Source organism: Miscanthus floridulus, chromosome 7 (genome assembly GCF_019320115.1).
Source record: "Miscanthus floridulus cultivar M001 chromosome 7, ASM1932011v1, whole genome shotgun sequence".
NCBI lineage: Eukaryota > Viridiplantae > Streptophyta > Magnoliopsida > Poales > Poaceae > Miscanthus > Miscanthus floridulus.
Genome location: NC_089586.1, coordinates 72,429,874 through 72,501,962, shown reverse-complemented (window position 1 = coordinate 72,501,962; position 72,089 = coordinate 72,429,874). Strand labels below are relative to the sequence as shown.

At 45.2% G+C, this 72,089-nt stretch overlaps 3 protein-coding genes across 3 annotated transcripts; 2 read left to right on the top strand and 1 right to left on the bottom strand.

Moving 5' to 3' along the window:
- Positions 1-19,959: 19,959 nt before the first annotated feature.
- LOC136467081 (mitochondrial fission protein ELM1-like) lies at positions 19,960-32,037 on the top strand. Its single transcript, XM_066465629.1, has 10 exons — positions 19,960-20,294; positions 20,513-20,745; positions 27,265-27,361; positions 27,484-27,633; positions 27,715-27,841; positions 30,131-30,243; positions 30,313-30,376; positions 30,464-30,557; positions 30,650-30,758; positions 31,626-32,037. Exons 1-10 carry the CDS (start codon positions 20,100-20,102, stop codon positions 31,725-31,727), a joined length of 1,284 nt encoding a protein of 427 aa, XP_066321726.1. The 5' UTR covers positions 19,960-20,099; the 3' UTR covers positions 31,728-32,037.
- Positions 32,038-35,250: 3,213 nt separating this feature from the next.
- Positions 35,251-37,518, bottom strand: LOC136463424 (probable F-box protein At2g36090). The gene is made up of 2 exons (XM_066462427.1): positions 36,444-37,518; positions 35,251-35,557 (listed from the first exon to the last, which is right to left on the bottom strand). Exons 1-2 carry the CDS (start codon positions 37,385-37,387, stop codon positions 35,482-35,484), a joined length of 1,020 nt encoding a protein of 339 aa, XP_066318524.1. The 5' UTR covers positions 37,388-37,518; the 3' UTR covers positions 35,251-35,481.
- A 10,997-nt stretch (positions 37,519-48,515) lies between these two features.
- LOC136463422 (uncharacterized) lies at positions 48,516-50,326 on the top strand. Its single transcript, XM_066462426.1, has 3 exons — positions 48,516-48,711; positions 49,315-49,487; positions 49,879-50,326. Exons 2-3 carry the CDS (start codon positions 49,335-49,337, stop codon positions 50,044-50,046), a joined length of 321 nt encoding a protein of 106 aa, XP_066318523.1. The 5' UTR covers positions 48,516-48,711; positions 49,315-49,334; the 3' UTR covers positions 50,047-50,326.
- The last annotated feature ends 21,763 nt before the right edge of the window (positions 50,327-72,089 follow it).

The following is a 72,089-nucleotide window of genomic DNA, read 5'->3' as shown; positions in this document are numbered from 1 at the left end:
CAATGACCCAAATAGAGTTATAACCCTTGGTTGTGCGGGATAAACCCACAATGAAATCCATAGAAATATCTTCCCACTTCCAAACAGGAATGGGCAAGGGCTATAAATATCCTAGGGTACACAGATGATTGGCCTTAACTCTACCACACATGTCACATTCGGTGACATACCGGGTGATGTCCTACTTCATGTTGGACCACCAGTACAAGTGATGCAGATTGTGATACATCTTGTTACTGCTAGGATGAATAGATAGTTTTGAATGGTGAGCTTCATTCAAATTTTTTTCTTTTTAGCTCTTCATTAGATGGAACCACCAGTCTATCCTTGTATCTCATGACCCCTTGCTCATCAATGCTAAAGTGAGGGCCACGACCTTCGGCCATCAATTTTTTGATGTGAGGAATCTCTTCGGGGTCTTCCTTCTGTTCCCGAATAATTTGCTCCAGCAATTATGAGGTCAATGCAATATGAGCTAGCACCTCTATGTGGTTGAGAGACAAAGGTATTTCCTCAACCTGATGTGACTTACGGCTCAAGGCATCTGCTACAACATTGGCCTTTCCTAGGTGATAATGGACTTCCAAATTATAATCCATTATCAACTCTAACCATCTCCTTTGTCTCATGTTCAGCTCAGACTAAGTAAAAATATATTTGAGGCTCTTGTGATCAGTGAAAATATGTACTTTGTTACCCAACAGATAGTGCCTCCAAATCTTTAGAGCGTGGACCACAGCGGCTAGCTCTAAGTCATGAGTGGGGTAATTCACCTTGTGCTTCTTTAGTTGGCGCGAAGCATAAGCTATCACACGCCCATCTTGCATAAGCACACATTCCAACCCCGTCTTTGAGGCATCATAGTATACATCAAAGGGCCTATCAATATCTGGTTGAGCTAACACAGGAGTAGTGGCCAGAAAAGTCTTTAGAGATTGCAAAGCTTCTTCACAAGCTGGACCCCAATCAAACTTAGCTTCTTTCTAGAGCAGCTTGGTCATGGGCTGGGCTATCTTGGAGAAATCAGGAATGAAATGCCGATAGTATCCAGCTAGACCAAGGAACTGACGAATCTGGTGCACAGACTTGGGAGACTTCCAATCTAATACATCTTGCACCTTGCTGGGATCTACAAAAATGCCTTCAGGTGTCAACACATGCCCCAAAAACTACACTCGGTCTAACCAAAACTCACACTTGCTGAGTTTAGCATACAGCTTATGCTCCCTTAGTTGAGTTAGTACTATCTGGAGATGTCGGGCATGCTCTTCATCATTCTTGGAATAGATTAGGATGTTATCAATGAAAACCACCACAAACTTATTTAGCTCTGGCATAAAAACTGAATTCATCAGGTATATGAAGAAGGTAGGAGTGTTTGTGAGACCAAAAAACATCACTAGGTATTCATACAACCCGTACCTAGTAGAGAAAGCGGTCTTTGGTATATTATGTGGCCTAATCTTGATCTGGTGATAGTCTGATCGGAGATCAATCTTTGAGAACACCTTAGCACCAGCTAATTGGTCAAACAAGGTATCTATGCGGGGCAAGGGATACTTGTTCTTAACTATTACCGCATTAAGAGGGCGGTAATCCACACACATTCGCAAGGTACCATCCTTCTTCTTCACAAAAATGGCTGGGCAACCCCATGGTGAAGAACTCGGACAGATGAAACCTTTGTCCATCAACTCTTCCAGTTGCTTCTTCATTTCTGCTAGTTCCCTTGGAGCCATGAGGTACGGGCGTCTAGAGATAGGAGTAGTACTGGGCTCTAGCTCAATGGAGAATTCTACCTCATGGTCCGATGGCAACCTAGGAAGATCTTCAGGGAAAACATCCGGGAACTCACATACTATCGGAATGGAGGTAAGATCAGGAGCAGCTTCAGCATGGGTAGCAATAGGTAAGATTGGTTCTGAGGGTATAATAAGAGACATCCTATCCTCAGAAGAAGGAAGCCGTAACTCCACACTTCTCCTCTGCATATCCAATACTACCCCATACACCCGCAACCAGTTCATTCCAAGAATAGCATCAATGCCTTGCCCAGGCATGACCATGAACTATAGGCGGTAAGTGTGGGTGGCTAATACCAAACTTACTATATCCATGTGGGTATTGATGAACAATTGTGAACCCACAGTATGGATCTTATAGGCATACGGTATAGCCATAAGTGTTAAGTTGTGTCGCTCTACAAACCCCATGCTCATAAAGGAATGTGATGCACCAGAATCGAACAACACCAAAGCTGGATGGGAGTCGATGGTAAACATACCAGCCATCATCGGCTCCTACTGCAACACCTACGCAGCATCTGTGAAGTGCACCTGGCCAGATCTGCTGGGCACTTTCTTCTTGATGATGGTCCTCTTGATAAGCCTGGAGTTTGCTGACGGTTGAGTGAGCTAAACTGGCTGATGTTGGGGACACTCCCTGGCATAGTGGCAATCTTTGCCACACTTGAAATAAGCACCTGGCTTGTTCCCAAACCCCTAACAAGGTGGGACCTGCTATCCCTAAGACTACTAAGGCTGCACCTGCTGCGGAGGTGCACGGTACTGTGTAGAGGAAGCTTGCGAAGTCTGCTAGGGTTGCCAAAACGAAGGCCCACCGGATGGTTGATAGGGCCCCCGTCGGATAACATGTACCTTCTGTGTGTGAGGGTGGCTGGAGGATCCAGCTACCACCCGCTTCCTCTTCCAATTAGCCTGAGACCCCGCTGAAAACCCTCAATAGCAATGGCAGCGTTCATCAGAGCCCCAAAGGCCTGATAGTTTGTCGTATAGAGTTTTCCCTGAAGGAGGGGAGCTAGACCATGAAAGAAGCATTCCCTCTTTCTGTCATCAGTATCCACCTGACTGCCAACATACTGAGCCAAGTGATTAAACTTGTTCACATATTTCATCACTATCCTGTTCCCCTGGTGTAGTTCTAGGAACTCAGTCACCTTCTGGTTGATGATGCCAGCAGGGATAAAGAACTCTCGAAACGCTGTGGAGAACTCCTGCCAGGTTGCCGGATGATCTGGCTGCTCCATGGCCTAGAAGGTGTCCCACCAAGCACCAGTGGACCCCAAAAGCTGCTGCGCTGCAAAGTGCACCTTCTGCTCGTTGGCCACTCCGAGGAGCCAAAACTTCTGTTCCATAGTATGAAGCCAGTGCTCTGCCTCCAGAGGCTCATCAGATAGGGTGAATGTGGGTGGGTGAGTCTTGAGGAAGTCTTGGTAAGAGGACAATCCCTTAGGATGATGGGCACCACCCCCGTTCCCACCGTGACCCCCATGGGCTCCGTGAGCGAGGCCCGCGATAGCCTGTGCCATAATGTCCATGGCACAAGTTGTTTCCTGGTGAACAGCAGCAGACTCCTGGCAAGCAGCCAACTGCTCTGCCATTTTCTCTGCGGGAGTCATTGGTGGAGGCAGTGGGTGGCGGTGGGAAAGGATGAGGAGCCAGAGGTGGAACCTCCTGACCTCCCCTGTTGCCACGCTCAATGGCCCGGCCACTGTCACCCTGGCCCTCGTGAGCCACCCCAGAACTGGTGCTCCTGCGTCCAGACCTTAGATTCATCTATAAGAGAGACGAACCATCCATTAGAACACCTTCTCGGATCAGAAGCAAGGAATTAGGGGGAATGACAGCACATTTATTAAGGCATTTCGTTAGTTAGTCCTATCAATTTACTAATTCAATTATACGTGAAGGGGGATTTTAGTCGAAGTAAGATGCTATTATCATGATGCATGCTTCGACCTATACGTTCACTCAAGCCAGAATATAGCGTCATTCGTAAAATTTTCGGCACATCACACACTCACTTTTCGCGATACTATGCGATTTCTTACGCAACGTAAGTCAGCGTACCTACAGAAAATTTATTAGATAAAACCAGTGCCGCTATCCTAGATAGACCATATTGTTAGAGCTTATACTTATTTACCTAATATAATCGCATCCTACTTTTTGAAAAAGGGTGGTGAACTCGTAACCATTATTGGCTCTGGTACCAACTATGGCAGAACTGCCTGAAATAGTATACTTACGGAGGCGCTCGTCTTCCATCAGACACTAAGCACCTCGAAAGTAGGCAACAGTGAGCGGTGTCCGTCAGGCACACCCCGAGGGAGAACCCAAAAGATCCACACTTTCCCAAGGATCCAATAATGAGAAAGAGTTACAATACCAGTCCATTTCATACATCCTAGTTTCTTAAAAAGTACATTATTACAATACCAAATACTAGAGTGCAGAATAATAAACAGCAGAATTCTAAAAATAACAATTAGCGATAAGGGTGAGGATTCCATCTGAGCCCACTAGAAGGATCCTCCACATAGAGTTACTCTTCAAGCATCACCTGCAATAGGGGTAAATAAACCCTAAGTACGCAATGTACTCGCAAGACTTATTCGACTATTGGGAATAATTTCCCGACTCCAAGGAATATGATAGGCTTTATGGTTTGCTGGTTTTCTTTAGCAGAAAGCGATGCTAATAGTGAGTCCTTATTTATGTCTTATTATAAGCCATTTTAAATTATTATCTAGCCAGTCTGTATAAGCACCTGTTCTACTTTCAAGCAAGAGTTGAGCAATCAGTTCCATGTCTTCTCCTTTCAACTTTCGGTTCTTACTATGATGCTAGAGTTAAGACAAGTCGTACTGACTCGGTGGCGATTCACGAACCAATGTACCCAGCTGGGTGCCTCGAAACACACGCCCCACTTGTACCCCAGACACAAGCAGGACTAACCCATCACTCTCCTGTCCCGGGTGTCCAGGTCTTTGTCCAAACTTAGACTCCAAGCCCCCACACCTGAGTCCCAGACTCCATGTGGTGCAAGGACCTCCACCATCCCCGCCTCCAATTAGTCGGCCCGGAAAGAGCCAGATCCGTGACAAGAGAGCAACAAGTCTTCCCTGCGCCCATACCCAAGTATGCGCTCGGGACAATATATCTGTAACTTGCCTAGCGTCCATTGCAACGACCAGTCCTTAATCGACATGGATAGGGAAAAAGTGTAACCCAGTCATGCCCCATTGGCCGCAGCACACAACCCCTTACACCCACTAGTACCCAAACCATATCCCTGCCCGGTCACCATTTTCCTTTCCACCATTTTATCATGAGTGATCATATTTTATCCCCTATTTGCGAGTAACGGCAGGTTACTCACGCTATCGATCTCCTGAGCATAGCAGCTACTCGACCTATACTAGTGGGACTCATGGGTAGATATATTTATGTAGGTAGTTTCCATAAAATGCCTGTAACTTAAATGCACATCACATATATATATATATATATTTAGTGATTATAAAAATATGGATTATGCTCCGGGGCTTGCCTTGGCAGGCGTCGGGTCACCAGGGTCAGCACCAATAGGCTCTTGGGCTTCCTCCTGTATGAGGATCTCCTCCTCATACTCCTCGATCACCCCATCGTACTCTGGCTCGCTGACGGGCATGAAGTCTACCAGTTCATGATCTATATGAAATGATGATGCAATGTTTAATAATACTGCAATAGAAATTCTTAAAATAAAAGTACATCAATTAAACTATGAAGTGAGGTCAACTCACTAAAGGCTAAGCCACATACTGTCACCACTAACAAGTATGAAACACGACATTCGTTCTTATAGCAACTACAGGTATTCTTACTCCTAATGCTAATTTACGCAATATACGATAAATCAAAGGTAATAACTACTCTATCTAACAACTCATTCTAAGGCTACAAAATTTATAGCAAGTGCATAATGGCCTAGGGAAACTGCTGTAAAATTTTTGTGTCGATAGCTATCACCAATTTTCCACAAATATTCCTACAAATATGAATCTACATAATACCCAGCTTTCTAATTAGAATTTACAAGCCTATCACCATAACAGCTAACTGTGAACTAACTACACCAACAGATAGATGGTGTTTTTGTGAACCTAAGAAAATTAGTCTTGCTATTTTTGGACAACTACGCAATTTACTACGATTTATCGAAGTTCAATTCATAACTAAAATAAATAAACATTTCTAATTTACTGGAATTCAAGGAAACCGAATCCTCCCCTAGGCCCAACTCGCGCTGGCTCAGCCCGCGACGACGCGACGCGCGCGCCAGAGCAGCGTGGCCCACGCGCGCGCGGCCCAGCCGGCCAACGGCCCACGACGAGGGAAGACCCGCACGCGATGGCAAATATGCACGTGCACCCCCGAAGTACTATGCAATCACAGCGAGCTCTAGGACACTATTCCACCAGTCTAAGGTTTTAGAGCTACACCCTCCCCTTTCTCCTTCTTTACCACGGCGAAGTCCCCTGGCACCCATGCGCACACTGGTGCGATGGCGCGGGCACCGAGCGGTCACGCCGGCGTCACCCGAGCCTCTACTACCTAACTAAGGGGCCGATGATTACCTTGGAGATAAAGCGCAGCGACTGGAGGCTTCACGGCGAACAGGGACTCCATGTTGAGCCCCCTCCCCGGTGGTGGTCCCTTCCCTTTGCATTGATGGTATGGCCGGAGATGGCCCGAACCAAGCTGGCCACGTGCGCACCGACGCCGTAGCGGCGCACGACGATGACACGACTACATCGGGGAAGGTTGGACTGCTGCAACACCATGACCGAGAAGCGTAGGAAGCTTAGGAGGGTAAGGCGGGGCTGGTGGTGCACTAAATTGCCACGAGGTGCCTTGGTTGCGAGGATAGCCGATGGCGTAGGCCATCCCGGTCTTATGGACCCAAAGGCATGGTGTTACAAAATTGAAGCCTAGGACGGAGCTACAGGCAACGATGTGGGGTCGGTAGGACAGCAGGCTACCTAGCAGAGTCGAGGACAAAGCCAATTGCAACAGGGCACTGCTACCATGGTGAATTTGAAAGAGCCAACCCGGCGGCCATGGAGACAGTGGAGGCAGGGGAGGTCTAGGCATGGCTTGGCTTGGTCCGGCTATGGACATCAACGCAACAGACAAACACGTGCCATGATGGGGGACAGTGGGATGTGTCCTAGGCGACTGACCGCACAGTCGTAGCAGCAAGCCGATGAGGCATGGCACGGCGATGTAGCAGGCAGCACCAGACAAGAATGACACAGTGCGAGTGATGCGAAGGTGATGGGGGAGCAGGCTGTCATCCATCACATGAGTAGCCAAGGCGAGTCAACGAAGCAGCGCCGTGCGTGGCCGCTGGCGGCGTGTAGCGCGGGACTAGACACGCCTTTGGCCAAAGTAGGCAGAGCAGGGCATGGCACGGTGAACACGGTCAGTGCCCCAAACGTAGCGCGTCAGCCGACGAAGTGACCCGCATGCCAGCGAGGGCAGCAGGCAGCCTATGCAGCAGCAGCCAGGGACTACGCGTTCATGGATGGTAGCAAGGGCACAACCGATGCTCCGGCGCGCTGGATGAGCCAGCAGCGGCGGTAGGCCGGGTAGTGGTGGTGGTTGCGGCCAGCGTTATGGCAGGCGACCTTGGCACGTAGTACAAAGCCATGCGCGTGCACAGGCGTGGCTGTAGGCATAGCTGGCATGGCAGCGAGACATGGCCGGCGCGGTAGTGCACTGGCAAGCCAGCAGCGGCGCCAGGCCAAGTGGTGACCGCGCCCAGAGCTAAGTCGTGTCGTGCACGCTTTTTAAAGCAGCTAGAAAACTGGTACACAATGTTCCAAACACCAAACTAACTGCTCGATGCATAAGGGGGTACATTGGGCTATCGGTCAGAGTCAAGATATTGCACCACTCCCTAAGCCGATCGCTCTATAAATATTGCCAAAAGTGGCTTCGTCGACCTTCTTTCAAACCTACGTGGAACGACGTCGGTTCGAACGATTTTGCGTTGAAACCCAAATCCGACCTACGGGATGTACTAGCGAGCTATCCTTGTCCTCGACCACACCTGTTTCATCGCCATACGCAAAACGCTCTATACATTTTTGTTCGACAAAACTCAATCAAGTGACATGACGCGTAACATTGTTTCATGTTTCGCATAAATGTTTCAAGTGTCTAACATTGATTTATAATTCATGTTGTACACATATGCACATAATTATGATGCACATGCATTGTTTAGCAAGAATAGTACAACGTCACACCGCGGGAGTTACACACTAGATGCTCTAATTCATTGCACATGCATTTAGGATCTAGTGGAGTGCTAACACCCTTGAAAATATTTGTGAAAATATGCTAACACATGTGCACAAGGTGATACACTTGGTGGTTGGCACATTTGAGCAAGGGTGAAGGAGATAGAGATGATAGAAGGTTAGTCTCGCTATTTTACAACTGACCAGACGCTGGTCTCAGGGGGACCGGCGCGTCCAGTCAGGCATGGTAGTGATATCCTAGCGTCGGTCATGTGACCGGACGCTAGAAGGCTACGTCCGATCAGAGCTGACATAGCTGCATAGAAGTTAGGATAACTGACCAGACATTGGCTATGTCCGGTCAAGTACGACCGGACGTGTCCGGTCGAAGAAATGCGTCTCTGGGAGCTTACTGGAAACGACCGAACGCTGTGGTCCAGCGTCCGGTCACTTTCTAACGGACGCGTTCGGTCAAGTCTTGACCGTTGAGATCCGTTGGCTCCTGTTGAACGCTAAATGACACGTGGCCGCCATCGGGCGATTGGACGCTGAGCCCTGTGTTTGGTCAGTAGGACCGGAGCGTGCAGTCACCCCAATCAGTGCCCAGTGAAGGAGTACAATGGCTCTATTTCATGGGGGCTTCTATTTAAGCCCCATGGCCGGCTCAAGCTCACCCTCTTGCACATTTTCATTGACATAGCAACCTTGTGAGCTTAGCCAAAACACTCCCACTCATCTCCATCATTGATCCATCATCTTTATGAGATTGGGAGAGAATCCAAGTGCATTGCTTGGGTGATTGTATCTAGAGGCACTTGGTATTCGTGTTGCGCTGTGGATTTCGCTTGTTACTCTTGGTGGTTGCCACCACCTAGATGGCTTGGTGCAGCGGTGGAGGATCGGCATGAGTTGGTGATTGTTCGTGGCCATCTCCGGTGATTGTGAGGGGAGTTATACCTTCCCTAGCGGAGTGCCGAAAGGTAACTCTAGTAAATTGCTTGTGTCATTGAGTTACCTCACTTGTGGGTAGGTTCTTGTGGTGTTCAATCGTGTGGACGAGGTTCATGAAACACCTCTTAGCCACCAAACCACCAAGTGTTGGTCGACACAACGGGGACTAACGTGTTGGCAAGCACGTGAACCTCGAGAGAAAATCGGTTGTCTCTTGTCATTTGTATTCTCCTAGTGATTGGCATAATCTTCATCTTGTGATTGGTTCATTCCTCTACACGGCGGTATAATCATCCTACTCACTCACTCATATTCTTGCAAACAAGTTGTAGCAAGCTCTTTAGTGTAATTAGAATTGAGAGCTTGTTTTGTTATTTTAAGTTCATCTAGTGGAGCTCTTTAGTGCAGCAAGATTAAGAGCTCTTAGTGAATAGTAACATTGCAAGTTGTGTGCCTAGTAATCATTGCTACTAGAATTATTGGATAGGTGGCTTGCAACCCTTGTAGAGCTAGAGCAAGTTTGCATTTCGCCATTTGTCATACTAATCAATTTGCTCTAGTTGATTTGTAGAATTTAAATAGGCTATTCACCCCTCCCCCTCTAGCCATATTAGGACCTTTCAAGTGGTATCAAAGCCATGGTCACCGTTTGATTGAAGGCTTAACAACCTCGGTGTCAAATTATGGCTCAAGTTGTGTTCAACCATGTGGGGGACAAACCACCATTCTTTGATGGCACATGCTATGATTATTGGAAGAGAAAGATGAGGATGTATCTTGGTTCAATCAATGATCAAGTATGGGAAGTGACCGAGAATGATTATGCTATCATCGATCCTGATGATCCCACCAACCAAGATAAGATCAACAAGCAATGCAATACAATGGCTCTCAACACAATATACAATGCCATTGATTCCAAAGTGTTTGAGCAAATCAAGGATTGTGAAAGAGCAAATGAGGTGTGGAAAAGATTGGAAGAAACATATGAGGGCACACCAGTGGTAAAGAGTGCCAAGTTATACATCCTCAAGGACAAGTTGACAAGTTTCAAGATAAAGGATAATGAGAGCATTCCGGAGATGTTCCATCGATTGCAAGTCATTGTCAACGACTTGAAGGCATTGGGAGAGAAGATCAAGGATGATGATGTCTCTCATCGATTCTTGATGTGCTTACCTCCAAGATTTGAGATGTTGAGATTGCTCATCATAAGAGGAGGATTGAAGGACATTACCCCCAACCAAGTACTAGGTGATGTCATGACACAAGAGACATACCATGTGGAAAGGGAGGGGGATGACAAGGAGGACAAGAAGGAAGAAGAGGACAAGAAGAAGAAGAGTGTAGCCTTTAAGGCTAGCTCATCATCATCCAAGAACAAGGGCAAGTCCAAGAAAGAATCAAGTGATGATGATGATCTTAGTGACATTGATGATGAAGCCATGGCTCTATTTGTGCGCAAGATGGGCAAATTCATGAAGAAGAAGGGCTATGGTGCAAGAAAGAGAAGAGATCACACCAAGAGCAAAGAGAGTGTGAGAAGATGCTACAATTGCAAGAGCCCTAATCATGTTGTAGCAAATTGTCCCTACAATAGTGATAATGATGAAGATGAGAAGAAGAAGCACAAGAAAGATAAAAATAAAAAGAAGGAGAAGAGAATGACCTTCCAAAAGAAGAAGAAGGGTGGAGGCTATGTAGTCACTTGGGATAGTGATGGCTCATCGGATAGTGATGATGGCAAGAAATCTATCAAGAAAGCACTAGCAAGCATCGCCATCAACAATAAGCCTTCCATCTTCGACACTCCATCGATATATCTCATGGCAAAGCCTACCAAGGTAAAATATGATGAGAGTGATGATGATGAATGTGAAAGTGACTCTTGTAGGAATGATAATGATGATGATGATGAGGATGAGGAGTACACCAAGGAGGAGCTCTTGGACATGTGTGAGCAAGTGCACGCTTGCAATGAGATGAAGAGAAAGGAGTGCAAAGAATTGCACAAGAAAGTAAAAATTCTTGAGCAATCCTTTGATGAGCTAAATGCTACTCATGAGAGGCAAATGGAAGCCCATGAGAAATTTGGCAAAGCTCACTCTAAGCTTGAAAAGGCTTACTCCTCTCTCATTGAGCAAGTCAAAGTGGAGGAAGCCAAGAAGGAGCAAGTGATCATATCATGTGATGTGGGACTAACATGTGATCTTATTGATGAATCTATTTTTGTTGCTCCCACTAACACTTCTTGTAGCACTACCACTTCTACTTCACCTTTGAGAGATGGTCTCACTTGTGAAACCTCACTAATGTAGAAAATAAGACCCTCAAGAAGGAGGTGAATGAGTTCACTCGTGCCTTAGGCAATGCCTATGGTGGAGAAGCCCGCTTGCTAAAGTGCTTGGGTAGCCAAAGGTTTTCTCTCAACAAAAAGGGATTAGGCTATACCCCCAAGAAAGGCAAGGTGGCCTTTGTCACTCCCAAAGCTAGCTTTGTGAAGGGCAATAGTCAGTTTTGCAATAGATGCAAGCAAGTTGGGCACATAGAGCAAAATTGCAAGACTAACAAGAACAAGCTACCTAATGTATCCTCAATCAAATTTGATTCTTGTTATATGCTTTATAAGGGGGCCAATGGTGCGAATGCTAAGTTCATTGGTACACCAATTGTGGGCCCAAAGAAGAAGGTCATTTGGGTACCAAAGACCATGGTAACTAACCTACAAGGACCCAAGCAAGTTTGGGTACCTAAAAAGAATTGATCTTCTTTTGTAGGTAAATTATAAAGCCAGAGGAAGGCATTGGGTGCTTGATAGTGGGTGCACACAACACATGACCAGTGATCTAAGAATGTTCAATTCAATCAATGAAAACAAGAGCAATGGGCTTGATAGTATCACATTTGGTGACAATGGAAAAGGCAAGGTCAAAAGGCTTGGTAAGATTACAATATCCAATGACTTGAGCATTTCCAATGTGCTACTAGTAGAGAGCTTGGACTTCAACCTTTTGTCGGTAGCTCAATTATGTGATCTTGGTTTCAAGTGCATATTTGGTGTGGATGATGTAGAGATCATAAGTGTAGATGGCTCTAACTTGATATTCAAAGGATTTAGATATGAGAATCTATACTTGGTTGATTTCAATGCTAGAGAAGCTCAATTGTCAACATGTTTGATCACTAAATCTAGCATGGGTTGGTTATGGCATAGAAGGCTTGGTCATGTTGGAATAAAATAATTAAACAAGTTAATCAAGCATGACTTAGTTAGAGGCTTAAAAGATGTCATTTTTGAGAAAGACAAGCTATGTAGTGCATGTCAAGCCGGAAAGCAAGTTGGTAACACACATCCTAAGAAGAGTATGATGAGCACATCTAAGGCATTTGAGTTGATGCACATGGACTTGTTTGGACCAACCACATACACTAGCATTGGTGGAAATAAATATGGATTTGTGATTGTGGATGATTTCACTAGATATACATGGGTCTTCTTTCTTGTTGACAAGAGTGATGTGTTTGCAACATTAAAATCTTTTGTCAAGGGTATTCACAATAAGTTTGAAACAACAATCAAGAAAGTTATAAGTGACAATGGAAGTGAATTCAAGAACACTAGAATTGATAAGTTGTGTGATGAATTTGAAATTATACATCAATTTTTGGCCAAGTATACTCCTCAATCAAATGAGTTAGTTGAAAGAAAGAATATAACCTTAATTGATATGGCAAGATCAATGTTGAGTGAGTACAATGTGAGTCATTCATTTTGGGCCAAAGCAATCAACACGGCTTGCTACTATAGCAACCGACTCTATTGTCACCCCAAGATGGAGAAGACACCTTATGAGCTATTGAATGGAAGAAAACCAAACATAACATACTTTCGAGTATTTGGTTGTAAATGCTATATATTGAAGAAAGGCACTAGATTGAGCAAGTTTGAAAAGAAATGTGATGAAGGTTTCTTGCTTGGTTACTCCACTACTAGCAAGGCTTATAGAGTTTGAAATTTGGCTAGTGGTACTCTTGAGGAGGTTCATGATGTGGAGTTTGATGAAACAAATGGTTCCCAAGAGGAAGATGAGAATCTAGATGATGTGAAAGGCACTCAATTGGTCAATGCAATGAGAAACATGGACATTGGTGAGTTAAGGCCTAGAGTGGTGATTGATGTTGAAGATGACAAAAATCAAGTGCTCTCTAACTCAAATGTGCAAGCTAGTGGTTCTCATGATCAAATCCGAGCAAGCACTAGTGATGGCAATGTGCAAGATCAACAAGTGGCTAGTTCATCATCTCTACTAAGTGATCAATCAAATGCTAGCAATCAAGTGCAAATGCTTCAACCAACCAATGTTGCAAGAGATCATCCATTGGACACTATCATTGGTGATATTTGAAGAGGTGTGCAAACAAGATCAAGATTGACTTCATTTTATGAGCATTTCTCATTTGTATCATCCATTAAACCTAAGAAGATAGATGAAGCTTTGAGCGATGTTGATTGGGTCAATGCTATGCATGAAGAGCTAAACAACTTCATAAGAAACCAAGTATGCGATTTAGTTGAGAGGCCTAAGAATCATAATGTGATTGGAACCAGGTGGGTCTTTTGGAACAAGCAAGATCAAGATGGGATAGTAATAAGAAACAAAGCAAGATTAGTGGCTCAAGGTTACACTCAAGTTGAAGGTCTTGACTTTGGAGAAACATATGCCCTGGTTGCAAGATTGGAAGCAATTAGGATTTTGTTAGCCTATGCTTGTGCCCATAACATCAAGTTGTATCAAATGGATATGAAGAGTGCATTTCTCAATGGGTACATCAATGAGCTTGTGTATGTTGAGCAACCTCTCGGTTTTGAAGATGAAAAGAAACACAACCATGTTTACAAGTTGAGAAAGGCTTTGTATGGATTAAAACAAGCACCTAGAGCATGGTATGAGAGATTGAGGGATTTTCTACTCTCTAAGGGATTCAAGATGGGAAAAGTTGACACCACTCTCTTCACCAAGAAGCTTGGAAATGACTTGTTTGTAATGCAAATCTATGTTGATGATATCATATTTGGGTCAATAAATCAAGATTTTTGTGAGGAGTTTGGCAAGATGATGGCAAGTGAGTTTGAGATGTCTATGATTGAAGAGCTTAGTTACTTCCTTGGTCTTCAAATCAAGCAAATGAAGAATGGCACATTTGTGAGTCAAGGCAAGTATATCAAGGACATGCTTAAGAAGTTTGGAATGAGTGATGCTAAAGCTATTAGTACACCAATGGGGACAAGTGGAAGCTTGGATAGTGATGCTAGTGGCAATATGGTGGATCAAAAGATGTATCGGTCTATGATTGGAAGCCTACTCTATGTGACCGCATCAAGACCGGATGTGATGTTTAGTGTATGCATGTGTGCTAGATTTCAAGCCTCACCAAGAGAGCCATTTAAAAGCAACAAAGAGAGTATTAAGGTACTTAAAGCATACAAAAAATGTTGGATTGTGGTATCCCAAAGGAGCAAGATTTGAGTTGATTGGATATTCGGACTCCGATTATGCGGGATGCAAAGTTGAGAGAAAGAGCACATTAGGCACATGTTAACTATTGGGAAGATCACTTGTGTCTTGGTCATCAAAGAAGTAAAATAGTGTAGCACTTTCAATCGCCGAAGCGGAGTACATTTCGGCCGGTAGTTGTTGTGCTCAATTACTTTGGATGAAGGCTACTTTGAGTGATTTTGGAATTAGGATCAAGCAAGTGCCATTGCTATGTGACAATGAGAGCGCCGTCAAACTTACCAACAACCCAGTTCAACACTCAAGAACAAAGCATATAGATGTCCGTCATCACTTCATAAGAGATCATCAACAAAAAGGGGACATTTGCATAGAGAGTGTGGGCACCAAAGATCAACTTGCCGACATATTCACCAAGCCACTTGATGAAAAGAGGTTTAGCAAGCTAAGGAATGAATTGAACATACTTGACTTCTCCAATATGTGTTGATGCACCCTCAAATTTATATGACATGCCTCTCCTTCGAGCCATCCAAGGTAAAAGTTGATTGGCATGGCATACATCCTTGCTAAGGACATGATCAGTGCATCTAGACATATTTCACATTTGAATAGGCTCATTCATGAAAAATCAAATGAATTTGATGCTTGTGTGGTACCACTATTGTTTGTATGTTTGAAATGATCTAGTGGTAGCATATGACATGTTTATGGGCTTGTCAACCTAGTGTTTGATCTACAAAATGAGCTATAAGTGTTTAACTCAACATGGTACAAGATAACCCTTATTTAGAGGTGTGAAGAAGCCCTTCCTTGGATCAAACCGAGTTAAATTCTTTTGCAAGTAATCTAGATTGAACCAAATTGGGAAAATGATCCTCATTTCACATGGTTTCACTCCAACCTATCTATAATTTGAGCTCATCTTTTGTGCTAATTGTTGACATTGATAATCCTAACCAATCTATACTTTAAGCCTTTGTGGTTATTGATGACAAAGGAGGAGAAATAGTGTACAAAGATAGACAACAAAGGAACAAAGGGGAGAGATAAGATATGACAAAGGAAGGAGATCAATTAATTTTGAGCATACAAATAGGGGGAGCAAGCTCATGAACTTGTATGGTGCATTACATATATTTGCTTGCATGGTACAAGTTCTTAATTGCAATATCCATATTTGTGTGGTGTATGCTAGTTGTAGATTTGAATGATAAAATGAAAATCTAGCATGCATAGGTCATCTAATGATTTCATTCCCATGTATTTACAAGTGGTAGCTAGCTATCAAGTGGTATCTAGCTAAAGTAACTAGACTTATGTTCATCATATGGAAATTAGACCCTTACTTGTAATATTGATCTCATGGGGTACTCTAGTTTTTATGTATGTCTAGTTACTAATGGTGCTAAGGATGGTATAATGGTGTACTCCAATTGGTATCACGCTTCAAAGGTCCATCTCTTATACCTTAGCATCATTTGGTAGAATTTGTCTTCTATGTTTTCTATCTAAGCATATGTGCAAAGCTACAATCCAAACTCTTAGCACATATGTAGGGGGAGCAATTGCTACCATATGGATAGTGTCAGTGCGGGACCCACGGGATACCCCGCAAGGAAGGGAGAAGATCCAGTCCAACTAGGATTCTTCCCCTATAATCTTAGTAGAAGTATTATTCTGTAATCCTACTAGGAACTCTCATTGTAAACCGACTAGGATTCTAACCTTCTAACTATATAAAGGAGGGCAGGGTTCCTAGGACGGGAGAGATTTTTGGACAACATAACACTTTACAATCAATCCAACGCAAAGGCTAACGCCAACTGGACGTAGGACTATTACTCGATCAAAGATCGAGGGTCCGAACCAAGATAAATCGATTGTCTCTTGCGTTTACCATCGAATTCCGCATACGCTAAAGCCCGAACATACTGCCTCGAGTATCCCCGTGGTAGGCTATCGGTGGTGAAACATCGATAGATAGATAGCACTATTCCAAGTGATGAAGCAATGACGAAGATCATGACAATGGTGATGGCATGGTTATGATCAAAGGCTTGAACTTGGAAAAGAAGAAAGAGAAAAACAAAAGGCTCAAGGCAAAGGTATAAAATGTAGGAGCCATTTTGTTTTAGTGATAAAGACACTTAGTGAATGTGATCACATTTAGGATAGATAGTCATACTATTAAGAGGAGTGAAACTCGTATCGAAATGCGGTTATCAAAGTGCCACTAGATGCTCTAATTCATTGCACATGCATTTAGGATCTAGTGGAGTGCTAACACCCTTAAAAATATTTGTAAAAATATGCTAACACATGTACACAAGGTGATACACTTGGTGGTTGGCACATTTGAGCAAGGGTGAAGGAGATAGAGATGATAGAAGGTCAGTCTCGCTTTTTTACAACTGACTGGACGCTGGTCTTAGGGGGACCAGCACGTTCGGTTAGGTGTGGTAGTGATATCCTGGCATCGGTCATGCGACCGGACGCTGGGCCTCTGACTGACCAGATGCTGGAAGGCTGCGTCCGGTCAGAGTTGATGTAGCTGCACAGAAGTCAGGGTAACTGACCGGACACTGGCTGTGTCCGGTCAAGTACGACGGGACGTGTCCGGTCGAAGAAATGCGTCTCTAGCAGCTTACTAGAAACGACCAGACGTTGTGGTCCAGCGTCCGATCACTTTCTAACTGACGCGTCCGGTCAAGTCTTGACCGTTGAGATCCGTTGGCTCCTGTTGAACGCTGAATGACACATGGCCGCCATCGGGCGATCGGACGCTGAGCCCTGCGTTCGGTCAGTAGGACCAGAGCGTCCGGTCACCCCGATCAGTGCCCAGTGAAGGGGTACAACGGCTCTATTTTATGGGGGCTTCTATTTAAGTCCTATGGCCGGCTCAAGCTCACCCTCTTGCACATTTTTATTGACATAGCAACTTTGTGAGCTTAGCCAAAACACTTCCACTCATCTCCATCATTGATCCATCATCTTTGTGAGATTGGGAGAGAATCCAAGTGCATTGCTTGAGTGATTGCATCTAGAGGTACTTGGTATTCGTGTTGCGCTGCGGATTTCGCTTGTTACTCTTGGTGGTTGCCACCACCTAGACGGCTTGGTGCAGCGGTGGAGGATCGGCACGAGTTGGTGATTGTTTGTGGCCATCTCCGGTGATTGTGAGGAGAGTTGTACCTTCCCCGACGGAGTGCCGAAAGGTAACTCTAGTAAATTTCTCGTGTCATTGAGTTACCTCACTTGTGGGTAGATTCTTACGGTGTCCAATCATGTGGACGAGGTTCGTGAAACACCTCTTAGCCGCCAAACCACCAAGTGTTGGTCGACACAACGGGGACTAGCGTGTTGGCAAGCACGTGAACCTCGGGAGAAAATCGGTTGTCTCTTGTCATTTGTATTCTCCCGGTGATTGGCGTAATCTTCATCTTGTGATTGGTTCATTCCTCTACACGGCGGTATAATCATTCTACTCACTCGCTCATATTCTTACAAACTAGTTGTAGCAAGCTCTTTAGTGTAATTAGAATTGAGAGCTTGCTTTGTTATTTTAAGTTCATCTAGTAGAGCTCTTTAGTGTAGCAAGATTGAGAGCTCTTAGTAAGCAGTAACATTGCAAGTTGTGTGCCTAGTAATCATTGCTAATAGAATTGTTGGATAGGTGGCTTGCAACCCTTGTAGAGCTAGAGCAAGTTTGTATTTCACCATTTGTCATACTAATCAATTTGCTCTAGTTGATTTGTAGAATTTAAATAGGCTATTCACCCCCCTCTAGCCATATTAGGACCTTTCAACCTTGTACTTCTCTATGTTGTCCACACTCTTGTTATAGTACAAGCGTCTATAGCATTCTTTTTTCTCCTTAATAGCCTTTTAAATTTCCTCGTTCCACTACCAAGTATCTTTAGCCTCGCCTCCACTTCCTTTGGTTACTCCACACACCTCTGAGGCCACCTTCTGAATGTTGGTTGCCATCTTCTCCCACTTGTTGTTTATGTCATCTTCTTCCTTTCAAGAGCCTTCTTTGATAACCATTTCACTGAATACATCTGACGTCTTCTCTTTCAGTTTCTACCACTTTGTTCTTTCTTGTTTATCCCTACGGGCACGTACCTGAAAACAAAAGTCTATCACAAAAAGCTTATGTTGAGAAACAACACACTCTCCTGGTATCACCTTGCAACCCAAGCATACTCGTTTGTCCTTTCTTCTTGCGAGGACAAAGTCAATCTGGCTAGAGTGTTGTCCGCTACTAAAGGTCACTAGATGAGATTCTCTCTTTCTAAAGAAAGTGTTGGCTATCATTAGGTTAAAAGCTACCGCGAAGTCCAGAACTTCCTCTCCCTCCTTATTCCTACTACCATACCCAAAATTTACATAAACTGTCTCGAAACCTGCGCTTGTAGTACCTATATGCTCATTAAGATCTCTTATAAAAAGCTTCTCACCACTAGGTACAGCTCTAATCAGTTCATCTAAGTCTTCCCAGAACTGTCTCTTAGCACTCTCATCCAGGCCTATTTGGGACATACGCACTAATTACGTTCAAGACCATATCACCAACGACAAGCTTGACTAAGATAATCCTATATTCTTGTCTTCTCACTCCCATCACACCATTCTTGAGGCTCTTATTAATCAAAACTCCTACTTCATTTCTATTCGTGACTGTCCTTATGTACCAAAGCTTAAAACATGTATTGTCCACCTCCTTCGTCTTCTGACCGTTCCATTTAGTCTCTTAAACACATAATATATTTACATGCCTCCTAGTCATGGTATCAACTAATTCTCTTAACTTACCTGTAAGCGACCCTACATTCCAACTATCTAAATGGATTCTAGTTGGTTCGACTAGCTTCCTTACCCGTTGACTCAGATGTGAAGACCCTTGCTTATTTTTCAGTACATCCAGGCGCCGATGTAGCACGCCACTAAGGAAGCGATGATCCGATCCTTGCTCACTTGACATCATGCCCAGATCGTGACACGGCGCGTCACCAAGAGGGTGCCGATCTGGCCCTTATCCATTTAACACCATACCCGAGTTCCGATATGATGAGTCGCTAAGAGGGTTACGCCCCAACGGTTTTTTTTCGGGTTTCATCTCTATTAGAATGGCTAGATTTAACGTTGGCTCGCCACGCTTATCATAACCCTCATTCTTTATCAGGACTTGGGATCTGCCATGTTGAGACAACATAGGCGAAGTTATTTTCTATATTTATAATTTTTTAAAAATTTGACTTGTTAAGAAATGAGATTACATTAACTTTGGGACGGAGGAGTATTCGTTCAAACAAACTCTGCTTGATGGAAGTTTCGCATCTCTGATACATCGTGTGTATTCGCTTGGTCTGTGCCACTGTGTGTGTTACCCTTTGACACGAGGGTCTGAATTCTTGGAAGACAAGCGAAACCTCCAACTCCCGCATCGCATCGAACCCTCCGGCCTCCAAGCGAATTCCTCCTCTCCTCTCCTCTCCTTCCGGCGCGAATTCAACCGCCCGCAAAACCCTGGGCCGATGCGGCCGATCCGGCTACCCGAGCCGCCGGGCGTCGACGGCATGGAGACGCCCGATATCTTCTCTGGCAGCGGCACTGGCGGCGCCACCGTCGTTCGCCGCGCCGTCCTCATCGGCAACGGCTCCCCCGGCGCAGAGAACCAGTGTCTCGGCCTCGCCAGCGCCCTCGGCCTTGCCGACAACCTCACCCTCTACGTCAGTTCCCTCTCCTTTACTTCCACCACCCCGCCCCCCACCCGCGCCCCCCCGTAGTACCTACCATTCCCGTTTTACGCATTTCTGTTCTGTTCTGTTGCTGCAACGGGATGACACGAATGGAAACTCCGTTTCGATTGCTAGTGTAGTTGCGCCCGACCGTCGCAAAATTTAATGATTTTCTGGGTTAATTTTGCTTTTGGGGGCTTGGCTTGCAGCGTGTCACGAGGCCGAGAGGAGGGATCAATGAGTGGCTGCACTTTCTCCCCATTTCCATGCACAAGTTTATAGACCAAGTGCTCAGGCAGTTCTTCCGCAACACGAGGTTCGCGATAGTGATTCAGGGGAGGAAGCCGTACCGTGTCCTGAATGGCGGATCGGTTGGGTTGTCTGCAGTTCTGGAAGCAGACGTCAAGAAGATTGTTACTGTGGCTCGTGATACATATGAGAAGTAAGTCCCTACTACTGCTGTAGCATTTCTCAGTTGCTTCCTTCTATAAACTTATGCACCAGTCTACCGACTTTTAAGTTTTGACCATTACTCATGCTAAGGGGCACCGAAAGAATTGACTAGTTCATGAATTTTGCTCATTGGCCAATCAGAAATGTCAACCTTATTTATTGCACTATGCTGGCCCGTTTTGGTGTATCATTTTGTTTGCCGTCTTAGGAGCTGCTCACATATTGTGATCATTGGACCTTGACATTTATGCAACGCACACACCTTTTGTGAATACATGATTGTGTTCAGTATGTTTAAAGGAGGAAACATTGGAACATGGCATATGAGGCACAGTTGTTTGCGATATACATAATTGAGTTCAAAAGCCAATTACTTTATGAGCATCTTGAAACTGCACATAATAAATATTATGAAACGAGTCACCTGACAATAACATACGAGAGACTGTTTTCTTTCTATTTTTTCAAACAAGAAGTTGAACCCAGTAAACAATTACATCCAAAGGAATGTTCTAGTGGGGGCTTAAGCTAGAGCTGCTCCTTCTATCACATTGGACTCTACTAGTAAGAGATGGGCCTTCTTGTATGATCTCTGCATCACCGGGAATGCAGGAAAAGCTTCTTCTCACCCAGAGTTCCTATCAGCTTAAGCCTGTTAGTTACTTCCTTTAGTTGTCCAGGTTGTCCCACTGTTTTTTGTTGGATGTTGGTCCCTTTATGCCCTGCACAGGTAAGCAACCAGCTTACCAGCACACTCACTCACTATGTCTAGAGGTAGAAGAAGGGGTTGAGCTTAAGAGCACACACAGCACTCGCACCAGCTCTGAACCAGAGCTCTGAAGACTGAATGTGGCAACTGAACTGATCTGTTGTATTGCCTTGGCATAGTATATATACAGGTGTTAGTACCTCTATCAGATACATAGTTGTTGGTGAGTACACCAACTACCTACTCCTAAGGTACAAAGTTTAGCTCAACCATCTCTACGCTACATGGCTGAAGTAAGCCACTACTACCATGGCCTATTGACTTACTGCTACAGCAGCAGGGAGTGGACAACCGAGCTGACCAGCTCCAACTCCTAATCTGCAGCCAAGGGAGAAGTGGGGAGCAGCAGATTATGTCTTACAATTCTTCCCCTAATCCTGCTGCTAACCCGATGCCTTGACCTCATCCATGCCAATCATCTTCCTCAGCTCCATGAACCGCAGGTGCTTGAGTGACTTGGTGAGGATGTCAGCGAGTTGTCTGCCAGTCTCGACGAACTCGATGATGACCTGCCCTCCATCGACGCAGTCCCGGAGGAAGTGGAACTTGATGTCGATGTGCTTGCTCCGGTCGTGGAGGACAAGGTTCTTGGCGAGGGCGATGGCGGGCTGATTGTCCACCATCAGAGCTGGCGGGTGAGCTTCCTTGCCGGTCAGCTCGCCAAGCAGCCGGCGCAGCCAGACAGCTTGGCACACCGCCGTGGCCTCTGCGACATACTCCGCCTCTCATGTCGACAGCGCCACGATCTTTTGCTTCAGCAACTGCCAAGCAATGGGGGCCACTCCAAGGAAGGCGAGCACGCCAGAGGTGCTCCGTTGCCCATCGATGTCGCCCGCCATGTCTGCATCGCTGAAGACAGTGAGCTCAGGCTCACCTTCCTCTGTTTTGGGGGGTGCCTCACTGAAGAGCGTGAGGCGCAGCCCACCCTATCCGCCATGCTTGGGGAAAACGATCGCTTGATCGAGCGTCCCCTTGACGTAGCGCAGCACCCTCTTCACCGCCGTCCAATGATCCTCCCGCGGGTCCTGCATGAACCGGCTGACGTACCTGGCCGCGAACGCGGTGTCTGGCCGAGTATGCGTGAGGTAGCGCAGCCCACCGACGATGCTCCGGTAGCGTGCCACGTCCACCTTCGCCGCCGTGCTATGCTTGGACAGCTTCAACCGCTCTTCCATTGGAGTCGCGCACGGCTTGCACTCCGCCATGCCACCGCGCTCCAGTAGTTTCTCCGCGTAGGCGCGTTGGCCCAAGGAGATGCTCTGTTTCCCCCGCCTTACCTCGATGTCGAGGTAGTAGGAGAGCGCGCCGAGATTGCTCATCTGGAAACGAGTCGTCATCTCGCGCTTGAAGCCGTCGATGTCCTCTGCTCGCGCTCTGGTGACGATCAAATTGTCCACGTACACGCCGACGACGAGCTCCTCCTTCCCCCGTCGCCGCATGTAGAGCGCGTGCTCTGTGGTGCAGCGGGTGAACCCAAGCTCGCCCAAGGTGGTGTCGAGCTTGGCATTCCACGCCCGCGGGGCCTGCCGGAGCCCATAGAGCGTCTTGCGCAGCCTGAGCACCTTGTGCTCTGCTCCCTTGACGGCGAAGCCCGGAGCTTACTTGACAAAGACCGTCTCCGCGAGCTCGCCGTTGAGGAACGCTGACTTGACGTCGAGGTGGTGGACGCGCCAATCCTTTGCCGCTGCCTTGGCCAGCAGCAGGCGGACGGACTCCATGCGCGCCACCGGAGCAATGACCTCCTCGAAGTCGATGCCCTCGGGCTGGACGAAGCCGCGGGCGATGAGCCGTGCCTTGTACTTGACAATGGCGCCGCGCTCGTCCCGCTTCACCTTGTAGACCCATTTGAGCCCAATCGGCCGGCAGCCAGCCGGCGGATCAGCCAGCTCCCATGTCCCATTGTCCTCGATCGCCTTCATCTCCTCCAGCATCGCCCGCCGCCAATTGGCGTCGCGCTCAGCCACCGAGAACGTGGGTGGCTCCTCCGCGCTGACGAGAAGCAGCTCTGGATCGTCGAGGATGCGAGTGGCCAACCCAGGTGCTCCCCCGTCGCCGCCGATGTTGTCCACTCGGCGGAAACGCACCTCCTCGCCCTCGTGGAAAGCGTCCACGTACTCGTCGATGTCGGTGGGCGGGGAAGTGAACTCGAGCGGAGGTGTCCCGTATCCTGCCGAAGCAGGGGACTGAGGTGGAGGCGAGTGCGCTGCTGCCGGTGGAGATTGTTCGCCGCGCTCATCATGGCCGGACTTGGCGGCTCCTCGGCAGCCTCAGCTGCCGGACCTGGCCCGTCCGCAGCCTGCTCTCCAACGCCAGCATCTCCTCCTCCTTGGATCACCAGGTGTTCGACGGCAAACGTGCCACTGACGCCACCGGCTTCCCCCATGCACGAATCCTCCCAATCCTAGGCCGTCATCTTGTTGAACACCACATCCCTGTAGATCACGACCTTGCCTCCCTTGGGATCGTAGAGCCGATAGGCCTTGCTGCCTTCCTCCTAGCCTAGGAGCACCATGGGTGTACTCCTGTCCTCCAGCTTGCCGAGGTGAGGCTTGGTGTTCTTCACATGGCCGACGTAGCCGAATGTTCTGAGGAACGAAACGTTCGGCTTGCGCTTGTGCCTTGCCTCGAATGGCGTCTTGCCCTTCAAGGCCTTGGTAGGCGCGCGATTGAGGATGAACACCTCCGTGGTCACCGCCTCGCCTCAGAACTCCGCCGGCATCTTTTTGGCCTTTATCATCGACCTCGCCATGCCGACCACCGTCTAGTTCCGCCGCTCCACCACGCCATTCTATGCGGCGTGTACGGCGTGATGTGGTGGCGCACAACCCCTTGATCCGCGCAGTACGCGGCGAACTCCATCGAGGTGAACTCGCCACCGCGATCCATCCTCAGCACGCGCAGCTTCTTCCCGCTCTCGGTCTCTGCACGCAACTTGAACCTCTTGATCGCCTCCGCCGCCTCGCCCTTGCTCGTCAGGAGCTGCAGCCACATGTAGCGGCTGCAATCATCCACGAGCAGGATGAAGTACTTGCGGCCGCCGTGCGTTGCCGGCGTGATTGGCCCGCAGAGGTCACCATGGACCAGCTCGAGGGCCTCTGCTGCGCGATACTTCGTCGTCTTCGGGAACGGCAACCTCATCTGTTTCCCGGCCAGGCAGCTGTCACATAGCTCGCCTGCGTGCTCGATGTGAGGCAGCCTCAGGACCATCTTCTTCAGCTTGCCGAGGGTGTCGAAGCTGAGATGGACGAACCTGGCGTGCCACAGCCACGGCTCCTCCGTGCGCCGCGCCGCCAGGCAGATGGGCTGCTCCACCTACAAGTCGAGCAGGTACAGCCAGTTCCGGGACCTCTTCACCTTGGCGAGAATGCTCCCGGTCCCTGATCCTGAGGACGTTGTCCTTGATCAGCACCTTGCAACTGCGCTCATCCAGCTGCCCAATGCTGATGATGCTTGAACGCGGCTACGAGATGTAATACAAATCCTTCAGGGCGCGGTGCTCGCCGTTCTGGCACCTGAAGATGATGGTGCCGCGCCCTCGGATCGCCACCCTTGAGCCGTCGCCAAACTTCATCGTGCAGGTCACGTTCCTGTTGAGCTCGGAGAAGGCCGCTTGGAGCCCGTCATGTGGTTGCTGGCCCCGGAGTCCAGGTACCACCTCTGCTCCTTCTCGCCGCACACACATCCGAGATGGACTTGGGCTCGCGGCTCGTCGTGGTCGACAGCCTTAAGAGTCTTCCCCTGCTCCGCCATCGCCACCTCCTCTGCTTTCTCCTCTGCTTCGAGGTCGCGCAGGGCACAAAATGACGCCATCAGGAGAGTGGCCTCATCCTTATCATCAGCCTGCGCCAGATGGGCCTCAGTCTTCTTCTCCTGCTTGCGGCTTGGGCACTCCTTCGCTCAGTGGCCTATCTTCCCGCAGCGCCGGCAGGCATTGGGGTCAACCTTCTTCTTCTTCTTCTTCTCCGAAGAAGCCTTGCCGCGGCGCTTGCCGTCGCCACCGCAGCTGGAGGAGGCTACCTCAGACTTTTTCTCCTTCATCCGGGCAGCCCACTCCTTCCCTGTCAGCAGCAGCTTGCCGCTGTTTGTCGTTGTCGTGGCCTGCTCCATGCGCTCGTCCACCGCCCGCAGACGGTCGGTCACATCCTCAATGGTGAGGGTGGACAAGTCCAGCATCGTCTCTATGGAGAGAGCGATCTGGAAGTACTTCACCGGCACGGAGATGAGGTACTTGGAGACCGCTTGCTCTTCGTTGATGGTGACGCCGTAGCTCCCCAGCTTGCTGATGAGCGACTGCAGGCGGAGGGAGTAGTCCTCCACTGATTCACCATCGCGGAACTTGAGGTTGGCGTACTCCTGCTTCAGCAGCTGGGCCATCGCCTTCTTTGCGCGGTCGGAACCGACGCGCATCGCTGCAATGGCCTCCCACGCCTCCTTAGCAGACTTCTTCGCCCCCAACGGCTCCCTATACTCTGCTAGCACGGCTGCGAGGATAGCTTCCATCGCTGACATGTCGTCTTCTTCGCTGTCGGTGCCCTTGTCAATGGCATCCCAGAGCCGTCGAGCTCTGAGCTTGATCTTTATGGCCACTGCCCACTCGCTATAGTTGGTGCAAGTCAGCGTCGGCCAACTGGTGCCGCTGACCTCCCGCACCGCGCGCACAACGACCTCCTGTTGTGGCTAGGCAGCCCCAGCAGCGCCGCTGCTGTTGCCCGTCTCCGAGCCATGATCACCTGCCATCGACGACGGTTAGTCCGGCGACGCAGCTATATGGCTTTGATACCACTTGTTGGCCCCTTGCTGTCCTGCACATGTAAGCAACCAGCTTACCAGCACACTCACTATGGCTAGAGGTAGAAGAAGGGGTTGAGCTCAAGAGCACACACAACACACGCACCAACTCTGAACCAGAGCTCTGAAGACTGAATGTGGCAACTGAACTGATCTGCTGCATTGCCTTGACATAGTGTATATACAGGTGCTAGTACCTCTACCAGGTACATAGTTGTTGGTGAGTACACCAACTACCTACTCCTAATGTATAAGGCTTAGCTCAGCCATCTCTACACTACATGGCTGTAGTAAGCCACTACTACCATGGCCTATTGCCTTACTGCTACAGCAGCAGGGAGTGGACAGCCGAGCTGACCAGCTCCAACTCCTAATCTGCAGCCAAGGGAGAAGTGGGGAGCAGCAGATTATGTCTTACGTTGGAGAGATATAATGGAATGCTTTATGAAATTCGATCTCGTTCGAATAATATTCATTTGGCTGGTCATTTTTGCTGTTATAGACCATTGTATCACAATGGTGTTACTGGCTGTCACTTATGAGTGCATCTGTGATGCTCGACTGGAGCAAAGGGCCTCCAAGAGCTTCTGGTTGTTTTGTTTCCAGTTTTTATTCAGTGCTCTTCTGGAGCCGTGTGGGTGTGTGTGTTATTGGGGATTTCTTCCCTGTATTTCAAACATTTCTTCTTAATGAAATGATGCGCAGTTCTCTCGTGTGTTTGATAAAAAAAAACCATTGTATAATCATATGTTCTATAACTTTATGGTGGTTGTGTGTGGCCTTGCCAGGGTGTGCCCCCGTAGAAAATCTAAGTTCTTGCCTTAACATATGTATTGCTTGTGGGTTGGTTGTCAGGTTTTGTAACTTCCTCAAAATCAGGCAGTCCTACTGGCTTTTGAATAATATGCTAAGATGTGAACATAACATTATGACAATTAATTCTTCTTCCAGGGAAGGTCCGACATTAGTCGTTGCTTGTGGCTGGGACACCATATCATATTCAAGCTTGATAAGGAAAATAGCTTCAGATAATGTGTTTGTCATCCAGGTAGTATTCATACCTAATCTGCTGACTTTCACTGCTACTCGTATCTGCTAATACAGTAGATCCAGACAATAAACTTGCAAATTTTAATCTGATTCTTGTAATGTGTGCTGTTTTTATTTCAGATCCAGCACCCACGGTCTCGCCTTGATAGGTTTGATTTGGTGGTGACTCCTCGCCATGATTACTATGCTTTAACCGCTAGTGGACAACAAGAAATTCCACGCCTGTTCCGCAGATGGATTACTCCACAGGAACCGCCCAGGAGCAATGTGGTATGCTGCCTTTTTCATACTCATAGTTTTCAAGTAACTTGCACAGTGGTGGCATGCTGATTCTGAATTTTGAATAACCAGGTACTTACTGTTGGTGCACTACACCAGGCTGATTCTGCTGCGCTACGGCTTGCTGCTATAGCCTGGCACGATGAACTTGCCCCTTTGCCTAAGCCGTTGCTAATTGTCAACATTGGGGGCCCCACCAGTAATACTCTGTCTCCTGTGCATGTTTTTGCATAGTTCTGTTTTGAGTTTTCTGCAGAGTAAATCTAGAGTCTAGACATTATGCCAGTTGTTGCTCTCAAACAGGGATGCTGTCAGTGTGGCTTGCCTAGCGCATAGTTGCATATAACGAGTGAATGTATTATTTCCTTTACTGATTGGATGGCTTTCCTTTATTTTGATATCATATTGGATAGGCTTGCTTGTAGTATTATGATCCTAATAAGGATTAATTTGTAATGAACTGCAGAAGAATAGTATTCCATTCCAAATTATAAGACATTTTTAGCTTTTCTAGATACATTGCTTTTACTATGCATCTAGGCATAGTGTATATCTAAGTGCATAGCAAAAGCTATGAATCTAGAAAAGCCAAAACGTCTTTTAATTTGGAATGGATGGAGTAGTTTCTTAGTATCTGCTAGTGTTGTATTGTACCAATTGATTATTAGACTTGCAAAAAGTAAAGGTGTAAGTATGACAATGGAAATATCATCCTTTTAGGCTGATTAATATGGCATTGTTCATTGATTTAGATATTCCATCTATTCATGTTATCCTGGACTTCATCTCACCAATAGAAAAAAAAAAACAATTATAGATCCCAAATATCTGCTCTATGTCCAATTTAACAAAAGAACTACATGTAATCCCATTGCCACCCAAGGGCCCAACAAGTTAACCCTGGCCTCAAACTGCGTGGTTATGTGAAAAGGGCAAAAGAGACAGGCATCCAATGGAGTGCAGAAATAAGAATAGGTCTTTCATTACTCGAAAGCAAATTCTCTTAGGGTCCGTTTGGATGTAGATATTGGAGACTCTGGAATTGAATTGGTACCATTACCAAATCAGGCTAGTATTGGAAATGGACTAAATACCAAATCTGTTGTTTGGATGTAGATGAATTTGCTAGCTGGAATCGAGTGACACATCAAATACCATTTCATGTTTGGATGTACACCTCTAGGAATTCTCACTGTCTTCTTCCCCAATCCCCACCGCTCGCACGATGGCCTTGAGCGCAGAGGTGGAGGCGGCCTTGGCCCCAGCCATGGGCACGCGTAGGTGGAGGCGAAGGTGGCCCCGGCCCCGGCCTCGGCTTCGAGCGCGTAGGGGGAGGCGGAGGCGGCCCCGGCTGCGACGAGCTCGGGCGCGAAGGCGGCCCCGACCTCGGCCGCGACGAGCTCGGGCGCGGAGGCGGAGGTGGCCACGGCCTTGGGCCTGGGGGGAGGTGCGCCGCCGGACATGGGGAAGAAGAAGGGGAGGTGCGCCGCCGGCCATGGGGAAGAAGAAGGGGAGCTCGCGTCGGATGGGGAGGATCTCGGCCATGGAGGAGTTCGGCCCCGGTCCGGCCATGGGGGAGCTCGACCCTGCCAGCCATGGGGGAGCTCAACCCCGCCGGCCATGGAGCCCACCTCCATGACCGCTCGCACTGGTTGGGGAGGAGCTCAACCACGGAGGAGCTCAGCCCCGGCCCGTCCACCACCCCGCCGGCCATGGAGGAGCCCACCTCCGTGACCGCTCGCGCCGGATGGGGAGGAGCTCAGCCCCGGCCTGGCCATGGGGGAGCTCGACCCCGGCCCGACCATGGGGGAGCTCGACCCCGCCAGCCATGGGGGAGCTCGACTCCACCGGCCATGGAGGAGCCCGCCTTCGTGATCGCTCGCTCGACCCCGGTCACGGATGCGCTCATCTCCAATTCCGCCCAATACGGAGGGTGCAGGCTCTGTATTGGGGGTGACTGGGTGCAGTTGTAGCCAATACCTCTTGGCATTAAAGGTGATTTCCAATTCCAATACCTAAGACATCCAAACAGCGGCATTTGGTGCTATCCAGTACCAATGCCAATTCCAGAGCCTCAATGTCTACATCCAAACGCAACCTTAATATTTTGTTCATTGTTTTTTGTGAACCTTAGTTAACATGAACAGTGCAGCATATCAGCGCATCATTTTCCCTCCCAAAGTCCTTAGCAAACCCATACACAAGTCAACTTAGGTCAATCGATCCAGGGTGCAGTTTGCCCTGTAGCAAATCTGGCAGGTAGAGAACAAGTGCATTGCCATTTTCTATACATGCTATGAGGTACTGTCAACTATTTTAGACTTTTCCCTTTCCCAACTTGCATACCTACTGGCCTTTAGCCATTCCAATTTTCACATCTTATTCTTTGGATACCATTTCCAAATGTGTTGAATTATTTGTTAATTGCTTTTCATACTCAGATACACGATGATCTTTCTAATGTGTTTTTTTCCCTTTAAATGTTCAGGGAATTGTAAATATGGTGTAGATCTTGCCAAGCAGCTCATAACTTCTCTGTATAATGTGCTAGATAGCTGTGGGAGTGTCAGAATCTCATTCTCTCGGAGAACACCATGGAAGGTATGGTATTTGGCAGTTTTTTCTATAATACAAGTTGGTAGGCTTGACAGTTCAACTGTCTGCTTGCAGGTCGCTGATATTGTATTCAAAGAATTTGCTGGACATCCTAAGGTCTATATTTGGAATGGTGAAGGTAGAATCTGAAGACTAGCTCTAAGTTGTTCAGTATTTATGCTTTTTGCTCAACTTGTTGAACTAGCAACTATGTTTACTTCTGCAGAACCTAATCCTCACATGGGACATCTTGCATGGGCTGATGCTTTTGTCATAACAGCAGACTCGATAAGTATGTTAAGTGAGGCATGCAGCACAGGGTAAGTTGTTTTCTTATTGGAACGACTTGCACGTTGCAACCTTTTTATGAAGCTTCATGAGTGTGACTAGCTTCAAATTACCATCGCTACAGGAAACCTGTTTATGTTGTTGGGACCGAACACTGTAAATGGAAGTTTTCAGCTTTTCACAAGACTCTACGGGAGCGAGGGGTTGTTCGTCCGTTCACTGGATTGGAAGATGTAAGTTTTTTCAATATTTCTACTAATGATAATCTGTTTGGAGTGACCACTTTGATACTATGAGCAGATTTTGTTTGAGTATGCTATCCCATTCAAACTAAAGTTTTAGTGCCGATCATTTTACTTTATACATAATACTGGACTTTTCCCCATAACTTATATGCCAACTTTGATCCTCACTCCTAAACAATTTTTCTGGGCTTGTGAACATCCCTAAGGGCACTCCCAATGCAGAAGCCATCATAGTTTCTATAGACATTAATTGTACTACCACCTAAGCGTTTTGCTGATGTGGCAAGGTAGTTATTGAAGAGAGAGAGTAAAAATCATAGAAACCAGGTCTAAGTTAGAAACCATGTCTACACGAGAAACAAGACATGAAGGGATGTGATTGGTATAGCATGGAGAGAGAATGTACGTGATTGGATAAAAATTGTTTTGTAGAAACTTTCCATTGAGAGCATGGTTTCTATATGTAGTGTCTATGGAAATTAATAAGTATAGAAACTACATGTAGTTTTTAGCATTGGGGCTGCCCTAATAGCTTCTCATGCTCAAATAGTTATCTACATATATATGGCAGCGCAAATGCTGTATATTTACTCTTGGCATCATTTATAGTTCCTGTGGTAAATACCACACTATTCTAATTGTTCTTGTGAAAATTTCATCTAAATACATTAGAAATATCTAGTTGGTGCATAAATTATTATGAATTGGAAGTGTGAGTTCTACAGCATATCGGTACTTGATTGTTCTGCATCGTGTAGCTTGCCCCCACCATATAGAAGATTTTAGTATATACCGGTAGAATGATCAAAATGATGGATGTACTTGCACAGCTTATCACTTGACTTTCCCTTGTAGATTTCAAATAGCTGGAGCTACCCTCCCCTAAATGACGCCATTGAAGTAGCTACTCGTGTTCGCGAAGTGATTGCAGAACGAGGGTGGACAGTGGGGGGATGATAGTGATCATAAGTAGCCCTGTATTATTTTGTCAACTTTGGTTCAGAGAATGATATATATGGTAAACTATAGAGTTTGGTTAGCACCACCGTGGATTCAGTTTGTCGTTTGGAAGGAAAGAATAACATAGCCATGGAATGGCCTGTACAAAAGATGATCCTCTCTTTGGTGGTATACCCCCAAGCCAATTTTTTGAGTAACTGCACGGCTCCGGGAGATGTTTTTTGTTTGGCTACTGACAACTTGTTGCCTGATGTAAATTTAACGCTGCTAGAAGGAATTGGAGTAGATAGAGTTGGTAATGTGAAAATTTGAAAGCTGACAGCAAGTCAGGTGACGTTTCGGGGTGTTGTATGGTTGTATGCTTATGACTTCACCCAGTTTTGGTTAAATTTGTGTATGATGAAACATGCAGAGCCCATCAGCTTTTGCCAAGACTGATGTCTTTAGTAGATTTTTTGCTGTATATGGCAGAACTCGGATGCCCTTGGCTTCTATTGCTGCCTCTCTGCATTCTTATCTGGCTGCATGTAGCAGCTCGCAACCTGCAGCTACTAAATACCTGATACATTTTTTAGTACATTTCTACATTATATGCTAACTGGGATGTATTCTACTTGTTACGGTGAGACGAGTGTCTGCGCACTTAATTCATGAACAAATTTCCATTTGAAACCAGCATTGTTATGCTTGCATAGGTTGCCCTACATGTTTACTGACCAAGAGAAAGAGGCTTTGTTATGCCTGCATGGTTGCCCAACATGTACTAAGTACTGACCAAGAGAAAGAGGCTGTGCAAAACGTACCTTCCTGTCCAGCTTTTGAAACGAACGTCAAGGCGAGACCGTGAGGGAGGGTTCAGAGCATCAGTTTGGAGAATTTCTGCTTCGGCCAGGAGGTTTTGTTACCAATTCCCATGCTTTGAACTTTGAAGCTATACCCTGATACCCACTATATACTGATATGTCACACGTTCGGTTTGAAAGAGTCTCGCAGGGCGGGGTATAACGTATAATACTTGCACGTTTGGAGAATTTCTACCAGGATCGTGAAATAGAAATACAAGTACTATACTAGTATTTTGACCATGATGCCGAATTGACTGTCCGATCCCTTCGGGGTCTGCAAATCAACTGTGTCCACCAAAAAAGGTGAGTTTCTTGTGGCTGGCGCCCTTTGTTTCATCATCAGGTCGCAAGAAGCAAATGCATTGAGCGGGATTTAGGTGGCGATTGCGGTAGTGTATGTGTATACGTTGCAAATAAAAGACAAGTATACGCAGCACGATTGGTCTAGTTTGGAGATAAGCAACGGGAGGACCCGGCCTTGTTGGAATTATTACAACTGTGCTTGACCGGTGCAAGGTCGTCGACAGCTCGAGGAGTCGAGTGACTCCAAGTCACAGGTCGTCGCACAGCACGCCATGCAAGGGGGGAACGCGATTGCGATTTGACAGCACAGCTGAGCCATTGCTTCTTTCTTTCCTAGGAATTACTATACATCTGTCAACAGATTTACATGACCTATATTTATCAAATTTGTTATCCATTAGATGTAAAACCAAAGCTGTGGATCTCTTTCTCTAAGCCTTATCCCTTTCCGCGTTGCTCACCATTGATGAGCGCTCATCAATGCCCCTGAGATCAGGGCACGACAGTGGCAAAGCTAGAAACTTTTAGAAGCCCGAGCAATTTTTTTTTTATTTTATAAAAATATTTAACTAAACATAGTGTTGCTATCTAGTATAAATAAAATTATTTTCTTTTTATATTTTAATTAATTAGCTAGGATGTTGCATATAGCACCAATAATACAGAATAATCACTTATGGTTATCCTATATGTTTAAACGGGCACCTATCGTTTAGCTATTTAATCGGGTTAAATGGCCATTTAGACAAACTAAACAGTGATTAAATAGGATAAATGACTGATTAAACGAACACGAAAAGCCAGTGTGTGCATTTACACAGGGTGTAACTGGGCTAAATGGCTGTGTAGGTGAACAGTGCAAAGTCTTTGTCACGGCATCGACTAAACTTTTGTTGGACAGTGGGTACCGGATATATATATACTACCATATATCTCACTCAAATGTAGGCAAGAGCCAAAATTCACCGGCTAAGAGCACCCTCAACAATTGAGCAAGCATTCTAGCTCTATTTTGAACACATAATTTTAAGTTGAACATAAGAGACAAGCACTCCAACAATTTTACTACTTTAGATGAGTTTATATAATTTGGCCGAAACATTATAACATATCAATAATGGTAGTTCAACTCTAAGCACTCTATTTTCTTTGTAAAACAAATACAACATCATAGAGATTATATAGTATTTTAACTGCTACATTGGTACTCCCTCTGTCCATAAATGATAATAATATTCGACTAGAGAGAAATTCAACCTTTATAAATGTTGACTAACAATTAGTCAAATTATACATAAGTTTAGAGCATAAAACTTACATCAATAGATTTATGTTCAAGTGCCTCTGAGATGACATTGATGTGTTTCACAATTAACTAAATATTATAAGAGAAATTAAGAGTCAAAATCTACTCTGTATGACTTTTCCTCCGGTGAAATATAATTATTATTTATAGGACAGGAGTATTGCATTTTGAAAAATGAATAGTTAGTTGTACGTACTAACTTTATAGGCAGTGCTGAAACAGGTTGATGAGCTAGTATAAAAAATGATGAAATAACCAAAATAAGAATGGTTGAGGCTGTCTCCAATAGGAGACCTATTACGGAACACAAACCTAAAATAGCTTTTCAACACAATACCTATAGCCTCCAATAGAGTACCTATATGGAAGATCCATTTTAGGTGTCAGGAGAGGCATAACACAAATATGAGTATCCTCTCTCCTAGAGACCTATTTGCAGAAAGAGTTGTCTTCTGGGTCTTGTTATTGGAGAAGACAAAAATATGTATTGAATTCAAATGACGAATAGGTCTTGTATTTTAGGTCGCGGTTGCTCGAGACGGTCTGACATACTACTACTACTAAAGAAATGCACAGTCTACTGTCAAATTGGACGTTTCGTTTTGAAAAGGTCATCTTGAACGCGGGAAGTGTAATAAACACGTTGACACTCATCAGGAAAACGAAATTGCACTCCGACGGTGATGCAGTATTGACTGTGCGATCTTTTATTTTTCCTGCCACGACTGATCAAAAGACCGGGAACCTTTCGGATCTGTACGTGTGCCCCCGACAAGTCTGAGCTTTCAGGTTTCAAGCTTCACAGGTTTTAACAGGTTTGAGACCTCTCTAGAACGTATGGATTTCACTGAAACTTCGCAAGAATCAACTTAGTGCCCACATGACTGAAGAAGAAATGTATAAAATTTCGAAAAAAGAAGAGACAGGTATGGTTTTGTCTCTTTGGTTTCACTGGAAAATTTGTTGTACATGCTGTATCACCATATTTAGTGCCTAAATTGTAACCAAATTGGAAACAAAGAGAACTCTCCCAGAGGTATTTACATGATGCTTTTTTTTTTAGATAAAGGATAGTTTATATCCGGCTTCCTACCATAAGGTAGAATCAGGCCAATTATTACAGGGTTCAACCCAACGGTGAGCACACAACTTACACAGTTCACAAGCTTCCAGACTTTGAAAACACAAAGCGTGAAGTAAAGTCTTGGCTAAGAAAGACCGATAAATCTATTTGAGAACCACCCATTGGAACTAAAGAAATGCAAGGCTGATGTCTCCAAAAGCCGCCCAGCAGATGTCAGCTGGTCCCGTAGATCATCACGCCGCTGCAGTCTTGCCCATTGCCGTAGCCAATGGGTTCCTCTGAAGAGTACCTACAAAAAAAATTTTGGTCTACATTTGTCAAAAACCACTTCATTTCTTGTTATCCAAATTGTCCAACATAAAGCCGATGCTGCTGTTAGTAACAATGAATTATGAATAGTACCATCAACTTTAGACCAATTAACAAATAAATCATCTATGCTGAGGGGAGGTGATATCACAAACACTAAATGTACAGCGCGCCATAGAAATTTGGCATAAAAGCATTCGAAAAAAAGGTGATGAATAGATTCTGGAGAGTGACAAAAGCTACACCTTGTGTCACCATTCCAGTTACGTCGGGCGAGGTTATCTTTGGTAAGGACCACACCTCTTTTTAGGTACCACAAGAATATTTTTATTCTTGTAGGTATTTTAATCTGCCATAAATCTTATGACACGTTGACCCCATTGTTGATTAACGCAGCCTACATAGATTTTACAGAATATCTGCATGATGAATGTAGTCCCCAAACAAAAGCATCTCTTTCCCCTGTAAGTTCACATCTTGTAACGAGGCAATAATTCTATGCTAGTCCCTTAGGTTCGTACCCACTAGGTTGCGGCGGAAGGAAATGTTCAATGGAACTGAAGTAATTATTGTTACCACCGAATCTTATTTTCTTCTCACAATATTGAACAACAAAGGGAATCTATCCTTCAATGGTTGATTTCCCAACCAAGTGTCCATCCAAAAACGAGTCTATGACCCGTCTTTCACTTTGAATGAACCAAAGCTCATGAAGAAATCTTTAACATTCGTCAGACCTTTCCAGAAATGAGAATCTGTTGGCTTTTTAGTGCATTCCCCTGTAGTCTTCTTTTATATATTTGCTACGAACTCCTAAATAACGTTGAGGATGAGATGCATCGCCAGAACAGTAGCTGTAGCTCTACCGGAGCACGACGGTGGCGATGAAGCTAAGAACGGCAACGGCACTGACGGCGGAGCAGCAGAGATCGACGAGCACCTCCTTCCTGGCCTTGGACTCCTTCCTGCCCCGCTTGCTCCTCACGAAGTCCTCGTACCTCCGCTTGGCCGCCTCCTCTTGCTCCGCCCCACCCTTCCTCGGCCCCGCCATGGCCGCCGCGAGCAGCCGCAGGGCGCCTTCGCCGCTGACCGCGGCGCCATCGGCGTCCTCGACGGTAAGGCTGATCTCCCGGACGTGCCCCGTCTCGTGGGAGCAGGTGACGGTGGCCTCGAACTTGCAGCCGCCGAGCACGACCGCGTAGCGCACCAGCGTGTCGCCCGTGTACCAGTGCCTGTCCACGGCGACGGGGCGGCGGCTGGACACGTTCACGGCGCGGCCGTTGGCGGGGTCGATCGCGACCCAGCTGAGCTCCAGCTCCGCCGGGGCAGGCACGGCGGCGGCGGCGGCGCGGCCGATGATGGGCACGGCACCGGTGGGGCCGCTCTTGCACTCCACGGCGTCGACGCAGAACGGCGAGGTGAGGAACCACGAGGACGACGTGGAGGTCTCCACGACGCGGGAGAGCAGCGGCTCCCCGCGGTGGTAGACGTCCACGGCGGAGACGAGCTCGCTGGGGACGGGGAGGTGCTCAGCCGAGGAGGCATCGCACGGGAACGGGAAGGCGTCGGCGAAGAGGCGCTGCGGAGAGACGGCGGCGGAGGAGGAGGAGAGGAGGAGGTCTGGGCGCGCGGCCAGCGACGGCCAGCGCGCGAGGCAGAGCGCGCGCCACGTCTCCGGGTCCGCGGCGAGCGCTCGGAGGCCCGCGGTCGCGCAGCTGGCGGCGGCCAGGGAAGGCCCGTCGAGGCGGCGCAGCGCGCAGGCCAGCACGTCGGCGGGAAGGTCCTCCACGGTGGTGGTGCTCCTCGCCATGCTCTGAACGGGCCCTGCCCTGCGCTGCGCTTCAACGGCGGTGCAAGCTCGACGGGTCGAGTGACTCCAAGCCACAGGTCGCGCAACACAACACTCCAAGACTAGTGACAATGACAAGCGGGCAGCGGGAACGGGACGGCGATATGGCAGCGCAGCGAGATGCTCGTCCTTTAATAGGGCCCGGGGATGGGGCCGGGCGCGCGGTTTGTTTACCGTGCGGCAGCATCGTGCCGTGCCGTTGCTATCGGATGAATGGCCCAGGCTTCGCGAAGGCGACGACGTGACAGCCCTCACGGGCCGGGTCCGTCCGGCCAGCGTGAGACGGACGGGCGCATAAAAAAAAAGTTTATTACACTCCGGTCTCCGCGACCGCGGGGGCGCCAAATGGAGCTCGCCTTGTGCCGGGGCCGGATGGGATGAGACGGGGTTGCCAGCGTGCCGGCCGTGCGGGGAACGCAGCGCGCCTGCCGCCACGGGCGGGGACGCGAGGCGCCAAGGCGCGGGGCACGGACGCCCGTGCCCGTGCCGTGTGGGCAACACGCCCGGTTCCACGTTTTTCTGCCTGTGCGCGCAATACGGCGGCGCTTCTTGCTCCGCGAACGAAACAGTCGGCACACGTCCTTTTATTTTTATTCAAAAAAAAATAATGGAAACAAATATGGTATATTGCCACGTTCCAGAAGACCAGAACATTTGTTTTCTTTTGCATATTGAATTGAATTGAATTGAATCTCCACGATTTTACTATGATCACGCCCTTTTCCCTGGTGCCACCGGCTAGTGTCCAGCGGATATTCCTACCTCACAAAGATCATGCATACAGCATACACGGACGCATCGCGTGCAGTTGTGTCCCTGCTGTAATCAATCCCAGAATAGAGTACTGTATATGCACAGCCGTATAATTGGTGAGACAGATATCCTAGTATATACTGTAGTACAGCTAGCAGCTCCTGCAGCAAGCCTGCAGCAGGGTCATGTCAATTGCCATGTCAGCGCGATCGACAGCACAGCATGCAGAAACCAATCCATTAATCCAACTCGGGATTATTTTAAAGGCAGGCCCGGAGACCAGATTGGTCGTACGGCCATCTCGCAATAGAGTGTATTAGGATATATCTCCTCTCTGGGTTTGGTTTCTGCTGATGCATCATGCTATGCTTATCTATCTACTCTCGGTCGTTCTCTCGAGTTCTGATGGTTCCTGGTGCCTTTGCCGGCAACAACGCCCCTGTGACCCTGTCTCACGGTCGGGGTGGCGCCGGTCTCCTACGTGATCGCGCATGTCGGTACGTACTCGGAATTTTCTTTCGTCCCTCCCGCCCGGGCTTCAAAATTTCCACAATCTATGCATTGTTTATGGAAGCGCGCAGGTTATCTTGTTGTCGGCTATGCATTTATTTAACTTATTACGATCACTCGTCATGTCAGCTGCAGCGAGAGCCAGCAGTGATCTTATGAACATTCATGCATCCAGGGAAAGTGCAGTCCAGATGCACCTGTGCCTTTTCCCTGTTGGAGAACGTGAACATTCACGATAGCTGTTGCCATGGTCGTATGCACGGGCTATTCTCACACAGGACAGCCACATATGTTCTTGGTTTATGAGATTAGCACAAGAAATTGTTCTTACGCTACTACTTAATAATGTGTTGGATCCTTTCCGTGCCTGCCAATTCGTTTACAAAAGAAGCTTCGGACTCGTAATGTTCACAGGTTGAGAGCGGGAGTTGAACTTGATCTAGACGGTCGAATCTCCTCTTGTTCCTAGAGTGGTCGGTTGTTCACTGAGTGGTCATTGGTTCGAATCCTACTCGGAGAGATTTGATTTATTCTTTAGTGTAAGAATAAAGAACTGAATTAAAAGGCTTGCTTCTATTGCATTAAAGAATCGTCCAAACAAGGCTTGCTTGGGGAATAGGTAACATGTTGGCTATCCTTGTTTCTATTGTATTATATCTCATCGCATCACGTTCTGTTCTATGACTGTACTTTGACAAAAGGAAAGACATTGAAATTAAGTTGTTTGGACGAAACTACGAATGAAAATGTGTTGGATCATTCCAACGTTCAATTAGGAAAGTATGGTATGTGTGTAAAGAAATATGACATCTTATATATATATATATATATATATATATATATATATATTAATCATAATTCAGAATTGGTATTTGGCTACGGAGGTGGAGTCAAGTGGATACGAAACTAGGCTCCTACCCCCTTGCTCCATGTGGCTTCACTGACCTCAAATAACTATGTTTGATGGCTGCTATTGTTGAAGAAGACAAACATGCCGTCAAACTTAGTGCAAACGATATTGTTGAAAGGGTATGGCTGAGTGGGTTATGTCCTGATGTGCTCTAGTTTTCCTTGCATTCGCCCCTCCTTTCTTTCCTCTTCTTTCTTGCAGTCGGCGCCTTTTTTCCTCTTCCTTGCAGCCGTTGCCCTCTTCTCTTCTCTTCTCTTCTCTTCTCTTCTTCCCTGTGTTTGTTGCTTCCTTCTATTCTTCATCACCGCACGACAAGCGATGGAGACAAAGTTCATGTGAAAAGTGTCGCACATGTGAGCAAACTTCAATTCCATGCTTTTGTTCACCCAAATAGAAATCGAATTGGAGCGCTTCCTATGATCCCAAAAGCTAATTTAATGGTCATCGAAACAACATAATTTGAACCGTGGCCTATTCCAATGTCATGGCTGGTATGGTATTGAACCCAATTCAATTCCATACCCTCCAATGTCGACATTATCCAGATGTGGTCTAGGGTTTTGATTTGTTATAAGTTAAACTGCGCTAAGTTTGATAAAGTTTACAGAAAACAATAGTATTGTTGACACCAAATTAATATCGTTATATACATTACGATATATGTTCCTGTAATTTACCTCTTTGACACGGTAGATATTAGTACTTTTCTATATAAATAATCACGACAAACTTAAAACATTTTGGTTTAGGACAATTCATTATTTGAGGACCGTGTTAAAACGTAGATTCGTACCTCTGTGTAACCCGTAGCATCAGGGTAGGCTCCTCGCCCTTTTGGTAGATACACCGCAGCCGGTGCCGCGGTGTAGAAGACGTCCAGCGCCGGCGAGAAGTCCAGTAGCGCCGGCGGTGACCTGCAGGGGAGACGGCGGAGTCGGTGGGCCATCCCGTCGCTGGCAGCACGCTTTAGGATCGGATTAGGGTTTCTCTTTCGGTGGGTGTGGCGGCTCCGGTCAACCTCGTAGTCCGAGCCCTCAACCCCACATTCCTTTTATGTGTGCCGTGCGACAGGGGCCCTCCAACCGAGTTAGGGTTGGGCTCCCCCGATCAGGGAGCAGAGATAGGGCCCAATAGGCCATTGGGCCTATTGGTGGAGATCAACTAACATTCTCCCCCTTGATCTCATTCCATCTTTCACTTTCATATCATTTGCTTTTGTTCATTCCATTACAGATTAGCTCATAGAGCATGTCTCATCGTCACGGTCCATTGCCGATAGACTTAACAGCTACAACTCACTACTCTGTTCTGAAATAGATACTTATCTTTGGGCCTTCTTTTGTCCAGGAATATTTTAGGCTTTCCCTTAAACCCAAGCTAGCTACATGTTCTCTGAACACCATGTCCTCTGAACATGTTGGGTGGTAAGCCTTTTGTAAGCGGATCCGCGAGCATCCTTTCTGTTCTTATATGCTCAAGACTTATGACTTGATCCCGGACTTAATCTTTCACAACATAATACTCTATGTCAATGTGTTTGGCAGCACCACTTGACTTATGTTGTGAGCATCCTGTACTGCCAGATTATAATCGCAGTATTACTTTAGTGGTCTATAGATGTCGTCAACCACCTTCAAACCGGGTATGAACTTCGTTAGTTAGTTCACCTGCCCGTTGCCTCATAGCACGCTACAAACCGTCATACATTGTGGACGATGTAGTGACAGTTTGTTTTGAGCTTTTCCATGAAATAGCTCTCCTTTGCGAGATGATAGAAAATCCACGTCTGGATATGCATTCACTCTCGCATAATCAGAATCTGAATATCCCACCATGTGGAGTGAATCAGATCTTCTAAATGTCATCATGAGGCCTTTCGTTCCTTGCAAAAAACGCAAGACTTTCTTTATCAATTTTAGTGTTCCATTCCAGAATTCTTCTGGAATCTGCCAAGTAAAACCCGGTAACAAATGCAAAGTCAGGGCGCGTACATACTTGAGCATGTTGCAAGCTTCCGACAGCTGAAGCATATGGAACCACTTTCACTTTGTCGATTGAGCTCATATTGGTTCCTGGGGCATTGAAAATCCCCATATCTGTCGCCCTTGACTATAGGAGCAGGTGAGGAACTACATTTGTGCATACTGAATTTCTTTAAGATCTTTTCCATGTATGCCTTTTGTGACAGTCCTTATACCCTTTTCTTTTATCTTGGTGAATCTCGATCCCTAGAACGAACGAGGCTTCGCCAAGATCTTTTATATTAAATTTCTTTGTCTCTAGTAGTAGACTGACATCACTACTAACAAGTAAGATATCATCTACATACAGGACAAGGAAGATAAACTTCCCATTCTTAAACTTTGCATAGACACAATTGTCCTCTACATTCTCTTTTAAAACCCAAAATTCTTTATTGTCTGATCAAACTTCAAGTACTACTGTCTTGAAGCTTGTTTTAATCTATAAATGGATTTCTTTAGGCGGCATCCCATTCGTTCTTTTCCTTCCATGACAAAACCTTTCGGTTATGCCATGTAAACATTTTCCTCCAAGTCTCCGTTGAGAAATGCCGTCTTTACATCCATCTGATGTAATTTTCAATCGTAATGTACCACTAATGCCATTATGATTCTGAAGAAAACTTTACATGAGACTGGAGAAAAAGTCTCATTGTAATCAATCCCTTCTCTTTGCATATAGCCTTTTGCCATAAGTCGCGCTTTATATTTCTCTATATTCCTTTGAGAGCCAAGTTTTGTTCTGTAGACCCATTTATAGCCTACTGTTTTGACTCCTTTAGGAATTATTTCCAAAACCCAAACTTTATTGACATTCATCGATTTCATTTCATCTTCCATGGCCTCAAGCCACTTTGATGAATGATCACTTCTCATGACTTCTTCAAATGAGGTGGGATCATCCTCCATTTGAAATTACTTAGTGTTATACACTTCATAATCAGCAGAAATAGCTGATTTTCTAACTCTTTGAGACCTTCTAGGGGCCTCCACTTTTGGCACATCTTCTGTTTGAGGCTGTTGTTGCTCCCCCTCATGTGTGGCAATAGGTTCTATAGAATCCTGAAGAACAGGTTCCTCATTTTCATTCATTGTTGCTACAGGTGAAATAACAACAGGTGCTGGCACCATAGTATCTAGCACTGTCGGTGCAGCTACAACAGGTAGTGAGAAAATTGGCTCATGAATCATTGGAGTGGGCGCTTACACCCGCTTCACTTCAAGGTCAATTTCTCGAGCTACCATGCTCCCCTTCATCAATTCGTCCTCTAGGAAGACAGCATGTCTCGTTTCCACAAACTTTGTATATCTCTCTGGACAGTAGAAACGAAAACCTTATGACTTTTCTGTGTAGCCAAATAAATGACAACTTACTGTTTTAGGATATAACTTCTCAATGTTTGGGTTAAATACTTTAGCCTCAGCAGGGCTCCCCCACACACACGCAAGTGGTTTAGTGAGGGTACATTTTCTGTCCACAACTCATACGGCGTTTTGGGCACCGACTTTTCTGGTACTTTATTGAGAATATGAATGGCCATTTTCAACGCCTCCATTCACAGGCTCAATTGTAAGGTGGAGTAACTTATCATACTGCCCACCATATCCATCAAGGTACGATTGATTCTTTTAGCTACTCTATTCTGCTGAGGTTTGCCCGGTGTAGAATACTGGGCTACTATGCCATTCTTTTAGGGTATGCTGACCGTAGTACTCCTCCACGGTCAGACCTGACTGTCTTTAATATTCAATATCTTAAATTTATCCAATACATCTTTTCTTTTTTTGATTGGATAAATATAGTCATGATGGGAGTAATCATCTGTGAATGGATCATAACCATCCACACTCTTTACAGGAAACTGACCACAGATGTCTGTGTGAATAATCTATAAAATTCCTACGCTTCATTTAGCATCTTTCTTTACATACTTTTCTTTTATGCATTCTCTGCATTATTCTTAATCTGAGAGCTCTAATGGAGGAAGAACATCATTCTTAACTTGTCTTTCTATTCTCCCCCTCGAAATATGGCCTGAACGATAGTGCCATAATTTCGACAACGCATCGTGAGCTCTCTTATGCCACCACTTCAGCTGAGTAGCATATGTCTTTGAAGAGCCAGTGAACTGACTCTTTATTCTATCGAGGTACTCAGTGACCGTGTCACACTCTGGGATTTAGCCTACAATTGCAGGTTCAATCATGTTCTTTATCACAGCCAAACTTTTTCTTGTTGGTAGTGATTCATTTCCTATGCCCAAGGAGTCATAGGATATCTTTTGGGGTTCAAAATCCCTCTCTTTAGTTGCCCAAATGGCATCATTCACTTTTGTCTCCCTCACCGGTGCCACAAACCCAGTGGAACACGGTGAGGTGACTACCCAGTCCACCTCAAACAAGATGAAAAACCAGGTTAAAACTTTTCTTAACATAGAAATAACACCATTTGCATGCCTTGATTCCAACGTTGGTCAAAATCAAAACATACAACTATTCTTATACACTAATTCTACATCACCGTTGGGCAAAAATAGAATTAATGCATAAATCATTAACTTTCACAATTGTTCTTACACATTAATTCTACATCACCGTTGGGCAGAAGTAGAATCAATGCATAAATCATTAAAATTATCAACTTTTCTTATACACTAATTCTACATCACCGTTGGGCAGAAGCAGAATTAATGCATAAATCATTATCATTACGATACTGTTATTAACAACGTTGGTCAGAAAATAACAACATCGTAATTATATCAAAACTCTTTTTCTCCAATTAAATACCACATTGGTTCAAAATAACTGGAGAATCAACAGTTTCTTTAGCAGCGGAAAACCTTTTCTTTTTCTCCAAGTAGATAGCATGTTGGTTCAATATAACTGGAGAATATACTTTTCTTTAGCTGTGGGAAAACTCTCTTTTCCTTTAATTTTACCCACAGGGAAAATTTCTTTTTCTATTTTCTTTAATCCATTAATCAATTTCCAGGGAATAAACATTTTCTGGAAAATCTTTTCTTTTCTCCAGTTAAATATCATGTCGGTTCAAAATCACTGGAGGATGAACTTTTCTTTCGCAGCGGAAAACATATGCTCAATTTCTTGAATTTTACCCACAGGTAAAATACCTTTTTCTATTTTTCTTTTGAGCCAATTTGTATTTTCAATTTTCCAGGAAAAAGAAAAAAACCGAAACTGGGCCCTTGCTTTTCCTGTGTCGACCCAAAAAGGCAAGGCGGCCCACGGCCCACGCCCGCGTGGGCGCTTCCCACGCTCTCCCCCGCGCCCAGGCCGCAACCTGGGCCTGGGCCGGGAATTCGGCCTGGCGCGCGCTGCCGCCTGGGCTGAAAGCCAGCCCGCTCGATCTGAGCCGTCCGATGGGGATCGACGGCTGCGCGTCGATTTCGCGTAGTTAAAAAACCCCGACGCCGCGCGCCCGGGAAAAACCCTAGCTTCATTCGCCCCTTGCCCTTCTCTCTCTTCGCTCGCCGCTCTCTCTTCTCTCTTCCTCAGCGCAGCAATAGCCACCGAGAGGACATCGAGCGGGAGTGAGCAGCGAGCCACGGCGCCGTCGCCGGCCCCCTCGCCGGCGCGCGTGCTCCCCGACGGGTGAGCACGCCGCCGTCGAGTGGCCTGGCCGCGGTGCCCCCGTTTGCCGAGCCCGGCGAGCCGCAGCCCCGGTTCGGCCTTTCTTCTCCCGCGCCGGCCAAGGGCCGGTTCGGGTGGGTTTCTTCTCCCTTCCCTTTCTTATTCCCCAATTTCTTTTCGATTTGGTTCTTCTCTCATCCGAACTGATGTGGGGAATGGGGTTAGGGTTAGGGTTTCTTTGATTCCTTTCTCTTCTTTTCTTTGATTTCTTTTGTTTCTTCTCGGATTCAACCGGTTAGGGATGAGGATCCGTCTAGGGTTAGGTTTAGGGTTCGTATGCCGACCCTGTTCTTTTCCCCTTTCTTTTCTGTTTTTCCTTTCTTTTCTTTGACATCCGAATGGATCTAGGGTTAGGTTCTGTTCTCTTTTATTTCTTTTCTTTTTCCCTTGTTTACCCGAACAGATTATCCCCGTTCTAGGGTTAGGGTTTCGGCTCTGTGAGCCTAGGGCCCTATTTCTTCTCTGATCCGTATGGATCTAGGGTTAGGGTTCCTTTTCTTTCTTCTCGGATTGAACCGATTAGTGATGGGATTCTTTCTAGGGTTAGGTCTTAGAGTTCGGCCAAAACTGAACCCATCCTTCTTCATTCCTTAGATCCAAACTTGATCTGTTCGGTCCTTTACTTTTGCCGTGCGCCGTCGAACGGTGCGGCTCCTTTCCCCCACGCGCGGTGGCGGTGATAACTGGTACACCATGAGCCGGTCTCTCTTTCTTTTACTTTTACCCAATTAGGGTTAGGGTTACACACTTAGTAACCTGGCTCCGATACCATTGTCAAAACGTAGATTCGTACCTCTGTGTAACCCGTAGCATCAGGGTAGGCTCCTCGCCCTTTTGGTAGATACACCGCAGCCGGTGCCGCGGTGTAGAAGACGTCCAGCGCCGGCGAGAAGTCCAGTAGCGCCGGCGGTGACCTGCAGGGGAGACGGCGGAGTCGGTGGGCCATCCCGTCGCTGGCAGCACGCTTTAGAATCGGATTAGGGTTTCTCTTTCGGTGGGTGTGGCGGCTCCGGTCAACCTCGTAGTCCGAGCCCTCAACCCCACATTCCTTTTATGTGTGCCGTGCGACAGGGGCCCTCCAACCAAGTTAGGGTTGGGCTCCCCCGATCAGGAAGCAGAGATAGGGTCCAATAGACCGTTGGACCTATTGGTGGAGATCAACTAACAGACCGAAGGACGTATCTAAAACGAGACGTCGGAAGCCTTACGTCTTTTGTCATCGTAGCAGCCTAAACAAGGTTTGAAACTTCCAGTTTAAAAATGAGAGGTCGAACGGGTACCCTTTTTATAAGGATGGTTCAAGTAGAAAACTGACCTCACACTTACAGCCACAGTCTCTCAGATAGATTAAAGAACGGGAGTGGTTCAAACTGCAAAACATCAGCAGACAGCAGCATGCATCACGCTGATAGAGAGGTGGCGTGCATGCATCATCAGTTCGACATTTCTTTTCTGTGGGCGGTCCGCCATCTCTATCACAGGCCGCCATGATTAGGTACCTGCTGCGCATGTAGGAGTATCGTCTGCTCGACGACGAATCACACACACGCGCTGTCCCCATCAGCATGTGCAGCATGGAGACCGGAGATCGGGCACGGACGGCCGCTGCATACGCTGTGCAATCCCATTTCTTTTCAACCTGTCCACTACCAGCTCCCGGCGGCTGCTCCTGCAGTCGACCGCAGGAGAGTATTCAGCGCAGGATGAGCATGTCGTGGTCCTCGCCGGTGGTAGTGCTGCAGTCCGACCACTAGCTAGTCATGGTTGTCGTCGTCGATTCGAGGGCCAAGGACCACGCTCGCGCCGATGCCGCAAGTGTCAGGTGTTAGGATTGATCTCCCACGGCCTAACTGGGCCTTGTCCTCGCGCCCTGATCGAGGGCGCCTAACCCTACATGGTTGGTGGGTTCCCGTCGCACAGCGCTATAAACGAAAGGTGGGGGTCGGGGCTCGCAGTACGAGGTTCACCGCGTCGCCAGTCACCCTACCGACATCCTAACCCTAGACCCGATCGAAAGTAGGGGCGCTGCCAGCGACGGGAAGCACCACCGACGCCGGCAACGCCACCCGACGCACACGCCGCCGCCGAGGACGCCACAGCGCCGACTCCCTCTCCACCGACCGTCGCTGCCGGCGCGCAGATGGCGTCCGTCAACGAAACCCCGGCCGGAGCTTCAACAACTATGGCATTCGATGGTTTGCGACCTATCACCCCCCTCTCTCTCTCTGTGTGAAATCCTAATACTCTATTACTATGCTAAGTATCCCGATCTGATGAATATACCTACAACGAAAACCTAACATCAGGTTCCCGTTTCCGCCATGGCCCATGGCTATCTCCCTCCAGGAGCTCGAGCTGCACCTCTATAGATTGCGGCCTGCGCCTGCGTCCTGAACGCCGCTCGCCAGAACTCGCACCGTCGCCCGGTCGAGATCTGGCCAATGGGCCATGGGGGCAAGCCAACAGCGAGCGTCAAGGCCTGTCCTCTTGAGTCTTGCGAAAGCCCGTCTGCCCGACCTGTGCAGGTTGCGCCTCTCAGGTGACGCCTCCCCCCAAGAGAGAGCTCGAGAGAAAAGAGGGAGATAGAAAGAAGAGTGAGGAGGGAGGCGGAGCTGATTTGTGGACCTCACATGTCAGGCATACAGCTAAAATCCTATTCGCTTGTTTTATAATCCGTATTTTTTTACTTGTCTTTTCAGTCGAAACAATATTTTTCTCTCGCAACAAATCAGTCAGAACAATATTTCAATTTATTTTTTCAGCGAAACGAACGGAGCCTAAATCTATTTATACTGACTTTATTTCGGTATCTATATAAGTATATTCTGTGAATTCATAAATCAGAACAACACGACGATATAGTAAAGACCGCTGGTACAATGTAAAGTTCATTCCTGTCATGTATCGTAGAAATTTTTGACAACCCAGCCCAGATTTTTGACCGTTCACCTCGCTGACTTCGGATTGGACCTGAGAGAAAAAAAAATACGAAAGGACAAGGCACCGAGCTAACGGGACGGAGCACGCATTCCTTCTCCCACCGTCCCACGGCCCCACCATCAGACGGCGGACAGGCGGAATCGCGGAGACCGCAACCGCAACCGCAACCGCAACCGCACCGCACGATTCGTGGCGGAGTGCGGAGATGGTACGACGGCTGCCGTCTGATCGAAACAACCTCCCGGCGTCACGTCACGTCGCCCAAACCTGGTCTGGGTCCCCCCGCCCGCGGCCGTGCTCCTCCCCATTTTCCGCGGTTTCTTCACGTTTTCTCTTTCCTCTCCTCGCTTCTCTCCCTCCCAAGCAACCGCTTGTCGCCGGCGGCAGCTGCCGCGTGCCGCCACCGTCTCGGCGCCTCGCCGTACTAGCCCCAGAGGCTTCTCCGGTATCTGGGGAGGCGTCGCCCGCGGCTTCGTCGGCCGATGAGCCGCTGCCCTGTGAGCTATCTCCTGTCTCCCAGTTTCCCCTCCTCTCTTCTCGTCTCTTTCCCCGACCCGCCCGTTCATATCGCTGCGTGGCGCGCGTCGGTCCCTGCGCCGGTGATCGTGGTGTTACCAACGGAATTTAAGTTAGTAGAGTGCCCCCCTGTGCGATAGCGTCTGCTAATTGTTCGTGTTAGCGTGCCTCAGTCCATTTTTTTTAAAAAAAAGGGATATTAGTTGTCTTCCTTTAATCGAGCGCGATTTTGTTCCATTGCTTTTTGTAATCGTGCGCCCCCGTGTCCGAGAATTGGATTTGCCCGCGAGTCTTAGCAATTGTTACAACAGTTACACTTCTACTTCAGTAGTTCAGTTGCTTGTGGTAGGGAAATCTCAATGACTGAATGGCTGTGGAAATTTTGTCACTTTCAGTTTACTGGTTGGGGTAGCTTCGAAGGGGCTTATCTTGTATGTAGCTCATTGAAACAAAAAGGAAAGGTCACGATTTCGTTTGCGCAGTTTCTATTTACTTCTCTATATTCATTTTAAAAGCACTTTGTAATATTCAGATGAATAGTGATGTCTGAATATTAATGCGTTCATTGGTGAATTTGTTTTTAGGTTTCCTCTCGTGCAATATAATGGTGTCAAGGCCTGTAGTGCTTGTCTTCCTGTTGGTGATACTCATAGTCACGTCCCAGTTTGAATGGAAGCAACAGCTTGTAAATGAGTTGGAATCTAAAGCTCGCAACCAGAAACATGTTTCAAGTAGAGAAGAGCTTGTCAAGGATCAGGTGACTCATTGTGTGTATATGAATGCTTTTTAAGCAAGGCTTTTTTATTAGTTTTAGATAGTGACAAAGTTTTGTCTACAAATTGCTTTGAGATGAAAAGGAGCTACTTGAATAGCAGGGCTCTAATAACATGCTGATTATTGCTTCCTAGACCTTATTTTCATGGTAAATATACTTCAAGTGTTGAGACACGTTCAGTAACCTCATTTTAGATATATATATTCTTATGTTGTTGTTTCAGCACATTACAAAGATTGTTTGGTTAGAAAGAACATTATTATGTAGTACAATAGAATTGGAAATTTATTTGTCACCCATAGGAATGTTGCTTGAGGATTTTTTTTAATGGCACCAGTATTCAAATTTGGCTATAACTTTATACTTGTTTCAGATAATCTTCACTCAAGAAAAGATGATTCAGAAATTGAATAATTTTATCCAGAATCTCCAGCAACAGTTGCTGCAGTGTCGTGGCAACAATAGGACAGTCAATCCTTCTGGAACTTCTTTGACATCCTATATTAGTGAGATCCAGAGGCCGCGGATGATGGATGACTGATAACGTCGTGCGGTGTGAGCTATACAGATAAAAAGATGGGATATTGACACAGAATCATGTGGGCAGCACGGTTCACCCAGTAAAAGCAGTTATAATGTAGTATTAGCCTGCACAGAATAGTATTCGATCAGTTCCAGAGCAAAAGGAACGCTGATCCTTTGAATACCTGTGTAATTTTATTTTCCCTTTCCTTTTTTTTTTTTTTTGCTAAGAGAACTTGAACATTCTTTGTTTTATGATTGACATCTATGTATATTTATAACATATAAGCATTACATTCTATCCTCTACAGATTTTGTGACATAAAGGTGTTTTAAAAGTGTAAATTGCTCTTTAATGCGTGCTCTGGCATTAGCACTGAAACCTCTTCAAAGAGGAGAGGACTCTGCTTTGGCATATTACAGTCTCCGTTTCTCCCCATTTCACAGCATGCTGTAACTTTCTTAAAACTTCATATCAGTTTTAATGCCAACAGATTTTCACTGTATGATTCTCACATTTATGCAGCTTTAATCTTTTTCTCAGTATTTCAAATGCTTTAATTTCAGCAGAATTTTGGACTTATGCTATTTCCTCATGAAATTCTTATTGTAAGGGTGTTTCTTGACGTGGAGGTCAGGGGTCAGGGCTAATAGATGAATGTGCAGACACCATCAGCATAGTTTGGAGCTTAATCTGTTTGATTGCCATAGTAAAGGATCTAGTGCCACATGCTTTCCGGTAATAACTTATTACTATGTTGTTAAATATATCTGGATAAATTGTCACTATATTGTATATTGAATACTGTGCCAATACTTTTCTTGTGAATCCTGGGGTTATGTACTTATGTTTGCCTTGCATACTTTAACTAAAGAAGTAAGAAAGTTGCGGACTGTTAGTATATTATTTTGGACTTCACATGGATGGGAGACTACACAATAGTTGTTTCTGAATTTTGGGATTATGTGATAATTTTGTGGCATTAATATGTACTTACATCACTTGTGGGTAGATGTTGTTGAGGGTAAGTCTTATTTAGTTCGTCCACATTACTCCCAGTACGTCAGTACTGAACTGAAATGTATTAATGCCTTTGACTAGGTCCTCTTGTCTTGTTACGCCACTCCTGTTGCGGAGCAGCAATGTTTGAAAGGGACCTGTCGGCATGCCATCTTCGGGCCTGTTCGCTTGAACTTATTAGCTAGAATCTACAGTATTTTTTCTCACAACAAATCAGCTTCAGTCGGCTTATCAACCGGCTTTAATACCAGCCGAACGGGCCCTTCTTAAGTGGTAGGCTATAACCATAATAGCCTTTTTTGTAATTTAGGGCTTGAAGCGATTGGTTTACAAGGTCTGAAGCTTGTTGAGCATCCAGGGCTGAATAGTACTTTTTGTGATGCCCTCATGATTTTTGCTAGTACTAATCTCTTGCTTTTGCAGCAGGTTGTACTATAAGGCAATGATGACCATGCCAATGAAGGGCTGGAATGCTATCTTTACAGGAAATGTAGGTAATAGCACTGTGACAAACTTATAACATCAAGATACTCCTTAAGTTTGGCACTTGGACTCTGAGTAGTGATTAATTTACACTTTATCAGTAACAATGATGTCTGAATGTTGCTTGCATCAAAGTCCATCTGTTTGCAAGGCTTTCCTGCACATTTATCTTATTTCATCTGTGCATTCACATATCCTCTATTTCTCTTGCGGTTCATGTGGCATGTACTGGGAACTGATGCTGATATATTCATTGCCTAATTACTTATCCTGGAGTCATTTTGCTGTTTTTCAAGGCAATCAGCTAGAGTTCTCGCACACTTTTATGTAACAGGCTAACAGCATCCTTGTTTCAGACTTTCAGATGTGAGACGTGGGTAAATTCCTGAGTCATGCATATCTATCCAGGATTAAACAAGGTACGCAGAATTGCAGATTCCGAAATACCTTCTCATAATCTGGAGTAATTTGCTTTTGTATGACTGGAAGCTGATTAGACATGGTTGTCACTTTGTCATGGAAGTGCTGCGCATAGACCGGGTGTTCTGCAGATGTCCCTGTCTGGGAACCTCTGCTACAGCGCAAGTATCTGCAGAGAGAGGATAGGTCGATGGCCAAATGCTGTGCCCATCGGTAGTGATCAATCTTTTCAATCTGTGCTCCATTATGTTAATTTGGATTTAAGATGCAAGAGTCTCTATCTCCCTGCAGTAATTTGGTGCATGTGCCCTGTACGACATTACGTTGTAGCATTAGCATCTGGCGTTGGTTGAGCAGCAGTGCATCTGCTTCTTCTAGTTCGTGCACTGTGCAACTGTAGAAGCCTATAAGCAGTAGAGTGAGTTGCTGTTTAGCACTTAGCTGGAAATGAACGCTCATTTCCAAATCATGGTTTGCCTTGGTTTTATCCTAAATAAAACTTTCTTAACATTGAAGTCATAGAAAAATACACCAACATCAGATTAGTTTTGCTAAATTCTCCATGAAATATGTTTTAGTAATGGATTTATTTAAAATTGTATATGGTAACATATTTTTTTACAAGCTTGGTCAAAATTAGACAAGTTTAACCTAGGATAAAGCTAAACTGAACTACAATTTGAACGAAGAATGAAGAAAGCAGTATGTAAGTCCAATTGTCCAATAAACAAATTACCATATGGAAAAGAGCACTACCTGTAACCCTCCATTGAGATGAGAAGAAAGGGCTTGGCTTTGCTCCCCGTCCTTGGCCCCAACTGTGCTCGAGTAAGCCATCAGAACCCTATATACAACAGCAAACTTTTTTTAATACCTTTGCCCATCCATCAATCTCCAAGGTCTCCTATCCCATTAAACTTCTCTTGAGAAACCCCTTGATCAGATCAGTTGATCTGGAAGGAAATTTTAGTACCTACTAGTCAGAACCTCCATGCTTTTCGCGCAGATGAAGCTACTCTTTTTTGGTATGCAAAATGAAATAAAGACTATCTCATAATCTATTTTAGCTTTATCCATTTAGTGGTAGTTTCAAAGAATATCTCATAAAGACATTATGATTTCCTTTAATTAGGATTACACCCTTTTTAAATATAATGAAATCATAATTTTTAGTGGTAGTTTCAAATGCTAAATTCCTTACCTAACCTTAATACCCTTGTTGACCAGATGTTCATACATAGCCTTAACCTTAAACAGTCCATTTTTATGAACACTCCAGACACAGATCCTCTCTAAGAACATCTGGTTAAGTCACTCCTTTAGTGGGTTAGAACTAAGTCATTGAGCCACAGTTGCGTCTTCGTGTTGAACAATATTAAATAAGTTAGGATATTGGAAGATTAGTGCTGAGTACCTAACTGTTTGTCCTCCCAAAATCTAATTTGGTCTACACTTTTAAGTCTAAATGTCAATAGATTTAGGAATCGTCTTTGATCCCATAAGGCTATACCAGAGTTTCCAACTTGTTTTCAACATTTGGCTCCAAGTTTATTCATAAGATATTTTTTTGTAATAACTCTTTCCATACACCCTTTTATTATTACAGTTTGAAGAGCCATTTAGTCAAAAGGCACTTGTTTTTACAAAGTGTTAGTTTTGTATTCCAAGACCCCCTTGCTCCTTTAGTTGACAAAGGATGTCCTACCAATATATATTTATTTTTGTGCTGATCATTTTACTCGAAAATCTAGCTAGATCTACAATACTCTAATTTCTTAAGTACTCTCGGTATCTCAAAAAAGAGAGCACGCATATTGGCAAACTAGACAGAACTCGATTTATCGGCACACAGTCACCCACCCACCGACAAATATTTCCTTTTCCAACTACTTAAGATTTTTTCAATTCTTTCTATGTTCTTCTAATCTTTGTTGTTTAGTTTCCTACAATACATTAGGATACGCATATAATGAAAAGGATTGAGTCCCAAATATTCACAATATTCACAATTACTTTGCACCCAAATAATTGTGAATATTGGCTTTCACAATTATGTGCATCTCCAAAGCATTGTTAGAAGATAGGATTAAGTCCATTTTTGGCCTCTCAACTCTTGCATGTCTAATTTTAACTCCCAACTACAAAACTATCTAACTTTGGCACATCAAATCTAAAAACCGTTTAATTTTAACCCAGAGCCATATCAAGACAACTTAAAACTACCAAGGGAGGTCAAAATTGAACATTTTTTATAGTTGAGGTGCTAAAGGTAGACAAAGAGAAGAGTTGAAGGGCCAAAACATATTTAATCAAGTATTATAGTTTTTAGATATTTATAAAAAATATATGTTAAATTTACTTATTTATAAAATATTTATATGTATTAAAAATATTTATCTACACTTTTTTGGATTTATATATATATTAGATTAGATTTTTTTGTTCTGAATATGGATTCGAATTTATTTAAAAATATAATATGTAGTTTTATGTTCTTATATTTGAAATTTAAATATTGACTTCTTCAAATAGAATCAGATGGAGAAATGACCAAAACAAAATTTGTCTATCTTGATGAGATAACAACTTTGTAGTTGATGCCTTTTTCATTTCAAATTATTTACGGCCCCAAATTTTTGTTTGAAGTTCTCATATTTTAAAATTCAATTCTTTTGAATTGGTCGAACAAACTTGGACGAAGAAATGATCAAACTAAACCTGTGTTTGATGACTATTTCATTTGAAATCATTTATGGTCCCAAAATTCCATTTTAAGTTCTTATTTTTTGAAATTCAATATTTTTGAATTGTTCAAACGAACTCGGATGAAGAAATAACCTAAATCATAGTTGTAGATCTCAATGAAATAGACTACAACAACAACAACAACAAAGCCTTTAAGTCCCAAATAAGTTGGGGTAGGCTAGAGTTGAAACCCAACAGAAGCAATCAAGGTTCAGGCACGTGAATAGCTGTCTTCCAAGCACTCCTATCTAAGGCTAAGTCTTTGGGTATATTCCATCCTTTTAAGTCTCCTTTTATTGCCTCTACCCAAGTCAACTTCGGTCTTCCTCTGCCTCTCTTCACGTTACTATCCTGACTTAGGATTCCACTACGCACCGGTGCATCTGAAGGTCTCCGTTGCACATGTCCAAACCATCTCAACCGGTGTTGGACAAGCTTTTCTTTAATTGGCGCTACCCCTAATCTCTCACGTATATCATCATTCCGAACTCGATCCCTTCTTGTATGACCGCAAATCCAACGCAACATACGCATTTCCGCGACACTTAGCTGTTGAATATGTCGCCTTTTCGTAGGCCAACATTCTGCACCATACAACATAGCAGGTCTAATCGCCGTCCTATAAAACTTGCCTTTTAGCTTCTGTGGTACCCTTTTGTCACATAGGACACCAGACGCTTGCCGCCACTTCATCCACCCGGCTTTGATTCTATGGCTAACATCTTCATCAATATCCCCGTCCCTCTGTAGCATTAATCCTAAATATCGAAAGGTATCATTCCTAGGCACTATTTGACCTTCCAAACTAACATCTTCCTCTTCCCGAGTAGTAGTGCCGAAGTCACATCTCATATACTCAGTTTTAGTTCTACTAAGTCTAAAACCTTTGGACTCCAAAGTCTCCCGCCATAACTCCAGTTTCTGATTCACTCCTGTCCGGCTTTCATCGACTAGCACTACATCGTCCGCGAAAAGCATATACCAAGGGATGTCCCCTTGTATGTCCCTTGTGACCTCATCCATCACTAAAGCAAACAAATAAGGGCTCAAAGCTGACCCTTGATGTAGTCCTATCCTAATCGGGAAGTCATCCGTGTCTCCATCACTTGTTCGAACTCTAGTCACAACATTGCTGTACATGTCCTTAATGAGCCCAACGTACTTCGTTGGGACTTTATGTTTGTCCAAAGCCCACCACATAACATTCCTTGGTATTTTATCATAAGCATTCTCCAAGTCAATAAAAACCATGTGTAGGTCATTCTTCTTCTCCCTATACCGCTCCATAACTTGTCTTATTAAGAAAATGGCTTCCATGGTTGACCTTCCGGGCATGAAACCAAATTGGTTCATAGAGACCCGCGTTATTGCTCTCAAGCGATGCTCGATAACTCTCTCCCATAGCTTCATAGTATGGCTCATCAACTTAATTCCCCGATAATTTGTACAACTTTGAATATCTCCTTTATTCTTGTAGATCGATACCAATATACTTCTCCTCCACTCATCAGGCATCTTGTTCGATCGAAAAATATGGTTGAACAGCTTGGTTAACCATACTACAGCTATGTCCCCGAGGCATCTCCACACCTCGATTGGGATACCATCCGGTCCCATCGTCTTACCTCCTTTCATCCTTTTCAACGCCTCTCTAACCTCAGATTCTTGGATTCTCCGCACAAAGATTTTAGAAAAAAAAATAGGACCAAAATTTAATTTATGAAAATTTTAGAACTTCTTATGACAAAAATCAATTATTAGATAAATATTTTAATACATATAAATATTTACCAATAAGTAAATTTAATATATAGAAGTTTTATTTTGGCTTCGCAACTCTTGCCTTTGTCTAACTTTAGCACCTTAACTATCATCAAAACCGTTCAATTTTGACCACCGATCGATGTAGTTTTGAGTGGTTTTGAGATGGCTCTGTTGTCAAGATTAAAGGGTTTTTGATAGTTGAAGTACCAAAGTTAGACGGTTTTATAGTTGCGAGTTAAAATTAGACAAACAAGAGTTGAGTGGCTAAAAATGGACTTAATCGTAGAAGATATTATGTTTACCCTTTTGTGACAAAGAAAAATTCTATTGACGCTTAAGAGTGTTCCCTTCAGTGTTTGAGGTGGATCGGAGTGCCAGCCAAACAAAATCCTGGTGGGCATTGACAAGGTGCTTTCCCCCCGCACCTTGCGAGACACTTGAGGATGAAAATCAGGATTCGATTCCTTGGATCATCACTTTGGAGGCCTTGCATTGAGTACACTAGTTGTTCATGCGTTTGTGTAGAGCTAGTATTTTTTTAACAACGACAGAAGTACTGCACTCAAAATTCGCAAACACACACACACATACGCGAGGTTGTTCGAACGGTCTCAAATGCGCCTACTGAGTAACTCACGCATTCACGCACACCCATCTCATATACCAGCACACGCACCTCATAAACATGTTCAGTCCTTTCCACACCCATCTCATATACCAGCACACGCACCTCATAAACATGTTCAGTCCTTTCAACCTTGTTTGGATATAGTCGGATTCGTATCAATCTGCACATGTTGAAAATTCCCTGTGCCACCCGAGTTCCTTCTAGCCAGAAATCCAACTCGGGCAGTAGGTGAATTCGAGCCATTGCATTGTTGGGTTGACGTAGGTTGAAAACGATGACACATATAACCATATGCCGGGTCCCTGCAAAACCGGCGGCAAGTAGTATATATATACTATATAATATAGTGTATACTTTGTATTTATAAAAAAGAAAAATGAAAAAGCATATGTATCGCGGCTCACTCGGTAAGTGAACCCATACGGTATGCGCGCTCTGAGTTTCCGACTCTGTACACGATGTTTCAGTTTCCTAATTTGAGTACGGAGCCACGGAGGAACACACCGCCTGCACTGACACCCTAACCGGGTGAGTCGAGTCGGTGCTGCCCTGCCGCCCTAGCCCCTGGTGTCTGTCGGCTGCCGCCCTCCGCCCTGCTCTGAATTGAAGGATCGCTGTCTATTTCTCGCACGTCTTGTCTGCAATATTTACGGTAATTTAATCTTTGCTCTTCAGTTTTTTATAGAAAATTATTGTTTAGCCTTTTGAATGATTGTCTAGTCACTTCAAGACATTCATGTCCCTTCGTAAGCATCGAATAAACCAGTGAGAAAAATAGCATTGTAAGTCTCTGGTACTATTTTATGCCTATATTTGAACTATTTATATTGTATTTAGTGGATGGTCTGAATCTAATCATTGAATTTATCGAATCATATTGTAAAATTTACAATTATTACCTAATTGCTAAAATGAATTTATCGAATTGTATATGAAAATTTTTAAACGACATACCCTAAGCTAAAATCCTAGATTCGCCACTGCATATAACAAGCCCTTTCTTAGCTGGTGATATTGAGGCAAAGGCTGAGGTCCAGCACAGGAAGTTGAAACTGTGTTGTGTTGGATATGTCGGACTCCTTCGTGTGTTTATTTGTCCCTACCTATTCTATATTATTCAGAGTTTTCACTTGCTTTTCTTGAAGTGTTTGCAAGGCTCTGTCCTCTAACGGCGTAACGTCCATTTTACGTGGCGAACAAGCTTATCTCAATGTCCCATTGTTGATTGGACCATGTTAGTTTGTCAACTCATGCACTGTTCGCGTGTATGCACCGCACTGTATCAACTCATGCCCCTGTTCGCGTGTATGTACTAGTGTTTCACATCAACTATACTAATAGCTTCTGTCAATGTCACTAGCTGCTGGCGATTTGAGACGTTATTTCCATGACAGGCGACGTACTCATTAACAACGAGGTGTCTGATGTTGTATCGTCAATCTCGATATATGTTGGTTTAGCAGTCTTTCGAAGGTAATCATAGAGAAGGATGTGTGCGCGCGCAGAGTTATAGAGGTGAGTGTGCATGCATGAGTGTTTGTGTCTGTACTGTGATAAAAAATATCACTAGATGATGATCCTTCGGGTTATGATAAAAAATGCCACTAGATGCTGATTCTTCGCTGGGTCATGATCATATCCGTTTAGGGCACCAATGCAAATGACCACACGAGTGGAGTCGTAGAAAAAAAATTCCTTCAATATAGTCATATAGATAAGGATACTACTTTGGTGTTACAATGCGTAAGGTGGTGTTTGGTTCACGATGTCATGATCCCAAGTGGAATATCCCACCTTGATCTATTTTGGTTCAGGGTCATGCAGGGCAGGGGCATCCTACTAGGGAATATCCCCTTCAGATTCGTGCTGAACTTGCCCCCAAAAAAATGACGAAGGGAGATGTCCCCGCTGGTACGAGCGCATGAGAAGCACGAGGAAAAGACCGGGCTAAGCGCTAGCGAGTGTCGGCCGACAGAGAAGGAGAGGAAGGAGCGTTGGCCGGCGGAACTCACATGTGCCTGCCTGTAGAGGAGTGGAAGAAGGGCGCGGCCGGCCTAGTGAGCTTTGGCTCTGCCTTGGAACAGTGCGCGCGGCCGGCCCATATGAGCTTTGGTTTCGCCCCCCGGCGCGTGTGGCCGAGCGCCGCCCCCTTCGTAGGAGCGACCGGGCTCCAGCGGCTGAGGCGCAGGCCGCGGGCCGGAGGAGGCGTGGGGCAAGGGGCAAGAGGCGGAGGAGGCACCGAGCGGAGGAGCATGGAGCTCGCCGACAGAGGCAAGGGACACAGGGAGGAATGAGGCGTGTTACCGAAGAGATAAAGAGTGAAGGAAGAAGAGGAAAAAATGACAGATGGGCCCCACTTGTGTGGCAGAATCGTCCGAAATAACATGTTTTTAGAGGCGCTCGTTTTCCACTAGACACTAAGCACCCTGGAAGTTAATTACACCGGACAGTTCCGTCGAGCACACCCCACGGGAGAACTCAAACAATCCACGTTTTACCGTCAGGATCCAATAATGAGTACACGTTTACAATACTTAGTCCATTTCATATAACAAGAGTTCTTGAAAATTATTTATTACAATACCAGAGTTCAGAGTACGATAATGGAACATCGGAATAAAAATAAACATCTAGCGGAAACGATATAAGGATCCGTTTGTGCCCACTAGAAGAATCATCCACACAAGAGCTACTACTCAAGCTGCACCTGCAACAGGGGTAAAATAAACCCTGAGTACACAATATACTTGCAAGACTTACCCGACTAGTAGGAATAGTTTTCCGACTCCGAGAAGTATGATAGGCAATATGGGTTCGTTGTTTTCTTTTTTATTTGCGAAAAACATTACTAGGAGTACGTCCTTAAGATCAAGTTTTATTAGCAGTCATGATTACTTCATTAGCTAACTATTCTAAGTAAGCACATGTTCTACTTTCTAGCGAGGGTTGAGCAATCAGAACCATTTTACCATCTTTCATCTTACAGTTTTTACGATGGTGCTAGACCATAGCCAAGTCGTACCGTCTCACGGAAGCGACGATTCATGAACCAATGCTTCCTAGCTGGGTACCCCGAAATACACGTCCCATTTGTATCACAGGCACAAATAAGACTTACCCATTCCACTCCTGTCAAGGGGTCTAGATCCGCGTCCAAACTTGGACTCCAAGCCCCCATACCTGAGACCCAGTCTCCGTATAGTGCTTAGACCTTCACATTTTCCCGTCTCCAATCAGTCGGTCCGAAAAAGAGCTGGAACCCATGCAAGAGCGTAACGAGCCTTTCCGCTCCCATAAGCAAGTATGTGCTTAGGATAATAAGTCTATAACCTAACTACCATCCACAGCAACAGACGGTCCTTAATCGACAAGGACAGGGAAAACAGTGTAACTAAGCTAAGCCCCGTGGGCGCGGGACACAACTCGTCACACCTACCAATACCCATATCATATCTCTGCCCGGTCTCCATTTTTTTTCTTTCATCATTTTATCATGAGAGTAAATATAATAATTACTTATTGTGCGTAACGACATGTTGCTCACGCTACCAAAAACATAAGCATAGCATCTACTCCACTAGTAAGACTCAAAGGACAGATATATCTATGCATGTGGTTTTCATAAAAATTCCTGTAACGTAAATGCACATCACACACACACACACACACACACACACACACACACACACACACACACACACACACACACACACACACACACACACACACATATATATATATATATTCAGTGATTATAAAAAATAAGGGTTATGCACCGGGGCTTGCCTTGGGCAGACATGGTGTCAGCTGAGTCAGTCATCGGTGGCTCCAGGATTTCCTCCCTCACGAGGATCTCCTCCTCGTACTCCTCGATGATCTCCTCGAACTCGCGATCGTCGGTGATCACTATCTCCACCAACTCGTTCTCTACATGCATGCGATGATGATGCAACACTTAGCATTTTGGCAACAACTCTTAAAATAAGAATACACATACTAAGCTACTAAGCTAGCTCTAATGACTAAGATACTAAGCTAACTATCATCTTCACCAAGCAGGGTGTTGGATTCAACTAACAAAACCTTAGCTTGGCAAATTAAGCATATATCTTTATTTCTTCTAGTGATTTAATGTATATTGAAACAAAGAGATTTAACTACCCTAATGCTTAGTCTACCCTAAGGCTACAAAAATTACAGTGAGCACATAATAATACCGTGAAGCTACTATGAAAATTTTAGGACCAAAGCTAGCACCAATTTAACAAAAAAATTCCTACAATGATTAATTTAATAATATGAAGCATTCTCAAACGATTTAATAGCTCCTAGTATCAACATGTATATATATGAACTAAATACACCAACAGATAGAGCAGAATTTTATGAGCCTAACAAAATTTGTTTCACAATTTTTGAACACCTACATGGTTTTATATTAATTGCCAAAAATCTGCTCAGAAATTAAATTAGAAAACTATTTCTAATTCCTTATGAAAAAGAAAAACGAATTCTCTCGCGCGGCCCACACGCACGCCCCACGCGAGGCCGGCCTACAGCACGAGATGGCCCGTGGCTGGGGGAAATCCCGCGCGCACTGGCGATTTTGCAAAGGAGACCTCAAACTTCTCTCGAGTTACAACTAAATACTAACACTATTTTTCCCTCTCTCAAACCTTTTCACTTAACCCCCTGGCTTTCCTAGAATTCCCCCGTGCACACCCCCGGCGACTCAGCGCACGGCGATGCGGCGGCCGGTGACACAGCGTGGCTGCGCGACCACCTAGGACCTACAGTAGACCACATAATGGGTTGGTCACCATCTCCAATTCGAGCGGCTACGCTAAGTGGCGATGTGGGGTGACACAACTTGCTAGGGAAGGCTGCAGTAGTGTGCGGCCATCCGCGAAAGCGGCGCCACTGTTCTGATGAGCTGGGGTAGCTATAGACCTAATTGGTTAGTGCATGAGCATCAGAAGGCTACCATGGATCAAGCCAAGGTGTTGGTTGGGGCGGAGGATGACGGAGGAGGGATGGCCACGTGCGGCCGAGCCATGCGGCGACGCACCATGGCGGCACGGTCGGGTCAGCGACAATGGAGAGACGGTAGCGGTTCCACTAGCGTGCGCAAGGTGGAGAGGGAGGCAAGGCAAAGCTAGTGGTGCAGGCGAATTGGCTCGAGATGGATAGTAGGAGGGCTGCCCTCGACCATGGCCGAGCATGGCCATAATGGCACGACGGTGGGGGAAAACTCCAAATTGGAGCTTGGTAGTGCTCGCTTAAAGGCTGGGTGGGGTCAGGGGAGGGGGGTCAGGTGGCTTAATGGAGAAGTCAGGGACGTGTTGAATCGGGCGATGGTGACTCAACCATACCAAATTAAGCGAGCGGGGTCGGCCGGTCACGGTGGCAGAGAGAGAGAGGAGCAGGTCTGGCTCGGCTCATTCTCACCTTAGCGGCAAGCGGTCGGCCAGACCTAAGGTAGCGTCCACGCACCCGCTATGTGACAATGTGGCCAGACCATGTGCGCGCGCGAAGGCAGGTGGGGTGCGACATGCGCGGCCACAGCGCCATTAAGGCGAGGCGACGACGCAAGGCAGCCAGGACAGCCTAGGTGCACGCGGGGACAAGGCGAGCGGCAGCACAGCACAACATCATTGTGGCGTCGGTAGCGGCAACGTGAGGTAGGGCAGCAGTGTAGATGCAACGACGAGGTGATGGTGCCGGTAGCGGCTCCGTCACAGCATGGGGCGGGGCAGGCGATAGCAGCAGTGGCTCTGCGTGGCAGGGCTAGCAGCGGCCAGGCCACAGCCAGGCCAGAGGCAGCCATGACCGGCCACGTGCGGCGGCGCGTGAATGCGTGACCAACGCGGTGACGCCGAGCTCCCAAGCTTTGTGACCGTGTCCACTCGGCGAGCCAACCCGAGAACACGCCGTGCATGAATTTTAATGCGTCAATAGCAACTAAACGGTTGAGGTTGACACTAAACCGCCTTCACTATGCTAAAGAGGGTCTATTAGGCTACCAATCCGAGCTAAAACATGACACCACCTCTTAACTTAATTTCACAAAATAAATCCCCAAACCTAGCATTGTCTAGCTATCAATAAACTTAAAGAATCTTCTAAGTCTTGGCTGAATTCAAATTCAGGTTCCATTTCTAAGCTACTAGAATTACTAGCTAGCAATGTTATTTCTCTACAACAAAAGTTGCATTGTCATCTACAAAGTTTGTACTTCAAACTTTATTTAAGTATCACACACATATTCTATAGTATTTTTGCTTAATAAAAATTGGTTTTCAACCCTACTTGATATACATGAGCTATTGAATCAACTTTGATTTAATATTTTTATTGATCATTTTAAGTTACAAGAAATTTATCTACACATTCTATCACATGCATTATCACATAAACATGATGCTCATAACATGTTTTAGTAGTTGGTTTAAGGTGTAACACTGAGGGTGTTACAGCTCTCCCACCCTTAAACAAAATCTCATCCCGAGATTTCATGTGCGTGCCTAGTGTGGGAAAAAGGGATAAGAAATAAACTTTTACTTATCCCATTACCTCGATATTTCATGGAGAAGATGGGGATAATGCTCTAGAATATAACTCTCTTGTTCCCAAGTTGCTTCGTCCTCTGAATGGTTTTGCCACTGGACTTTATAAAATTTCACCACTTTGTTTCTTGTGGCTCTCTCTCTTTCATGCAAGATTTTGATGGGATGCTCAATATAAGAAAGATCAGGTTAGAGAGGGAGTCCTTCAATTTTCACCACTTCCTCAGAAACTCATAAACACTTCTTTAATTGAGAAACATGAAAGACATTATGTACTGCTGATAAAATATCCAGAAGTTGGAGACGATAAGCAACAGTACCACACCATTCCAAAACTTTATAAGGTCCGACATAATGAGGAGCTAATTTTCTTCGGACTTCGAACCGATGCACTCCTCTCATCGGGGATACCTTTAGGTACACATGGTCACCAACTTCAAACTGCAAAGGTCTTCTCTTATTCACATAAGCTTTCTAACGATTCTGAGCCGCTTTCAAGTGACTCTGAATAACACTGACCTGTTCTCTTGCTTCTTTGATAAAATCAGGTCCAAAGTAACCATGGTCACCCACTTCCACCCAGTTAAGAGGTGTTCTACATTTCTTGCCATACAAGGCCTCAAAAGGTGTCATTCGAATGCTCTCTTGATAGGTATTGTTATAGGAAAACTCAGCTAAAGTCAAGCATTCGTCCCATTTTTTATGATAAGAAATGGCACAAGCTCTCAACATGTCTTCAAGTACTTGATTGACCCTTTCTGTCTAACCGTCAGTTTGCGGGTGATAAGCTAAACTTCTAAGGAGACGAGTACCAAGACATTTCTGGAGTTGCTCCCATAAACAAGAGACAAAGACTGACCCTGTATCAGAAACGATGGTAAGAGGAACTCTATGTAGGGTCACAACCTGATCAAAATACAACTTGGCATACTTCTTAGCTGTATACCTTGTATCCACCAGGAGGAAATGAGTGGACTTGGTGAGGCGATCCATAATGACCCAAATAGAGTCATACCCCTTTGTCGTGTGGGGCAAACCCACAACAAAGTCCATGAAAATATCCTCCCATTTCCAAATAGGGATAGGCAAGGGCTGTAGAAATCCAAGCGTATGCATATGGTCCACCTTAACCCTTCCACAAATGTCACATTCTAAGATATATTTGGTAATATCCTGTTTCATATTTGGCCACCAATAAAAGGGACGCAAATCATGATACATCTTGTTACTTCCTGGATGAATGGATAATTTGGAGTTACGAGCTTCATCCAAATTTTTTCTCCTAAGCTCATCACTTGAGGGAACCACCAATCGGTTCTTGAACTTCACCACACCTTGATCATCAATACTGAAATAAGGACCATGCCCTTCGGCGATTAACTTCTTGATATGCAGAATTTTCGAAACATCTTGCCTTTGCTCTATAATAATTTGCTCAAGTAGATCCGAGACTAGAGCAATATGGGCTAACATCTCAGAATGGTTGAGAGACAAAGATTCTTGTTCAACTTGATGCGACTTCTGACTTAAGGCATCAGCTACCACATTTGATTTTCCAGGGTGATAATGAACTTCTAAATTGTAATCCTTGATTAACTCAAGCCACCTCCGTTGCCTCATATTCAACTTGGATTGAGTGAAAATATATTTGAGACTCTTGTGATCCATGTAGATATGCACTTTATTTCCCAACAGGTAATGTCTCCAAATTTTTAGAGCGTGCACCACTACAGCCAGCTCTAAATCATGGGTGGGATAATTTAACTCGTGCTTTTTCAACTGACGTGAAGCATAAGCAATCACACGTCCATCTTGCACAAGCACACATCCCAGTCCAGTCCTAGAGACATCACAACACACATCAAAAGGCCTATCAATATCTGGTTGGGCAAGAATAGGAGCAGAGGTAAGAAACTTCTTTAGGGCTTGGAAAGCTTCTTTACAAGCTAGACTACATACAAACTTGACATCCTTCTAGAGCAACTTGGTTATTGGTTGAGCTACCTTAGAAAACTCAGGGATGAAGAACCGATTATAACCAGCAAGACCAAGGAACTGACGAATTTGATGCACTGACTTTGGAGATTTCCAATTTAACACATCCTGCACATTGTTAGGATCCACAGAGATGCCTTCAAGTGTTAGGGCATGTCCCAAAAACTACACTCAATCCAACCAAAACTAACACTTGCTGAATTTGGCATACAACTTGTATTCCCGCAATCAAGTCAGGACTATACGAAGATGTTATGCATGCTCTTCATTGTTCTTAGAATATATCAATATGCCATCAATGAACATTACTACAAACTTGTCTAACTCCGGCTTGAAGACCGAATTCATGAGATACATGAAGAATGCAGGAGCATTGGTGAGACCAAAAGACATGATTAGGTATTCATAGAGGCCATACCTAGTAGAGAAAGCTATCTTTGGTATTTCTTGTGGCCGGATCTTAATTTGATGATACCCAGAATGAAGATCAATCTTTGAAAATACCTTGGCACCAGCCAACTGATCGAACAAAGTATCAATACGAGATAAAGGATAATTGTTCTTAATGGTTAGCACATTGAGAGGGCAATAATCCACACACATCCAAAGAGTGCCATCCTTCTTCACAAAAATAGCTGGGCAACCCCATGGTGAAGAACTTGGATGGATGAATCCCTTTTCCAACATTCCTCTAACTATTTATTCATCTCAGCCAATTCTTTTGGAGCCATGCGGTAAGGACACCACGAAATAGGAGCAGTTCTAGGTTCTAACTCAATGGAAAACTCCATATCCCTATCCGGTGGTAACCTAGGTAGATCCTCGGGGAAGGCATATAGAAACTCACAAACCACAAGAATAGACGCAAGATCAGGAGAAGCTTTAGTATGAGCAATAACTGGTAGGGCAGAAACTAAAGGCATAAGGAGAGACATTCTATCCTTAGAAGAAGGAAGTTTCAACTCAACAATTCTTTGCCTAAGGTTCTAGACTACCCCATAGTTTCTCAACCAGTTTATTCCCAGAATTACATCTATGCCTTACCCAGGCAACAACATGAACTAGAGACAATAAGAGTGAGTGGCTAGCACTAGTCTCACTATGTCTGTCCGAGTGTTAACGCATAACTGTGCACCTAGAGTTCTGATTCTATAGGCAATAGGAATAGCCATAATAGATATATTGTGCCTTTGTGCAAACCCCATACTCATGAATAAATGTGATGCACTAGAATCAAATAATACATATGCTGGGTGAGAATCAATGGTGAACATACCAGCCATCACATGCTCTCCTTGCAGAATCTCCTTAGCCTCAGTGAAGTTAACCTATCCTGAGCGGCTCACGGGCACCTTCTTCCTGATGATAGTCCTCTTGACCAAATGAGAGTTTGCTGAAGGCTAATAAGACTGAGTAAGCTGGTTCTAGGGGCACTCACGAGCATAGTGGCCTTCCTTACCACACTTGAAACAAGCACCCGACTTGTTCCCCTGTCCCTAACGAGGATGAACCCGCTGTCCTTGAGGCTGTTGCACCTGTTGAGTAGGTGTACGGTACTGGGTGGGAGGTGCTTTGATGAGCACATGACACTCATGCATATGACCATGTTTGGTGCATGGGGTGGAGGGGAAGGAGGCCAGCAAGGGTGTCTAAGTCAAGAAGGAGGCCCGAGGCTAATTCGGTTCGAGTCCCTAAGGTGGAGGCCCAAAGCAACTCAAGTTCGAGTCTGCCTCGGAATCTAGGACCAGTCCCACTTAATGGAGATGGGGATCCTGATCTTCTGTTAGGTGATGGTAACTATTATTGTGGCGGAGAATGACACACCGATCCGGCTTCAGATCAAAAGATCAAACCCTGCAATCTTAACACCATAGCTCCTCTGGTTATCAACCAAGTCATGGACCAGGTTGACCTCGCCAAGAAGGCTAATCCTTGCCTACACAATGAAGAACACAAGCAAGAACAAGAAAGAACACAACCAAATTGCAGATGAATGATTATCTCACGAAGTTAGGGTCTCACAAACCAATGAATGACAAAACTGTTCTTGATAGAATAATCTAAGCAAAACTTAAAACCTAATGACGACGGTGGCGTATGATTATAAAGGTCTTAGGGTCGTCGCCTACCCTAGACGCGCCCCCTAATGGGACCAAACATGATACACGGTCCAACGGACCAAAAGAAGGTGTCGTAGCACCCTGGCAGATTCTGGACGCTGACTTGTTTCGACGATTCCCATTGATTCCGAAGATCTTTTGATGTGAAACCACTTGGATTGGCTTCCTTATCAAATTATCTTTCCATCCATATATGGATTATCGAAAACAGAGTCCAAATGCGTCCTGGGTGACCAGTTTAAGGCAGACTGGTCCTGGATTCCGAGGCAGACTTGAACTTGAGTTGCTTTGGACCTCCACCTCGGGGACTCGAACCGAATTAGCCTGGGCCTCCTTCTTGACTTGGACACCCTTGCTGGCCTCCTTCCCCTCCATCCCATATGCCAAACATGGTCATATGCATGGGTGTCATGTCCTCATCATCCTCGCCTTCTTGATGAAAAGCCGTCCTCGGTGTCGATTGTGCTTGAAACTGATCCTGCACAACATAAAGGAGAACGGGGTTGCGAGGACAAAGAAAACTGAAATAATTGTGAGAAGGAATGTGACCATGTTTCCAAGTTTCTAGCATGTCATCTCGCATAAAAATTTTAGCAAGCATATAGACTCCATGATCCGAATGCACACGATGTATGTCAACACTATCCTGCAAAAGATTAGAACTAACCAAAGACAATGCAGGAATAGATGGTCGAGCAGACATAGGTAGCAACCAACAATGCTCCCCTTCTTAGAAGTGAACTTGTTTCTTTAAGGAACATGAGAAAATGTTTGTATTATTATGGCTGCCCTCTAAACGATCATAATCTTGTACAACAAAAGGAGAATTCATATTATTACGAATGTATACTCGATGTATCATATATTGTCCCTTGTTGTTATATCTGCCAATAACATGATATGTGTGTTTAGAAAACTAAGGCAAATTAGCATATTTAAAAAGGCTCTTCCAAATAATCTAGGTTACACAAAACATCAAATTCAATGTAACCCAAAGTATGTAAAGAAGACAACAGTTTGAACTCATCAATTTTAGTAGCAATATGAATAACATGTTTATTTTCAGCACAAGTCACTGGTTCCAAAACATGTAAAACTGAAGCATCTTCAACCAATTCATCTTTGTCACAAGGAACATCAAGCAAATTATCATGGGACAAAGATAAATCAAGAGAGGGTTCCACTAATAATTACTCTATGACAGCATGGTTTGTGGAAAAATTTAGTACATTAAGATAATTTTCACCTTCCGTGAGTATAGGACCATGGGTATTACCTGTGTTCTCAGCAGGAGTAATAGGTGCATGGTGAAGTGATGGTTCTAAATTTGCATATGAGGTTGTGAGCTCCTCATTTTCTTCCACGTCATCCTCTCGCTTATGTACATTATCCTACAGAAGGTTAGTCATAGCAAGAGGAATAACAACAGACTCTTCCTCTAAATGGTGCACCTCATCATATGAAGTCAAAACAGGAGGTGGATTAACAAAGGTTTCTCGCATAAGAAGTTTCATATCATTCCAAGTTTGGGGTTTATTAGAAGGATCTAAAGACTCCCACCAAGATAAAGCGGAATGTCGCAAAACACTAGCTGCATTTTTTACCTTCCTCCTTGGACACATAAAGCGAGTAGCAAATATGTTGTCAATGGCAATTTCCCACTCCATATACTCATCAGCACCTATACCATAATAAGTCGGTAGATACGAACAACCAATCATTGTTAGAAGACAGCAAAAGACAACACAAAAGTATTATCCCTATCAACTACTTAGGTTGTGGAGTCACTTTTCATAGCAAGTGGAAGTATTTTACAAAGTTCTTACCAACACAAGCAGTGGGTGGTATAACTGGTGGCTGGTTCATGATACCTGTGAGGCAGTGGTACCGAGATTGCAAGGCCCTTTGTCTGTACTGATCTAAAGAGTTTGTGAAGCTTGGAAGACACACAAAGAGTAATATGTATATCTGGCACATAAGTCAGTAACAGAAAGTAATGCTGAATTATAGTCCAAAGTACTTGTTCTTCTTGCTGGTCTAAAATGTTCCAAGTACCAGGTGTGTGACAAAAGTATGGTGGATAGCAAGGTGACAGGTGTATGAAAAACAAGTATGGTGGATGGAAACAGCAACACAAACAATGAACCAGACAACACACGCTAACACAGCTCACTTTGGTCTTCTCTATGTGCTACTCTAGATATTGTTCCTCTTTTGCTCCTATCTTTTTTTTTTATTTTTGGGCTGTCGTTGTTTTTTTGGGAAATTTCGACTTTTTTATTTTATTTTTTTTGATATTTTTCCTTTACTTAGGAGCACAAAAGAAGTAACCACAAAAAATATGAGCTGAAACAAGTGAAAGACGTGGTCTGTGGAATTTTTAGAAAACTTGCTCAAAATCGACACAAACCTTGTGACCACGAAAAGAGGATCTTGTGACTACTTTTTGACCAATTTAAAAATTTTGAACTTTGGCAAAGCCAGGGATGGATGGATCCAAAAATTTTTTCTGATCGATTTTGATATATGGAACGTCAAAATCGGAGTTCGTATGCGAAAACTAGACCAGTTTTAAGAATTGACTCCGAATTAGAGGACAAAACGGGAACAATGTGCGCAAAACTGGTGCAGCAAAGATTTGATGGAAACGATGGGGGAAAATACACGAACTAGACTCTAACATGACCTAACCAGCAACAAGACCTCGACCAGGACACAAACTCAACACGACGGACTCTGAAACTGAAATATGCAAAGGCTATGGCGCAGAAGGTTCTAGGACAGGAAAAACAAGTATGGCACAGGACTATGGGACGAATGCGGAACACTCAAAACTAGGGAATAAAAGTGAACCTGATGGTATACCTTAGCTCTGATTACCACTTAATGGAGACGGGGATCCCGATCTTCCGTCAGGTGATGGTAACTATCGTTGTGGCGGAGAATGACACACCGATCCGGCTTCAGATCGAAAGATCGAACTCTACAATCTTAGCACCACAGCTCCTCTGGTTATCAACCAAGTCATGGACCAGGTTGACCTCGCCAAGAAGGCTAATCCTTGCATGCGCAACGAAGAATACAAGCAAGAACAAGAAAGAACACAACCAAATTGCAGATGATTGATTATCTCACGAAGTTGGGGTCTCACAAACCGATGAACGGTGAAACTGTTCTTGACAGAATAATCTAAGCAAAACCCAAAACCTAATGACGGCAGTGGTGTATGATTATAAAGGTCTTAGGGTCGTCACCTACCCTGGACGCGCCCCCTAATGGGCCCAAATACGATACACGGTCCAACGGACCAAAAGAAGGTGTCGCAGCACCCTGGTAGATTTTGGATGCTGACTTGTTTTGACGATTCCTGTTGATTCCGAAGAGATTTTGATGTGAAATCACTTGGATTGGCTTTCTTATCAAATTATCTTTCCATCCATATGTGGATCATCTAAAATGGAGTCTGGATGTGTCCTAGGTGACCAGTTTAAGGCAGACTGGTCTTGGATTACGAGGCAGACTCGAACTTGAGTTGCTTTGGGCCTCCACCTCGAGGACTCGAACCGAATTAGCCTCGGGCCTCCTTCTTGACTTGGACACCCTTGCTGGCCTCCTTCCCCTCCATCTCATGCACCAAACATGGTCATATGCATGGGTGTCATGTCCTCATCATGCTTGGTAAGTCTGTTGAGTCTAATGAGACGACTGTCCACCCAGAGAGTGATAGGACACTCTGCTCACCACCTGTACTCTCTGCGATTGTGGGTGACTAGAAGACCCTATGATCACCCTCTTACACTTCCACTTAGCCTGAGAATCATGCTAAAGTCCCTCCATACCAATGGCAGCAATCATCAAAGCACCAAAGGTCTGATAGCCCCCTATATACAACTTCTCTTGCAAGATGCAAGAGAGACAGTGATTTAAATGGTAAATATTCTTCTCATCAGTATCCACATGAGTCCTAGCATACTGTGCAAGGAGGTTGAACTTGTTCACATATTCCATCACAGTGATGTTTCCTTCCTTCAGCTCTAGAAACTCTGACAGCTTCCTATTCAGCAAACCAACAGGAATATAGTACTGACAGAAAGTAGTGGTAAACCCTCACCAAGTCACATGGTGGTCCATAGGCTGCATGGCATTGAAAGTGTTCCACCAAGCACTGGTAGATCCTAGAAGCTGCTGTGCGGCAAAGCGCACCTTCTGCTCATCCATCACATTGAGCAGCTGAAACTTCTGCTCTAGAATACGAAGCCAATGCTCTATGTCTAGAGGCTCAGCAGTCAGCGTGAATGTGGGCGGGTGCATCCCCAAGAA

What these genes read in the sequence shown, in the direction of transcription:
- LOC136463424 (XM_066462427.1), bottom strand. Translation starts at nt 37,387, where the DNA reads ATGGCGAGGAGCACCACCACCGTGGAGGACCTTCCCGCCGACGTGCTG. An exon ending in ATCGCCACCGTCGTGCTCCG is followed by an intron (nt 35,558 to 36,443) that starts GTAGAGCTACAG and finishes TTTTTTTTGTAG; the next exon opens with GTACTCTTCAGAGGAACCCA.
- LOC136467081 (XM_066465629.1), top strand. Translation starts at nt 20,100, where the DNA reads ATGCGGCCGATCCGGCTACCCGAGCCGCCGGGCGTCGACGGCATGGAG. An exon ending in ATAATGTGTTTGTCATCCAG is followed by an intron (nt 27,362 to 27,483) that starts GTAGTATTCATA and finishes TTTTTATTTCAG; the next exon opens with ATCCAGCACCCACGGTCTCG. An exon ending in CAACATTGGGGGCCCCACCA is followed by an intron (nt 27,842 to 30,130) that starts GTAATACTCTGT and finishes TTAAATGTTCAG; the next exon opens with GGAATTGTAAATATGGTGTA.
- LOC136463422 (XM_066462426.1), top strand. Translation starts at nt 49,335, where the DNA reads ATGGTGTCAAGGCCTGTAGTGCTTGTCTTCCTGTTGGTGATACTCATA. An exon ending in AAGAGCTTGTCAAGGATCAG is followed by an intron (nt 49,488 to 49,878) that starts GTGACTCATTGT and finishes TACTTGTTTCAG; the next exon opens with ATAATCTTCACTCAAGAAAA.